Below are 57,362 nucleotides of genomic sequence, written 5' to 3'. Positions count from 1 at the left end.
ATTACCTCCAACATCTTCTGTTGGATGTAAATGTGAAGAGCTGAAAGAGGAGGTAAAGGCGCTGAAGGAGGAGCTCATCAAAGAGGTGAAGGAGGAGCTCATCAAAGAGGTGAAGGAGGAGCTGAAAGAGATGAAAACAGCTTACGAAGAAACTCAAACAAATCACAAGGCTTATATGAAAAAGTTGGTTGTTAGTATGTGCGAACAGTTATTAGCCAAATCCAACCAAAGGATGGCCAGTTTATTTGTGAAATTAGATAATATGGAGGAGGAGAGGAAGAAGAAGAAGAAGAAGAGCAAATTGGAAAAGAAGGGCAAGACTGAGGTAAGAGAAAGATACTTATCGCTGCGTTAAGTACTTCTCGCTTCGTTAAGTACTTAACGCTGCGTTAAGTACTTAACGCTTCGTTAAGTACTTAACGCTTCGTTAAGTACTTAACGCTTCGTTAAGTTCTTAACGCTTCGCTAAGTACTTAACGCTTCGTTAAGTACTTAACGAAGCGTTAAGTACTTATCTTTGGTTGTTCTTAACTAACCACACTGTTGTTTTCTTTTTGCAGGATGGGAAGGTGGAGGAGATGATGACGAATGAGATGGTGATGAAGGATGGGAAGGTGGAGGAGGAGAGTGAGAAGGTGGAGGATATAACTGAAGTAAGTTTTGATTAGCGAAGTCAAATGTTGTTTCGGGAAGTAAACGCTGACCACACTGTTGTTTTCTTTTTGCAGGATGGGAAGGTGGAGGAGATGATGACGAATGAGATGGTGATGAAGGATGGGAAGGTGGAGGAGGAGAGTGAGAAGGTGGAGGATATAACTGAAGTAAGTTTTGATTAGCGAAGTCAAATGTTGTTTCGGGAAGTAAACGCTGACCACACTGTTGTTTTCTTTTTGCAGGATGGGAAGGTGGAGGAGATGATGACGAATGAGATGGTGATGAAGGATGGGAAGGTGGAGGAGGAGAGTGAGAAGGTGGAGGATATAACTGAAGTAAGTTTTGATTAGCGAAGTCAAATGTTGTTTCGGGAAGTAATTTTTGATCACACTGTTGTTTTCTTTTTGCAGGATAGGAAGGCGGAGGATAGTGTGGTGAAGGTGGATGGTGGGGAGACTGAGAATAATGTGAAGGTGGATGGTGGTGAGATTGAGACGGATGTAAAGGTCGATGGTGGGGAGACTGATGTAAAGGTGGATGGTGGGGAGACTGAGAATGATGTAAAGGTGGATGGTGGGGAGATGTTGCTCTCCGATATGATGCAAGAGATAATTGAGAAAAAGAAGGATAAGGTCAAGGTTGAGAAGGTTGAGAAGGTTGAGAAGAAAGCCAAGGTTGGGAAGGTTAAACTCAAGGTTGGGAAGGTTGAGAAGAAAGTCACGGATGGGAAGGATGAGAACGATGGGAAGGATGGGAAGGATTCGAGGGATGGGAATGATGAGAACGATGATGATGATTTCCAATTATACAACACTCCACCTAAAGGAGTTGTTCCCAAAAAAAGAGTGAGGAAGCAGAAGAAAGATGAAGACTACACCAACCCTTCTTTGTCAAAACAGCCAAAGACGAATGATCCATTAACTATCAATCCCCTTCAAAAATTTGATGATGAGTTGTTGGTTCAATTACAGAATTGGTTGAAAGATGAAGCTACCAATGATGAGACGAAGACTGTGTTTACTTGCGAAGCACGAAAGAAGTTGTTTGTTAGAGTTCTAACAAAGTCCACATGGCTTAAAGATTCTGTAAGTGTTGCATTTCATATTAATTCTTTAACTTATGAATAAGGTTTTTGATATATGCTGCCTTTTCACCCATTTTGTAGGAAATCGACGCAGTCTGCCACTTGTTGCGCAAAAGGATTGAGCAATATCCCAAGACATATAAACATTGTAAAGTATCAATAGGGGATTGCTTATTAGCAGATATGATGAGGCGAGAGTACCCGAACTACAAAAAAGATCCAGAAAAATTTCCAATATCAGACGTCTTTTCTCAATACTTCTGGGGAGCGCCTCATAGACATATGCCAGAATGGCCACTAGTAGACGATATTTACGTGCCTTTGAACATTGGCAACAAGCATTGGGTACTGTGCGTCGTTCGTGTACAAGATAATCACATTGACGTTTATGACTGCGACTCGGGTATTTATAGGAATCTCGATCCATACATGAGACCTTTGTGTGAGATGTTTCCACGAATATATGCAATGGGAGCGAGTGATGCTGAGCTACAACGGTATCCTAATTTCAATTTCCAGAAACTGACATATAAAAGGTTGCCACACCCAGTCAAAAATGCAGTCCCCAAAAAAGGGGAAGTCCCTAGAGCAGAAGAAAGTGGGGATTGTGGTGTATTTATGCTTATGCACATGGAATACTTGACTGCTGGTTTAGGTGTAGAGAAGGTGACTTCCAATGAAATTGAGTTTTTTCGACAAAAGATGGCGGTCCGGTTATTTCATCAAATTACAGAACCTTAGTTTGTATTGTAATCTTTTATTGATTTTTGGATAGAACTTGACTGCTGCTTATGTATTCTGATCTTGTATTGCTTTTTGGTTAGAACTTGAACTTGATCATGTTATAATATTTGTAGTTTTAATGTAGTCTGGTTGGTTGGTGGTCCGATATTTACATACCAAATAATTGAACATATAAATCAATGTACCAAGTAACTAACTTCAACTCACTTATACCAAGTTTTACTTGACAAAGCGCTTAACGAAGCGTTTAGTACTTAACGAAGCGCTAAGTACTTAACGAAGCGTTTAGTACTTAACGAAGCGCTAAGTACTTAACGAAGCGCTAAGTACTTAACGAAGCGCTAAGTACTTAACGAAGCGCTAAGTACTTAACGAAGCGCTAAGTACTTAACGAAGCGTTAAGTACCCCTACAGTACACAGATACAAATTATCCAAAACATAATACAAATTATCCAAAACATACAACTTATCCAAAACACTTATACAACTTATCCGAGTTCAACTTATCCGAGTACAACTTATCCAAAACATAATACAAATTATTCAAAACATAATACAAATTATCCAAAACATAATACAACTTATCCAAAACACTTATACAACTTATCCCAATCAATCTAAAGGCTCACATTGTTGAGATGATGGTTCGTGCTGTTGAGAAGATGAGTCATGATGCCTAGATGATGATGCTTTTGCAGTAGATGGAGCAGGCATGACTGCTTTGCATGTGGCCCTATTATGTCCTAGTCCACCACATGAGGTGCATCGTCTCGGAGCCTTAGGTAACTCACCTTGAGATGACCTACGCTTTGTTTGTGGACGCCCTTTCTTAACCTTCACAGGTGGTTTTAGACATACGCGTTCCTTGATCATTTCGGGAATATCCCAATCGTCTTCATCACCAGCAGGGTAACATGTCTCCGCATATGCATTCATCCAAGATTCAGTTGTGTAATATCTGTAAGAATGGAAAATAAAACGATTAAACAATTGGTTAAATAGATTGAACATGTGAGCTGAATAATACCTTGAACAAAAGTCATAACAAACCAAATTGCGGTGACGGGCAGCAGCCATTGCATGAGTACAAGGAAGACCAGAAACTTCAAATACCCTACAAGTGCAGTTCATGTCTTTCAAATTGACTTTAAAATGAGACTGATTGTCATGCACATAAAACTCGAATCGGTTAAGCGATGATACTGTATAGAATCTAGCCTTCTCGAATCCCTCACGTAACCACTTTTCATATGTTGGAGATAACACTTCTCGGTGGTTGGACGCTCTTTCTCTTCTCTCATTAAACCAACCTTGTATTGTCAATCTTAAATAATCGGCCATTGAGGAAATGGGGTACTTTCTGGCTTCCCTGCTCTGACTATTAAAACTCTCAGCATAATTGCTTGTTAGTTGATTGTATCGCTTACCGGGGAAAAATGCTCTACTCCATCTTTGAAATCCAATTTCTTCCAAATAGGCAGCAATCCTATTATCTTTAACCCTTATCTTGTCAAAAAAACGATTGAATTCGTGGACGGTGTACGCACGAGAAGCCATATCAAACTCCATATGACAATTATCAGTTTTGAATTTCGCGTTGATATTCATCTTTATGTGATATGTGCACGCACCGTGGTATGCTTCTGGAAAAACAGCACATAAGGCATTGGCGATGCTTGGGTGTCTATCGGATACGAAGACGAGATCATCAACTAATCCAATTGCTTCTCTCAATTTTTGCATAAAATAAGTCCAAGAGTTATTATTCTCTGAATCAACAACTCCGAATGCGACAGGATATAATTGTTCATTAGCATCTAATGCAATAGCCACCAATAGTTGGCCTCCCACCTTGTGCTTAAGAAAACTGGCATCAACACACAATACGGGACGACAAAATGCCTTGAAACCCCTAATAGAGAGGCCTAGGGACATGAACATATACTTGAAGTGCCCGAACTCGTCTGTTTGGATGTCTGTTATGGTACCAGGATTATGCTTCTCCAACATGTATAAGTATGAGGGTAATTTTTCATATGAATCCTCAACCGTTCCTCGCACCGCCACTAATGCCATTTCCCTAGCCCTCCAAGCCTTATTATAAGTCAAATTTACCCCATAAGTTGCCTGCATGTCTTCAATTATTTTCTTAGGCAAGTGATTATGGTGATGGTCCATATACTTACTCTTCACGCACTGCCCAATAACCCATGCTGGTGTTTGCATTTTTTTCTCTGGCCTAGATAGAACTGAGCATGAGTGTTGTTGGTCGAATTTCCGGATCTCAAACATCTCAGATAATTTACCTTTCACGGCACGCAATCTCCACTTGCATTTCTCATCCAAACATTTCACATACCAAAGATGTTTTCTTGACTTCTCCACCTTGAATTCAAAATGATTAGCCATCGCATATTTATAGAGCATCAGTTGTAGTTCTTTTTTATTTTCAAACAAGGCACCGACTTCCAATACAGTTTCAGTAGTTAACGCCAACGCAAATGAGGGGTCTGTCGGTGATATGTCTGTCGGTGATATGTCTGTCGGTGATATGTCTGTCGGTGATATGTCTGTCGATGGTGTACCAAATGATGACCTTCTTGCACTACATGGTGTACCAAATGATGATCTTCTTGCACTAGTAGGTGTACCCGTTGATGCTCTTCTCGCACTATGCGGTGTAGGTAACGATGCATGCAAGTCCTGAGTAAGTGGGATGTGAGGCAAAGAGTTATCTCCGGCTTCATTACTTTCAACAAAGACCTCCGAGGGTAAAGCTTCTGGTACAATTTTCTGAGTAAATTGTGGGAGAATACTTTCTTGAGTTGGGTAGGTAAGTAGTGGTATCTTTTCTTTAGTAAATTGTGACTTCTCTATTACAGACACAAACAATGGTGACACAGTTCTACCCAAAATCAAGCGTGATAAATATATGTTCAGATCCTCATCATCTTCAATAAAAACGGGTTTAGGATTTGTGATATTCGGAATATCATACTTCACTTGCAGCACTAAATCATAGGTACATTTCTGCACTTGAAGTCTTTGATGGAGTTTATCGATTAATTCAGCATAACGAGTACTTTGGGGTACATCCAATGTTTTGATTGAAGAGGCATCAAAAAACAATATTCCATTAGCATCAACTTTCCACTCTCCATTATAGAAAACGAAAACTTCGGCTGCAAGAAAAATGGGAAACGGGATAATTAATACTGTGAAATGGAAACCCTTAGCGAAACGGGAAGTACTTAGCGAAACGGTAAGTACTTAGCGAAACGGTAAGTACTTAGCGAAACGGTAAGTACTTAGCGAAACGGGAAGTACTTAGCGAAACGGGAAGTATCATCAGATGAAACCCTAAACAACGCAGTGATTCGAAAATGCATAAATGAACATCAATAAACTTGAAATACATAAACTTACCAATTGTTACAGTGCTTGTGCTCGTCGTGGAGCTCATTGAGTGCCGCCGTTGAACTCCGTCGCCGGCGAGATTAGAGAGAAGGAGGAGAAAAGCGGAAGGGAAGAGAGAGAAGAAGAAGAAAAGAAATGAAAAAAAGATGGCCGGATTTGATTATATAGTAAGGGTATTCTGGACTTTTCACAGCGTCTCACTTCGCGAAACGCGAAGTCCCTTCGCGTTACGCGAAAAGGGTAATTTCGTCCAAAAAAAATTAAGTGGTCACCAGATCAATTTCAATTATCTGGTGACCACGGAGGCAATTTGCCTTATTTGCAGGGTCATTTCATCCAATTTCCCCCAAAAATTAAGTAATATCAATAATTTTTAAATAACTATTTAATTGAAGAAAATGTATGCATACAAAATATTATCATAATTTTTTTTTATAGAAGATAAATCAATGTAAATTTGTTAAAGTCATTAAGAAAAATTACCTAATATTAAATATCAAATTCAGAAAGAAAAAAAAATTGTAAATTGTAAGGATTTTATAAGTTAATCATATTTTAATATAAATTTGTTTATTTTTTATAACTTTTGAGACACTTATTAACAAATGTAATCTAAGTTTTAAAAGTTAACACAAAAACATCATTTTTTTTTTTTTTTTGTAAATATCAAATTTATTTGTATTAAAATTTAAAATTTACATTTTCAAATGTAAATAACCACATTTTTTATAATAAATTTGTTTTATTTTTACAAGTCAAGTTACACAGTTTGCTTACAAATATATGGCCCCAAAATATGACAAAATATCGATGAGGTTCGATCGAGCTGGCGATTCTTCATCAACAACAGCAGCTGTGATCTTTGTTTCTGATTCGAATTTCAATCTTCTCGAACATGGTATGCTTCCCCAATTCACACAGGAAATGAAAATTGCTTTCTTGATTGAGTTTGGGTTTTAAACTTGTTTGATTCTTGCCAGATCCGATTCATATTGCTCCAGAATAGGCAGGGGAAGACTCGTCTAGCTAAGTATTACGTTCCCCTCGAGGAATCTGAGAAACACAAGGTCGAATACGAGGTCAGACATCAACTCCAATGCTTTCTTTTCGCAAATTCTCTCTAGGGTTTTGAAACCCAACACTTTTCATTTATTTGCAGGTTCATAGGTTGGTTGTCAATAGAGATCCCAAGTTCACCAACTTCGTTGAGGTAAATCTTTTGAATCATCTGTGTATGTAATTGAAATTCGGATTACCTTTCATATTCACATTTGACATAGTAGATTGTATAGACTCAAATCTAAGCAATTCATTTGCTCCAAGTTGAATTGCAAGCTAGCCCAATACTATGAACAGGTTGCACATTCAAATTTTTCATTAATTGGTCACCAAGAAGGTTTGAAATGGAATGGAGATTCAATTTTTTGCGGGTTTCAAAAGTGGATTGGTTACATGTTTACTTCACTTTCTTTGCAGTTCCGTACCCACAAGGTAATCTATAGGCGATATGCTGGGTTGTTCTTCTCACTGTGTGTTGATATAACCGACAACGAATTGGCTTATTTAGAAAGCATACACTTGTTTGTGGAGATTTTAGATCATTTTTTCAGCAATGTGTGTGAGCTGGATCTGGTATTCAACTTCCACAAGGTTTGTTCTCTATATTATTGATTGTTTTCATCTGTTTTTGGATTGTAAGAAAAATTAGTAAAAAGTCGGGTTGTTGCCATTCGCTCTACTTCTTTAGAAAATAACTCTTAGATTCTTATAATCTGAACAGTGAAATCTTTACCAAACATACTTGAATCCATAATTAGGTGCACAGTTTCTGTGAAGATCAAACGGCTTAGGTCTTTCACGCCCTATATGAATAGCTTCTTGAGTGTTATTGAGTTGTGTCTTCTAAACATCTCCCTTTTAGCACGATGAGATGTGCAAGTATTGAGATAAGCTGTTTAACCGAAATTTGTCAATTTACTATAACACAGGAACTGGCATGTGTGTCTGGGCTTAATGTTTTATGATAATTCAACACTAACAACTGTTACTGGATATACTTTGTCCTTTTCTTTATTATGCAAATAATTCAAGAGTAAGATGCTAGATGAGAAACATGACTACTGAGAAAAAGATTATCTCATTTTACAAAACTTCTTAGAATACTAGTAAGAAGCATAACTGATGTTCATTGGGTCTGCATTCTGGATATTACACACAATTAGCAAGTTTCTTTTTTGCAATATCTGGTAGCTAATGTTTTCCTTTTCTCGTTATGTTGTTTGTCCTAGGTATATTTGATCCTAGATGAGTTCATCCTAGCAGGGGAGCTGCAAGAAACAAGCAAAAAGGTCAAATATGTCGAGCCTATTTGAAAACTGATATATTTACACAATCACGATCTCTTTGAAAAATCATCAAAATTAAAATTGAGAGTAGTTTCTTTCGTTTGTTATAATATTATTTTTGGATGTTGATCCGATTATAGTGTTATTTCATTTGGAGTGTAAATTATTTTCTGGATAATGATCCAAATTATGGTATTATATTTTTTTCAGGATCATGATATAAATTATTTTCAAATTCATTGTGATTTTGACAAAATGTAGATTTCTTTAGTCGGGCATACCAAAACAGCTTGGACCCTTTTTCATCACTATGTAGTTTCTAGCATTATATTAGGACAAACCTTTTCACTGTTCATCTCTATCTTCATCATATTCCTAGTTCGTCAAAGATTTGAATGTTACTAATAAAATTTGAAATTTCAATACGCAGGCGATTATAGAAAGAATGGGGGAACTTGAAAAGCAAGAGTGAAGATATTTGTGTTTCTATGCAATCGGGTTTTTCATTTATTGAAAATTCAGCTCATCGCGGAAGTCCTTGTTCAAAACTTTGAATATGAGAGGCATTATTCTCTTAGTAAAAAACTGTTTGTAATCAACTGTTGTTTTAATACATCTCCAGGATAAGAAATGCTTCTTTTCTGATTATGATTTCAGGTCACTCATATCTAAATACTAAGTTGATGAAAGCTTATTTACTTCAATTTTCCCAAAGTGGGTATTTTGTGTACCTTCTTAATGTGTGAATATCAACTGACACCTAGGGCATGCATATATATTCCAAATGCATACACAAAATTGTTGATTGGTTGAACTATGACAACCCACTTGGATTAATGGGTTTGTATTTTGAGGTCTTGTATTCAAATTCCCAAATGCATACACAAAATTGTTGATAGGTTGAACTGTGACAACTCACTTGGATTAATGGGTTGCTATTTTCAGATGAAAATATGTAAAAAAAATTAATTTACCAAGTTCATATTTTGAATTGATATTTTATTTTTTTAAATTAGAAAGGTAAGACGTGTAACCAATTACATGTAGATATATATTTATTTATTTTTAATAATAATCAAAATTTAAAGAAAAAAAATTGACATTTGAGCTGTTATAATAGGGTGATTCAAACTAAACTAATATTTTAATAAAATATATAATTTATATTCAAATTGTTGTTTTATGATATATTATTTTTCAAATATATGAATTAAAATTGAATTACAATTTTATAGATTTTTTAAACGTAAGAATTGAGTTGTAATTTAATGGTTATTTTGTGAAATTGAAATTAAAATTCTATATATTTATATATAATTTATTTAAATCAAATTAAAAATGAAAGTTTAATTCCACTTGTTCATTCATAATTTATCATTACATTTTTTAATCTCTCTCAAAAAAAAAAATGCGAGTCCACTTTACTTTCATTTTTAGATCCATCCCTAAGTCAGCCTATGTCGAACACAAAACTTATCAAGAAACTCATGAATTTGATTGAAAAAATTATAAAGGTTCAGATAAGAGATAGTAGAGAAACAAACTGAAAAAAAAAATAATTGAAAAGTGAAGACTATGTAGTCAATGGTCATCTTCTCTTTTTATTATGGAATTTTATTTTTATTAATTGGTATATAAATAAAATAACAATTCTTAAATTTTATCGATCTATTAAAATATTAAAATATTATTTATTTTATTTATATATATCAATACATTTTAAGTTTTAAAAATAAAAAACATTATCATATTCTTAAAACCATCACAAATAATCTTTTTAAATAACCTAACCAACAAGGCCTGAATTATTCTTGAAGATAATTAATTTTAAGATAAGATACTTTCATCAAATTGACATTATAAACTCTAACTCTTATTAAATCCCATATTTTTTTAAACCAAAATCCATTCACCAACTCAATACCTTGATACATTAAGTTTCTTATATTTTTCTTAATCCCTTTTTATTAACATATTCAATTCACCTAATTAATGTATGCTCTCACCTTTATGTACATTGCACATTTCCAAAAATAACATAAAAACAAGACCACACTAACTTTGTTTGTTCATCTTTTTAGGCTGACAAATAATTATGGAAACACATCTGGAGGAATGATTAAATGCCTAATTAAAGTTAAAAGTGTCCATATTTATAGAAAGCATTCAAGAATGACTTGACCATCAAGTAGAGTATGTTTAGGAGAATAATGATTGATTATCAAATGTTTGGCTATGCATAAAAAAATAAATAACTTAACATAAATCTGATTTAGACCTTATTCTATTAATTTTTAAAAATTATATTTATAATTAAAATCCATTTCATCCACTTTTATTAAACATTGTCACTAGTTGATTAACTAAAATACACCTTATTAAAAAAATAAATATTTTATTATTAAATATTAATATCTTTTAAATTTTTTTATCAAAAATAAATTACAATTTTAAAATAACCACCGATCAATATTTTTTTTAATAATTTGTGAATTATTTTAAGTGGTTTATTTGATCGTCTTTTATCGATAAAATCATCTGCAATCGTTAAATTAGTGACATTAATCTTTTAATATTGAATCAAAATTAATTTAAAATAAAAATTATTAATAATATTTATTTATTTTAAATTATTTATAGTTCATCACCAAAATAAGTAAGTCTTAATAAATACCTTAAAATTAGGGTTTTGGTTATAATCATCACCAAAAATGATTAGGCTTTTTTGTAGGAAAAAAACAGTGTTCTAAATGATGGTTCGGGTAGTCTCGCTTATACACTAGGACTAGGACGGTTAGTTAATTATTTAATTATTTATTATTTTTAATTAATTAATTTTTAATATTAATATATATATATATATTTAATAAAAATTATTTAACTTCCAGTTCTTCACTATTTATTTAGCATTACTATTTACGTTTCACTTCATGTCTCTCTTCATTTCTCGTTGGGTCATCTACCTCTTCTTCCGATAAGATTAATTATGTTTATAGTATTATTTTTATTAAATGTTATTATGTTAGATAAATTATAAATATTAATTTCGACTTTTCATAAAATGATAATTATATAATATATTTATTATATTTAAATTTTGTTTATGCTTATATAATATTTCAACCATGCACCGCGAGACAGTAAGCAGTCACTTACCGTCTTGTTACCGCCTACCGTCATTTAGAACATTGAAAAAAATATATTACAATTATTGACATCGTTTTTTTAACATATAAGTACGGTTCAGTTGATTATTTGATTTAAACCGTTCAAATTTTCAATCTACTATAAGTAAGAATGACAATGAGACGGTTCGGAACAAAAAATATATTTATCATTCCCACACCATAATACACTGTTTATATTCTCTAATATATATAATAAAATTATATAAATAATTTTTTATAATATAATAAATAAATAAATTAGTAATTTTATATTCTTAATTATAATTATAGTGTTTGATACCGAATCAAAATGAGATCGGAACAGAGACAAATATCATCCCGTCCCATTCTTAATCAAACCGAAAAAAATCTTCGTCCCATTCTTAATCAAACCGAAAAAAACCTTCAGTTATCTTGAGACTACTTTAAATTGTTATTAAACTTGTTATAATATAGCAAGAAATTGTTTTGTTTTTATAGTACTTTTCAATTGTCTCTTTAAACATAATGTTTTTTTCTTTTTGTATTTTGAAGAATTATTTCAGAATGTATGGATGAAGAATGGGGTGCACAATATTGTTTGCCTCGAAGAGTTTGAATATCTAAAAAAATTATCAAACCAAACAATATAAAAAGGCCTGGTTTATAAGATTTTATGACCAAATTTAAATTTATCAAAAAAAACACAACCGAACACCATAATAAATCAAAAAAGGTAATATCAACTTCCAAATAAATTCTTAATATTTTATTTTATTTATGTTGGTAAAATTATAATTTCTTGTTCTTGTAGCTTCAATTCTGACATTTCAAACAATTCTTCTTAAAACAAATAAAGCAATATTAAAAAAAATACAAAGAGTACATTTTATAAAAAAAACAAATCATCATGCAATTTTAATAGCAATAGGTATTAAAATGAAAACATATCCAAATCCAACACTGAAATAAAACAAAATAAAACATAACTGACCTGTTCTTACCCGACCCGACCCTTTAGTTATGATATTCCTCCTCTTCACCTTCTTCTTCCTCCCCTTCATACTCCTCATCGGCAGTAGCATCCTGATACTGTTGATACTCCGCCACCAAATCATTCATATTACTTTCCGCCTCGGTGAACTCCATTTCATCCATTCCTTCACCGGTATACCAATGCAAAAACGCCTTCCTCCTAAACATAGCCGTGAATTGCTCGCTAACTCTCCTAAACATCTCCTGAATCGAAGTCGAGTTCCCAATGAATGTCGACGACATCTTCAGCCCAGTCGGGGGAATGTCACATACACTTGACTTCACATTGTTTGGTATCCATTCAACAAAGTAGGACGAGTTCTTGTTTTGGACATTGATCATTTGTTCGTCAACTTCTTTCGTGCTCATCTTTCCTCTGAACATGGCCGAGGCGGTTAGGTAACGGCCGTGGCGAGGGTCAGCAGCACACATCATGTTCTTCGAGTCCCACATTTGTTGGGTTAGTTCTGGGACGGTTAGGGAGACGTAGTTTTGGGAACCACGGGAGGTTAAGGGTGCGAAACCAACCATGAAGAAATGGAGACGCGGGAATGGGATTAAGTTAACAGCGAGTTTTCTTAGGTCGGAGTTTAGTTGACCAGGGAATCTTAAACAGCAGGTTACTCCACTCATTGTTGCGGAAATCAGATGGTTCAAATCACCAACTACACAAACAACATAACAAAAACATTAAACAATCTTGAAAATTCTGATTATTTGAAAAAAAGTAAATTGAAACTTACAAGTAGGATTGCTGAGTTTCAATGTTCTGAAACAAATGTCATAGAGGGCTTCATTGTCGAGTACCATACACTCATCAGCATTTTCTACTAACTGGTGAACGGAGAGTGTTGCGTTATAGGGTTCAACCACGGTGTCGGAGACCTTTGGAGATGGGAAAACGGAGAATGTAAGCATCATCCTGTCTGGGTATTCCTCCCTTACCTTCGATATCAAGAGTGTTCCCATTCCAGACCCTGTGCCTCCTCCTAGAGAATGACAAACCTGGAAACCTACATCACAGATAAAGAATAATCAACATTAGATACATTTCAGATCTCTTTAAGGGGAACCTTCTCCTGTTTTTGGATCAAGAATAGATCTGATATTGCATTTTCTAGTATATCAAGGGAAAAGAAGGTCCTACTTATCAGCATATAAACAAACTAGGTTTAGAAAGGCAAATAGAATAAGTGCTTTTTGGATCTATAGCAGTTATCAGGGTAAAGATCGTGGTGTAACCGTCCACATCAAAGAGATGGCATCATGAGTATCTTGTAATATTACAGAAACAGTGGATTAATCTACAAATTACTGTAATAAGATCTTCACAATCAAAATCGTGTAAAATCAAACAATGTATCTATTAATCTACAGATCTGATGAGCCAAAGCAGTTGATTAAAGTTAAGTAATGTATATGTAACCGTCAACATCAAGGAGATGGAATCATGAGTACCTTGTAATATTACATAAACAGGATTATAACAAGATCTTCACAATCGAAATCGAGTAAAACGAAACGATGTATCTACTAATCTACAGATCCGATAAAGTAATGTATACGTGCTTTTATAAAGTAGAAAATGCGAATGAAATTACCTTGCAGACAGTCACAGTTCTCAGCCTCCTTTCGAACAACATCAAGAACAGAATCGATCAACTCAGCGCCTTCAGTGTAGTGACCTTTGGCCCAGTTGTTTCCGGCACCGGACTGACCAAAAACAAAGTTATCAGGACGGAAGATCTGTCCAAAAGGACCAGATCTGATACTATCCATAGTACCAGGTTCCAGATCCATAAGAACAGCGCGAGGGACGTAACGACCGCCGGAAGCTTCATTGAAGTAAACATTGATTCTGTCTAGCTGGATATCAGAAGTTTCTCCAGCAGGAGCACCTTTGTACTTACCGGTTGAATCGATACCGTGTTCATCGCAGATAACCTCCCAGAACTTGGAACCGATCTGGTTACCGCATTGTCCACCTTGAACGTGTAGGATTTCCCTCATTTCTTCTCTAGAGAGTTAGATTGGATTGGATTTGAAGAGAGAGAGAGATGATGCTTTGAATGAGAGAAGAAAGAGAGAGAGATTGATATAATGGGGGTGCAGAGGCGGGAGGTTGAATTAGCAGAGAGGTGCCATGTGACAAGAAGGTAAATAAAGAGACGCCGTAACTGCTCTTATTAGGTTAATATAACTCGGTTGGGACCCACTGTCCGGCCATTTTCTCTAGCCGGCAGATTTTAGATTTTACTTCTTACCGCGGGCGGTTTTGCTAATTTCAAATGTTTTCAAACCTATATTTTATTTTTATTTTATTTCTTTTTAAATGTTATATATTTGTAATAAAAAAATATGTATAAAACAATAAATATACAATAAAAAAAACACTTGAATATCCTATTATTTTTTGTTTAAAAAATCCTAAAAAAAGTATTTGTGTTTATTTTCAACCAAAATTCTAGTGATCGGAGTTAACGTGATATTTTAAGAAAATAGTGATTTAGGTGAATCGGTAAGCATTAGTTTCGATCGGAGACGTTACTTTTGAAATCGGAGACGTTACTCGTAAGTTTGTGTTACCTTTTCACTGAATAATTTTTTGAATGTTTTCATTGGTGACGATCTAACAATTCTAAATTATCATTCATTGTATGTATACTTTATATCATATAGAAGTTATTGGAATTGGAACTATATGCACTAATACGATTAAGATTAGTGATAAAGGGAGAGAATAGAGAGAAATTTTTATATTTTTTTGTGCCAAGTTATTCTCTATTCCAGATTTTCTCTTTATCCTTTCTCATACGATTAAATATGAAATTTATATTAACCTAGATCTTTGATTCATTTGAATGTGTAGTTTTTTGCCATTAGATTCATATTAAGTTGTTTTCTTATCTGTTTACTTTACTAGACAATAATAGTTCTTCATTGAAGTCTCAAAAATAACAAATGAACACATAGAGTCTGATATTCGGTGAAGAACTTATGTTTAAATCATTGTTCTTGATAATCTAAATTTTTCCTGGTTAATGAAGGAAATGAATTTTGTGTCCTTAACGCTTTTGATAGTGTTCCTTTTTGTGTTTGATAAACATCTTCAACCACATTTCCCCCTATATTTGAAACTGCACTATTATTTTCCGACAACGGAGAATTTTTTATCTGTGAATTATCCCCAAGAACCAATAGATTAGACTCCATGTTGACATGTCAGCGTCGGTCACAGAAAATTTGGTCGGAGATAAACACATTTACTTTTGGGAATATTTTTTAAACAAGGGTATAAACACTAAAAATCTACGTACCCGATTTATAAATTTATAAATAATTATTTTGATTTTTTTAATAAATAAAATTAAATTAATCAAAACAAAGGCCCAAAACATGATTAAATAATTAATTTGATTAATTATTGTGATAATTAAATCCTAACTAATTAAGGATAATGCTCAAGAAAAATAAATAAAATAATTTGGGATGAATGTTGTGCGCATCTTATCTCAAATTAATTTTAGAAAAATAAAAGGGAATTAAAATAAATAATTTATGATACATGTTGTATCCATTTTATCCTGAAATAAAATATTTATTAAACCCAAAATATTAAATAATAATAATAATTGAAAAAATATATGTCATATTTATTAAAAATATTTTGTATATTTTTAAGATTGAAAACAAAGTCAAAAAGGTTAAAAAAAATCGATTTCAATCAAACCTTAAAGGCTGAAAATGGTCTGATATCCAGTAAACTCATAAGAATCGATGTAGCAGAAGCCTTAGCCATCAAATAGGCGCTGAAAATCATCTAACGCCTATGAGTTGTCTGCGTCGCCCGCTGCAACGGAAGGAAAGTGCTTATGCGCCGCACATGATCAACTAATGTGCGCCTCTGCGACAGAACTTAGACATAATGATAATGGAGCATCCCGCATTCAGATTACGCCCAAAACGATGTCGTTTTTTCATGTGTTGTCTTCTTCCTCGTGGAGACGGTCGGGATAAGAACAACAACCATCTTTAATTTCTCTAAGATGAAACTTTGTCGCTTCTTCACCTTTTGATTTCGTTCAAAAGATGAAATGGTCACCCTACTCTGGTGATCATTTCCCCTATATATAGGCACATCATTGATGCTTATACCGGAAATTGGCCGGAGAATGGCCAAAAGACCATTAATGGTCTTTTGACTATATGGAATCCACTTTATCGATGAATCGACGATGGGAGGCTATAAATAGCATCATGGTTGAATGACACTTTAGGATGAAGCTCATAGTGATCCTGAGAGCTTTGTGAAGTTTACCATGTCTTTGGGTCAAAGATCCGTGCCTTAAATAAAACTGCAAAACCTATAGTTTTGATGTTTTTGAGGACCGAGCGACTTAGCCCTAACTTAGCTAGGACCGAGGAAAGTTAGCCCACAACTAACTTAGGATCGAGTGTTCTTCACACTTATTACCGACAAAATTAGCTTGAGGCTAATCTTGGACCGAGAATTCTCGAACCTAGACCGGTGATTTCCACACCCCGACCGAGGATTTCAGCACCCTAGCCGAGGGACATCTACACCCGACCGAAGATTTTAGCACCTCGACCAAGGGGCTTTAACACCCTGACCGAGAATCCCCTAACCCCGACCGAGGGGTTTTTGACCCAGGACCAAGAGTTTTAGTCCCGACCGATGAAAATCGTACCCAAGATCGAGAGCACCGGTCCTAAGGTCCGTTTGGTTCTAGTTTCAAAATTCCAAATTTTATTTTTGTAATTTTGGGATATCAAATCATTTTCTAAAAATCTCAAAAAAAGAAAAGAAAATGATTTTAAAATATTCTTATAATACTTTCATAAAAAGTATTTTGATAAGGACTCGTTAAAATTTATTCATAAACTCTAATGTTTTTAATATTTTTGTTCTTCTAGTATATTTCTCTCTAGTCATCATCATCAGCTATAGGTATCAGTATTTAAATATTATTGTTACAATTTTAAATACGCAAAAAAGTTGTGCATGCATAGGACCGGAAGAATAATTAGTTAAAATAAAACGTTATACAACCAATTTTTAAAAAGCCAAGATTTTATACTGTATAGATCGTTTTTATAACGGGTACGAAGAATTAAGCGCGAAAGTTTTTTCTCGATTATCACCAAACTACGAACCAAAAAGAAACTATAGTTAAAAATACGTTTGTACACGTATACTTTTATTGGTTTTAAACTGAAAATCAATACGACTCTTTATCAAATTAATAATCTTTTAAATTAATTATTTTTAATTAATTTGAAAAAACATATGGCTAAAGATCAAATTTTAATTAATTATTTTAAATCTAAAAGATTATTTGAAATTTGATTATAAATTAATTTTAAAATGTCATGATATTTTATCTAAATCTTTTAAAAAATATTTTATGCTAAAAAAAATTGACACACAAATCGAGGTTGAAATTTCTCGAATCTTAAATTATTGTAAGACAAAGGTTTTGTGGGGTTATAACGGTACAGTATCTATTTTCTAAAACATAGTACTCAAAAAATAATTCCCTCAAAAAAATAACACATAATTAATGAGATTCGATGAATAATATTTAGGCCATATTATAAAAAAAAAAAAAAAAATCGCTCATTCTATATATATTTCATTAAACAGTGGTACAAGTAACCATAACTTAAAGATCTCTCTATTTATATATAAGTTAACATTAAATTAGAATATTTAAATTGATCTTAAACCTTAAGTGCGTTAAAGTTCATTATAACATAAATTCTTAGCAAAAATTAGATTAAATATATATATAATTCTTATCTAGATCTCTTTAAATTTTAGTATTTTATCATAATAATTATACAATTATAATATTTGTATAATCACTTTATATATATAACAAAATGAGTGTATTTAGTAAAGATGTAGATTAGGACAATTACAATAAGAAATTAAATTTCAAATTTGAATATTAAAGCAAATGTATATATATTGAATTTCACTTAAATTAGGTAAGACTGTAAGAGTAAATAAATAAATGTCTTAAAAAGTATAATTATATATTTTTTTTCTAATTAAACATAACAATTCAATTATAATTCAATATAAATTCATAATAAAATTATAATTAAAATTTTAACTTCAATTCTAATTTTACTAAATCACAAAATTAATAATTTTTTAAACTACTAGAATAGTTGAGTGACAATAATATTATATTGAAAGGGAATACTTAAGTACTGATTTTATTATATTTAAAATAAAAAATAATATTAATAACTTATTATAAAATATAAATTATTCAGATTTATCATACATCCTCTTTATTATATTTGAAATTTACTCACTTATTTACTCATTAATTAATCATATTTATCTTCTTAATAAATGTATTTTATTAATTATATATCTATTCACACATTTATCCATGAATTTTCTTTATATTCTTTCATCACAATATTAATATTTTAAAAACAACTTATTTTTAGTACAACTTAATAGCGATCAATCATATTGTTTGATTTATACTTAAAGATAAATATTCGGTCTTAATAGACTACTTTATACACTATCACAATTGAATTACTTATCTATATATAGAGATATTATGTTTATTTGCTAAAAAAATTATTTCTTTTTTAAAAAGTTATAAGGAATGCTCGATCAGGAATGGGAAAGTCATAGTTACCTAGTATCAATAATTGGTTAGTTAGAAATTGAAAAATATTGATAAAAAAGAAATGCAAAAAGCACTTAATTAAATGAACTTATGAAGGATTAAGAAGGCATAATTACAAGGAGATAATTATTTTTTTTATTAAAATTAAATCATAATATATATATATATATATATATATATATATATATATATTAATTTGAATAAAGTCCTTTCTTCTGATTAAAAATGTTTAATTTTACATCTATAAATATTTAAATCAATTTGAATTTTAAATATTATTTCATTCAATTGACCTAAGAGACCACTATCTTCACAATTCAAAAAAATTTATTGCATTCAATATTATAAAATATCTTGTTAAGTTTTCAAATAAAAAATTGTTTATAATTCAAATAAAATCAACGCATTAAATGTTAAGTTTAAATTTATTTTATATCTCCTCTCAATAATGTTATGTTTTATTATTATTCAGTTCTTAAGTTATATAAATAATTTGAAATTATATATATATATATGATTTATATAATTTAATTAAATTTATTAATTTAAAATTTTAACAAATTAATAATTGATAAAAAAAAAATATATATTAATATATGTGAAATTAAATAATTTTAAAAAATATGATCATTTTTGTAATTTTTTAATTTCAAGTATATATAGTGAGAGACTATTTAAGTTTTCATATAAAAGTTGGGGGAAATTGACTCAAATGTTTCATAACCCTCGAAATTTCTCAAATTGTCAAAATCATAAAATATTGCCCAAATGGGTCTCCCAGACGAAAATACTCCTGATTTTTCTTCGCGTAACAGTTAACCCTTCGCGTAACCAGTTCACTTCGCGTAAGGGTTCGCGTAACACGTTCTATAAAAGGATTTTTTTTCATTTTTTTATCTTCTTTCTCTCTCTCTTTCGCGTAAGCCCTTTTCTTCTTCTTCAATCTCTTTGTTGCTCCATCCAGTTTGTATTCCTCTCAATTCCGGTCAACTCCCTCGCCACCGTCGTTCCCTACATGTTTGGCAGTTTCCCGATTTACAGGTTTTGAAAATGGGTATGTCAATGTTCATTTTTATGTAATGTTTGTCATATTAGGTTAGAAATGGTGAAAATACGTTATTCTCAAACTCTTATAGCTTTTCATATTAGTATCCTTCTGTTTTTCTCATCGCAAATTGACTCATTACGCGAAGGGAATCATTACGCGAAGGGAATTAATGGCTCACTCACAAATTCTAACTGTTTCATATTTTTAAGTATTGAGATTAACAATCAACAGAGCTTTTGAATGAAAGAGTATATATATACAGTTTGTGATTTTGCATATACATGGATGATAAGATCATGAATAAGTGGAGTTGTAAGTATAATTCCCTTGCATTTGGATGCAAAGTTACAGCAAACTTATAATTTCAGTTAGGGTTTAATGCTCACTCTCATTAGTCTTCGCGTAATAGTTTATACATAAACAGAAACAGCAATTAATGGACTTTGATGCATAATGCTCCTCAATTGTCTAGCTCAATTTCAGCTGTTATTAACTTTCGCGTAATAATTTTTATTTGACCTTGTACTGTTTCCAATTGCAGCGGAAATAGCTGAAGTGTTTGTTATGTTTAAAGGAGAGTGGAAAATTACTGATGGTGCTAGTTCTTTTGTTGCAAACTCATCCAAAGCTGAAGTTGTAGCTCAAGTTGAATCAAATTCATGCAAATACATGATGGTATCCCAAAATACTACATATGCAGAATTACTTGATATCATCTATGATGCTCTTGTAGTGTACAAATCTAGGTATGATCTAGTTCTTCAAGTGAAGTATAATGTTCCCGGTATGCAAAATCCTCCTACTGTTGTTATCAATCAAGATAAAGATGTGATGTACTATTTATTACGGTTGATTTCGGGTCGCACTCCACCTCCATCACCACTGTTTGTCTCTTTATTAGACAAGTCACCAAGTCAAGAGCTGATACCACTTCAGCAGGATGTGTTTGAAAGTTAGAATGATGAGCACTGGGTTACTAACTGGATTATTAGTAATGTTAATGCAGCAGAAGCACATACACCCATTAGCAGGAAAACTCGATCATCAAGACGTACTCCTTCGACTGATCCATCATCAATTCCTACTCCTACGACTGATCGATAATCAATTCCTACTCTTACGACTGATAGATCATCGATTCATCCTTCGACTGAGCGATCATTCGCACTTTCAAAGACATTAACTTGGGAAACACAATTGGAAGTCGGTGCTTTGTTTGAGAATAAAAAAAGAACTTCAATTGAGATTGTATAAACATGCTATGTCTAATCATTTTGAATTCAAAGTGGCGATGTCAAAAAAACATGTCTGGTATGTGAAATGTATGGATGAGTAATGCAAGTGGAAATTGCGTGCTGTGAAAGGTAAGTTATCGGAGATGTTTGAGATTCGTGTATTTGAACAATTTCACACATGCTCCATTCTGACGAGGCAAGAGAAAAAGATGCAAACACAATCCTGGGTTATTGGGGAGTGCATGAAGAGTAAGTACATGGACCATCACCATGACCACTTGCCCAAGAAAATCATGGAAGACATGCAGACCATTTATGGGATCAATGTGACTTATAATAAGGCTTGGAAGGCCAGGGAAAGTGCCTTAATGGCGGTGCGAGGAACTGTAGAGGATTCATATGGAAAATTGTCATCATACCTGTACATGTTGGAGAAGAAGAATACGGGCACCATAACAGACATCCAAACGGATGAGCACAGTCACTTCAGGTATATGTTTATGTCCCTAGGGGTCTCTATTAGGGGTTTCAAACGCTGTTGTCGTCCGGTGTTATGCGTCGATGTCAGTTTTCTGAAGCACAAAGTCGGTGGTCAGCTATTGGTGGCGATAACTTTGGATGCGAATGAGCAATTATATCCTGTTGCTTTCGGCGTAGTTGATTCGGAGAATAATAACTCATGGACATATTTCATGCGAAAATTAAGAGAAGCAATTGGCGAAGTCCCAGATCTCGTATTTGTATCCGATAGACAGCAAAGCATTGCCAATTCCCTGTCTGCCATCTTTCCAGAAGTACATCACGGTGCATGCACATACCAAATCAAGATGAATATTATGGAAAAATACAAAACTGATAAATGTCACGCTGAGCTTGATTTGTCTTCTCATGTGTACACTATCTCAAACTTCAACAGACATTTTGAGAGGATCAAGGTTAAAGACCAAAGGGTTGTCGCGTATTTGGAAGAAATTGGGTTCGAGAGATGGACTAGAGCTTTTTTCCCCGGCAAACGATACAATCAACTCACAAGCAATTATGTCAAGAGCTTTAACAGTCAGAGCCGAAATTCCAGAAAGTATCCCATAACAACATTGGCTGATTATTTAAGATACACAATACAACAATGGTGACATAGTAGAAGAGAAAGAGCATCAAACCACGAAGAACGTTTTTCTCCATATTATAATAAGTTATTATGTGACCAATTCGAAAAGGCCAGATTTTATAACGTTAGTCCGATTAGCAGATTCGAGTTTTATGTGCAAGACAGTGAGTCCAATTTTGTAGTCCACTTGAAAAATTGGACATGCACTTGTTGAGTGTTTGCAGTATACGGTCTTCCTTGTACGCATGCTCTGGCTGCTGCCCGTCACCAGAATTTGGATCCCTATGATTACTGCTCAATTTATTACTCATCCGAATCGCGGTTAAATTCATATGCAGAAACTTGTTATCCAGTTTTGAACGAAGATGGTTGTGATATTCTAAAGGATATCAAACAACGTGTGCCTATAACCACCTGTTATTGTTCTTCCTGTTTGATTTGTAGATTAAGATCCTTGGGCAGAAATGCTCATTTGGTGGTGTTCTTGTCACAAATGGGGCTAAGCCTCTTATGACTTCGTACGTCCACACTTGGAAGGAAAGTGCGAAGCCAATAACATTATAGGCCAACGTATCAGTTCTTCCTTTGTCATCCTTCTTCATCTTCTTCATCTTCTTCATCTTATTTGAATATGAATTATAGTAGTAATTCATATCCTTGTTAAGGCCCTTCAGGATGGCCCTAAAGGACACCTTACCCCAAGGAAACCGGAGGAAGGCTTCAAGATCATCCACCATTCGAAGTATTCTTACGGTCACCAGCCTCCTCGGGTCAAAAGTGAATAGGGACTAACAAACCAAGCATACCAGCCCCATCTTGAAAGTGTCCTCCTTATCAGAGCATCCGAGAAATGTTTCTTGGAAATCACTATATCTAACAGAAGAAGATGCAGCGAAATATTTCATCAGCAAGGTTGGAAGAGGTCCGTTGCATTCCTCCTCCTCCTCCTCATCATCAAAAGTAGGGAATTCACCAAAATTGAGGCATGTGATAAGAGCATACTCCTTCATGCCGAAGGAGATGTCTTTACTATTGACCCTGAAGTTCATCCGGTTCAAGTTCAAGTCACAACTTGTTTTCCTTAGCAGCATTTGGTGAATAATGGTTCCAGAGAACTGCAAGCTTGGGGCTTTCAATAAGAATTCAAATTGCGTTTTCAAAACCTTCTTCATCAGCACAAGACTCTTAAATTTCTCAACAATCTTGGAAATTGTTAGGGTGGATTTCCAAGTAACCTACCAGGAAAATCATTCACTGTTGTAGCCATCTTCTGAAAAGGAACAACCAGACTATTATTACAACATATAAGATTATTATACCAATTAATTTTGTAACGTTTCATATATAAATATCACAACATATAAGATTATTATACCAGTTAATTTTGTTTTCTGAACTTGCATCAAAGACATTCTTTACTTCATTACTTTGTGTTGTTTTGCTTTACATGCTTTTAAAAATGGCTCAAAATAGAATTATGTCATTAAATTATCTCTACCCAGTTTTTGCAGCTCCTTGAACTAAAACATGTTCTTTTTAATGCATATCAAGACATTAACAACATAGTTAACCAAATGATGAGTAACTGGACTTTTAATGCAAGTTCTGGATTCAGAAACAAAATGAGTTTTTTTTTTCTTTTCAAAACAATAAGATATAGATTATAAAACTGAAGCAGAAAAATATAATTAGTCTTAAGGTAGTTTGTACAGAATAGGTAACAAATATGAGAACACAGTTAAAACCTCATGACTTGAAGCAGTGAAGTAGTTTTTATGTCTAGATAGCAAAGAGGTTTTCAACTACTCAAGGTCTAACAATTACATTTCTGCATAATAAAGAGTTTGTAAGTTTCAGCTATAAAATCCTTCACAAATCTCATTCATCCTAGAATGAACTAAAGAAATGTAGCAACTGTGGCATGATTGGATACCCCGTACTAGTTTGAGAATGAACTAGACCAGTCAACAAAGGCAAAAGAAAATTCTCAACCTTGGTATAGATTGTATTGAACGTTCTTGCAGTTTCTAGAAAAGATTCCAAATACTCCCGCAATTTTGCTTCTGCCTCTCTGTAATCTTCGTCTGGGTTATAAGCATGCTGCAAATGCAAGACAAAAAGTAACAGATAAACACAATGTTAAGTAGTCATTTCACTGGTACAGATATCCAAATATCAACAAGTCTGAAACATTTAGACAACATAAAAAACAAGAATCAACAAGAATAAATTCAGAAAAAGGAACCAACTTTGAATCAACAAGAACCAGTGAACTAAACCTTAAACTAATATTATACTAAACTAATACTATACCAAACTAATAACCTATAAGAATCAACAAGAACCAGTAATACATTCGCGTAATACTATAAACTAATACTATAAACCCTAATTAAACCCTAAACGAATATTATACTAACCTGTAAATGCACAGATAGAATGCAGGCAACGGCGGTGGCGAGGGAGTTGACCGGAATCGAGAGGAATACAAACTAGATCGAACAACAAAGGGATTGAAAAAGAAGAAAAGGGATTACGCGAAAGAGAGAGAGAAAGAAGATAAAAAAATGAAAAAATCCTTTTATAGGACGTATTACGCGAAGCCTTGCGCGAAGCGTTACGCGAAGCAATGATTACGCGAAGTGAACTGATTACGCGAAGGGCTAACTATTACGCGAAAGAAAATCCGGGGTAATTTCATTCAGGAGACCCATTTGGTCAATGTTTTATGATTTTGGCCATTTGAGGAAGTTCGAGGGTTATGAAACCCATTTGAACCAATTTCCCAAGTTGGGCCAATTTCTAGATGAAATCTTAAGTAATTTATTTATCAAAATATTTTATAATATAGAATAAAATAATCTTTGAAATATAAATTTATTTAAATTTAAATAATTTTGGATGATAAAGATTTTGTATATATTAAAAAAATAAACAATATTATAATTTTGATAAAAATATTAAAAAAATATCTAAATAAAAATATTAAAGATAAATATTATTATTATATATATATAATTAAATGAGGCAATTTTTTAATAACATATATTCATATAAACATTTTATAGTTCATCTTATTTACATTTTTTTTATTTATATTTAACAACTAATAATAATAATTATTATTATTAATTTGTTTGTCATCAATATAACTTGCAAGCTTAAAGTAAAAGAAAAAAAATAATGATTTTAATTTTGAAGAAAGAGATCTGATCTAAATATGACAGCTGTAAGACATATGTTTAAATGGTCTGGACCACCTATGTAGCTACAGACAAATCAGTTTGTTTGTCCTTTTAAGAAATTTTAAATCATATATCATATCATATGCATTATTTCATTTGTTTATAGTATTTTTTTTCCTTTTCTATATATATATTCTTTACAGAATTAGCTTCAAGTTTAAAACCAAATCTCAAATTAAAACTCAAGCTTGAGAATATATTAAAATAACTATTTCAAAAACTCTCCATTTGCATTCTAGCATGATGATCTATCAAACAACAATTAATTTGACTCACAATTAAAATAAAATTCTGAATACAATTAAACCTCTTTAAAATAATATTTAACACCGCTTAAGTAATAAATTTTGTCGGTCCCAACTCCCAACTTGAGCAAGTGTTTTAAAGTAATTTTCTCGCTAAAAACTTAAGATAGTAAAAAATTAGAAAGTCATTAAGGCCTAAGTAATATTTAAAATAATAATTCCGAAATTATATTTATATGTATATTATATATGAGTTACAAAATTCAATTCTTTTTAAAATATGAATTGATATATAGTTAATCACAAAATACTATCATTTAATTTTTGTTAGTTTTAGAAGGTATGTTCATGAATTTATATTTTATAATTACAATAAACTTTAGATGATTGAGTTTTTATACGATTACACCACACATGTTATACAAGTAATGTATATTGTTTTGGGAGCAAATTTTTATAGGCTGAATCTAGTTTTTATATATAGTTAATCCTAACAAAATAATTTTAAATCAAATATATTGAATGTGATTGATTCTTTTTAAATATAATGCACTATGTATTATATAAAACTCCGATAAAGTAATAAATTCGATAAAATAATATTTTTCTCATGTCCTAATGGTATTACTTTAAAGATGTTTAACATTAAAATTAATAATAATAATAATAATAATAAATAAATATGATTTTATAAAAGAGTGACTTGTTTAATAAGGTTTGAAGGTCACCTAAGTCACAAACTCTACAAATCGGACTTATTTATTTATATGATTTATTAGATTTTGGTGATATATTTGACTATAATAAAGTGAAAACTATTATTTAAAGAGATAGAAAAAACACATTAAGGATAAATTTATTTTGATATTTTTCATCTTCGTTTCTTGTTAAAATATTAATTTTCATATAATATTTAACAATTAAATCGATTCAACTTAATATTATAGCACCCCAACTCCTAAATGAAAGTTATTAAAAAAATTAATTTAAAATGTTGTGAATATTTGAAAAAATAACTATACCAATTCACTTATACTCTTAAAATGAGCATGTTTTAAAACGGTTTTAACCAAATTCACATAATCATTATTAATTTGAAAATTTATTAAATTTATTAAAACTTAATTTTTTTATTTTATATAAGTTCTTTTAATTTTATAGACAATAAATAAATTTTATTTTATTTGATATAAAATTTATTTTTTAGATGCTGATCAATTATTATGATTCGGTTGAAGTGATGGAGGTGACTTTGGACTGACTTACTAAATTTCCCTTTTTTTTTTTGTTAATATATTCTTTTACAAATATATATATTTTTTTGATATGAAGCTGTGAATGTATGATTCTGTTAATAAAATATTATAAAAGGAAAGCCCGATACTATTTATGGGCTGTAAATAACAAATTCCTTCAGTTAATGGGCTGACGACCCAATAGTGTTGAAGCCCGAAGAAGTAAAAAGAAAGGATTTAGGGTTTTTTGTATTTCAATATTGTTTATGTTTCCGTCTCTTTTTATTGATTTCAAATGATGAGTTTTAGAAGAAAAAAAATCACTAGGATCAAGCTCTATTTGGATGAAATATTAGGAATGTTCTTGTGGCATGACAATTTGAATACAAAAAATCGTTTTAAACACAAGATGAAATAAGTTTTTTGGTTCTCGAATGAAGATAAATTATAGGAATTCAATAAATGACATTAGCTCACAATTTATTTTTTATCCGGATTAAACCCATTGTAGATTTTTATTTTTACTCAAAATTTCAAATAATTGATTACTAGGAGAAAATATATGTCAAAGAGTTCGAAATTACAACCCTATTAGTTTTGAAAATCATCTTAATTCAACCTAGGAAAGAAGGTAGAGTCAAAGCAACATGTACTATGAGTTGTATGGTATCTTTTCAACAATTGAGAATATTATTGGACGAAACTTATGAATGTCAACATTATTTCTCCTCACTTATTCCCCAATCGGTACATAATAAAAAAGATCTCAACTAAATAGCAAATAAATAGTTGATATTCGAGAAAATTGTGAGAGAGTTCACGTATAAGAATATCCAATATATTTTCCCGAGAATTTGAAATATGAAATTTAAGCTCTTATAAAATAACAACTTTAATACGTATCTATCTAATATCGACTAAGAACTAATTATACCCGTATTTGAACCAAAAATCCAATACAAATTGTATTTCGAATTCGTGTAAAATGAATCCTTATTTATGTTCATCACCATGATGAAACCACCCCGCCTAAATGAAGCAACCATGCATGAGTTATTTCCATTTAATTTGAGGAGATTCAATCTCGCATGTTCCTAGGTAAAGATATATATGATTTCAAAACATGTTATTTATATTTTCTTTTAAAGAGTTATATTTTTCTTTTCAAAACTTAAATAAATAATAGTTCAAATTTAATATTTAATTAGGTAATATTATAATATAATTTTTTACCACTTGTAATAAGTTAGTCAAAAGATTTATCTTAAACATTACAAGTATATAATGAGGTTTCCAAATAGACAATAATTCAAATAATATGGAGAGTGATTATATGAATCTAAGTGAACATTTGAGCAATCAAATAAATACATTTTCTTCAATGTTTTAAAATACGCGGTACGACCAGCGGTACGACCGGCGGTACGACCGCAAAACGGTTTAGGGAACGGTCCGTTTTTTACCTCCAATACGTTAACCTTACAAACCGGTCACAATCCGGTCTGACCGGACGGTTTTACCGGAAAACGGAACCAGAAATTTCCGGTTCGAAAGGTCTGGGATTATACAGTATTCTTATCTTTTCTTTCTTCTGATTATTTTGGATCTGAGCAAAGGTTTTGGCCTACCTTAAACTGAAAACGAATTGCTTTTATTCAAAACCAGATCAGATCTGGGAGGATAGTGAAATAAAATGGAGAAAGATGAAAGCAAATGAAATAAATTAGGAGGATAGAGAAATAAAGCGGAGAAAGATGAAAACAAATGAAATAAAATTTTAATTTTAGATTGTCAATGGTCAATGGCTATCATTTTTCAGGGTCCCACCTTTCCTCACTTACCGCATATTATCATTAATATAATAATATATAGTTTTAATTTTTAATATTTGAATTATAAATATTTAATGTCATATTCATTTAATCAACAAAATATTTAATTTAATTAATATTTAATTAATTATTTTATATATGTCTAATTGATTATATATACCATTTATATACTAATATATTTAAATTTATTTATTTTTTAAAAATAATTAAAATCCGGTTCAACTAGTGGTTGGACCGGTTGAACCGAAGTTCGCTCAAAAAACCGGGTTGATAACCGAAACAGTTTTCAAAACCTTGATTTTCTTATTATCAATTCAACTTTATTTCATAATTTTATTTTACTCTCAATTGGGATAACAAAAAAATAATAAAAGCCAACAATTAATTCGACTTAAGTTTCTCTGATAAAAATATAAATGAAAACTCCAACAAATAAATCCGAACCCAAAATGATTTCGACTAAATTACTGATAATTGAGTTCTTAAATATTCTAATTAGTTTTAATTTGCATTACAAAGAAAAACAATCAAATTATTGGAAATTGAAAAAATATTTATTTGATATATTTGTATATCCTAACTAAATTATAACTCAAGTGGAAAAGTAATGTTTGAAGAGTAAAGAGTATGACTTTTTTTTTTTTTTTTTTTTTTTTTTTTTTTTTTTTGTCTTTATTATGTCATTATCTTTTATTCAAATAAAAAAATATAAAAAAATCCAAGAGAAACCAAAGACTGGCATATCAATTTTTCAAACTACATGATTGGATTACATTTCTGTCTTTTTCCTTGTTTTCTTTGTAATATAAGGACTTAATTTTCATTTTATTTGAATATGAATATAATGTCCCCTTATGGAATTAATTTTATTCATTTTTTTCCTTTATTATTGTTTTTTTTATTTGATAAAAGTAGCACACTTTTTCTATTATTATTATTGCAGAAATCATAATTTTCAATTAATTTGTGCCGAATAGTTAAATTATATTATAATATTTTATAATTAATGTTTTCATACTAAAACATATTTAACTATCAAAATGTATAACACAAATATTTAATATAAATTATATTTAAATTGTTATATTTATTAATTTAATATAAAATATATCATTAATATTAACCAAAATATTTAATATAAATAATAAAAGAATATTAAAAAATGTTGACAATATTATAAATAAACAAACTAATTATTATTATTATTTTTATGGGTTTTATATTATATCTATTATTGTAACTAAAATATTTAATTATATAAAGTGATGAAATATATATTAAATAAATAACTATAAAACTACATTATTGTAATATATTTTTTTTTTACAAGGATTGAAATTGTTTTATATACTATTAATAATATATATAATATATGAGGCAACACTAATATTAAGCCGGTAAGCGGTTTGATTCGATCGATTTTTAGACCAAAATATACAACCAAATCATTGGGATCGGTTTTCCTAAATCATAAACCGTCGGTTCGGTTTGATCGATTCGGTCAATTTATTCGGTTTTCTCAATTTAAAAAGTAACTAAACTTAGAATTTGGAAACGGTTAAAATTTTCTTTATAGATTTTAAATTTATTGAAGACTTTGTCTAGGTACTGAATCTTTTTGAAATATTGACTTCAAATAAAAGTAAGTGAATTTTTTTTACAAAACTCCTGAAACATATATAACAAAGGAGAACGGTTAACTTCAAATATTTTGAGAAATAAAAAGTGTGTGAAAGTTAGAATAAAGATTAAAAGCTTTACTTCTCTTATCCACACAAAAAATTACCCAAAACCCAGAAATATAACGTATCGATTCGGTCGGTGGTTTGGTTTGGCAAAAAATAAACCGACAAACTAAACCAAAAGACTTCCGTTCAAACTATTTTAGACCGTCGTTTATTCGGTTTACCGATTCGACTTATTTTCGGTTCGATTTCAGGCGGTACGGTTCGATTGCAAGCAGTTCGATCGGTTTACTTATATGCCTAACTAATACCCTGAAAAAAAAATTAAAAAAATATAGTAAATTTAAACTAGACATTTAAAAAGAAAAAGTAACATATAATATTGATAGAAAATTATTATGTTAATCTTCACTAAAATACTGTCTTTAAAAAAGATAAATTATATTCATGGACATAAATAACTATTTAATTAAAACAAAATCTAAAAAATAGATTTAACTTTTTAAAAAAAATCCTAAAATATAAAATAAAAATGAATTCATATAGATTAATTATGTAAAATGTCATTAAATATTTTTAGTGTAACTTATTAAATATTTGTATTTAATTTATTAGATATGAAGGAAGAATAAAGACTAAAAATATTACGAGAAATTTGATGAAATAACACTAAAAATTGTTTTAATTGTGCAGATGATCAGTGTCTAATAAAAATTATGCAAATAATTATTTTTTAATTTTTTTTACAAAAATACTCGAGACGACATACTCATCACGCGACGGCACACTCGACGAATTAAGGTTCTGTCGCTTTTACACATGTATTTTTGTCCGAAAAATAAAAAAAGTGACATAAGTGCAACTAAATCAATTAAGGTCATTTCATCCAAATATTACTGATCCAATTGGATTCTAAACCACTTTGAATGAATTATGACTTAGTTATTCTATTTCTCATAAATTAAAAGAAAAAAGTATAATATTTTTTTTGTTTAAAGAAAGAATATTTTAATTTATTTTTGTCAAAGTTGTGGAAATCTATTTATGAAAAAGAAAAATAATATTAGTCTTTCTCACCGTCATTCATTGAATAATTTCTCAAACGGCAAATTTCAACCAGAGGAAATACAGTCTTCAAATTCATATAAATATTTAGAGAGAGAGAGAGAGTCGAGCTTCTTTGCTTGCTTAATCCGGTCAAATCCAATTCAATCGAGATTCAATGTTCTTCAATTACGCGTTTTTAGCCGCATCCCGTGATCCCGACTCACTGATTGACTGACTGACTGACTGACCGCCGCGCAAATCATACATTTACATACTTTGTATAGGTAGATCACATTTTCTTGTTTTCATATTCTATTTCTTGCTCAGAATTCAATCCATACCCATTTTATAGCAATCTCGTAGGATCACTGGAGCCGCATTTCATCTATTGTTACCAGTCTAGATAGATTTCTAGGTTTCTGATAGCTTGATAGTTTATTTGAACAGAGTCTTGTTGTGATCTTGTTCTTGAGATTCTTTCTTGGAGTGCATTGTCTGATAGAAAAATCAATGGGAGCGGTATGCTCTGGTGGTATCACTAAGGCAAATCATGGATTCCAGGTGCATGCTGCAGCAATTTCTGAGAAGCTTAAATCTGTTAAGAGTTTTAACAAGTATAAGGAGGAGGAGGAGGATACTTATTCTTCTTACCAGTCTGTTGAAATTTATGAAAATAATCAAGAACGTTTTGATCCTCTTGACCTTCACATTATTTCGCGAGAGCTGAAGCCATCAGTTCCGATTGCCGCAGGGTCTACCAAGGTATTCAACTCGAGGACTTTATGATTACTTGTATATCTGATTTCAATATCAAGACATTGGTTAATTTCCTTTATAGAAAATTACTTACTGAACTACCTAGCTGTAAAAATTAGGAAACTTCTGTTTAAACTGAACATTGAAGAGGACTCCATCTGTGGAATGGTTGATGATGTTTCCATTATCAAGAAACATTTTTACATGGTAGAGAAGTTACAGACAATTTGGATGTGGGCTTTTGACTAGAACTGCAGTTTGCTAGGTTTAAGATACCCCATTTGGAAACACTTATTGTTTTTTTTTTCTGTATCTGGATCTGTTTCCATATACAAAAACCTTTGGAAACTAAATTTAGTTAGAGACAGATTCAAATTAATTAGGTTTGTGTAATTGGAAATGGATATTGAAACAAAAACAAGAGTTGTTTCTAAATGGTGCACTGAACTATAATTTCTAATCTAAAATGGGTTTCGAATAAAAAAATCCTTCCTTCCATCAGAACACAAATTGATGAATGGTGATCCAGAAGTGTCATTTAAAAAGAGTTGGCTTTTGATATTATTTTTTAAAAATCTATGTCTATATTTTGTTGCAGTGGAGGAATGTTCCTCCCATCATGGAATCTGAAGTCCAGTTATAGACTATAGTTAGTTTGTTCTGACATTTTGAACTTGTTCTCTTTTGTAAATAATTATGCCCTAGGACATATCTGAACTAGAATAACTGATATGCTGTGATCGGTGTGTATTATATCTTGCAGGTTCCTCAAACGGGCTCATTTTTGGGAAGAGCTGGAATTGCTGGCTTAGAGAAAGCAGTTGATGTTCTAGACTTGCTCGGAAGCAGTGTGTCAAATTTGAATAGAAGCAGCGACTTTATTTCTGTCCTGGGTGTAAAAAATAATAAAATATCCATCTTGGCTTTTGAGATTGCTAACACAATTGCAAAAGGTGCAAACTTGATGCAATCTCTTTCCAAAGAAAATGTTGAATTCTTGAAGAAGGATGTTTTACATTCTGTAGGAGTGGAATTACTAGTTTCCACGGATATGAAAGAGCTTTTGAGTATTGCTGCTGCTGATAAAAGGTTTTTACTCGTTACAAATGCCTTGTCACTTTATTGCTGATGTACTAAATTGTACTAGTCGTTTATTATATGCTGATATGCATTTCATGTTTTGAAGAGAGGAATTTAAGGTCTTTTCCCGTGAAGTAATTAGATTTGGCAACCTTTGTAAAGACCCACAATGGCACAACTTGGGACGATTCTTCTCGATGTAAGCAAATATTATTTATTTTTTGTTGGTTACTGGAAGGAGGTTACTGAAATATTATAATTTTATCAGTTTGGATTCTGACCGGGCACTTCATAGAAAAGAGGATGAAGGGGTAGAAAAGAATATGCATCAATTGACCTCTTTGGCCCGGCATACTTCTGTAAGATTAAGCTTAATTTACTAATAGTTATTTGGTTTTGTCCACATAATCTCTTGTTAAACAGAGATTTGTTCCCAGTGTCGAGCCTAAAATATCATTTGGTTTATTTCCCTCATACATCCTTCAATTATCTGAAAAGTCTTTTCCTGTGCCAATTGACCTTTGGTCTGATAGTGAGAAGTTGTTTAAGCCTACTTTGATATAGGTTATTTAGGATAACTCATAGTTTAAATCATCAAATTACCAAAATACCTTCTATTTAAAAAAGTTAAAATAAATAAATTATTCCTTATATATTTATACCCCTAATGCCTTTTACCCAAATAACCTAATTTTCAATAACCTACATCTAACTAGGTTATTTGAAAAATAAATATTTGGTTATTCAAATAACCCTAGATCCAAACGAGACCTTCCTGTTTTTTTTTTTTTGAAAATAGTCAAGAAAACACAAACCTACGAACTTGTGGTCATGAGACCTTGCACTCTACGACTGAGTTAAGTGAGCCTTCCAGCCTTAATGTTTTCTTGATTCTTATTAACATGTTAATTGTAATCTTGGCATTTTTTGTTTTGTAATGGAGTTCTATCTATGTTTTTCATTAACACTATGTTATCAAACAACGCCTTAGTCTATATATTATGCTACTTAAAAAAAACTACATTCTATTAGCATTTTCGTTTGTGTCATCATAGGAAGTTTCGGCTTAACAGTGTATGCAAAGTGTTTGACTTCTTTCAAATGTGTAGGACCTGTATCACGAGTTGAATGCTTTGGATAGATTCGAAGATGATTTTAGAAGGAAAGTTGAAGAAATGGAATCTCTAAATCTCCCTAGAAAAGGTTGAAAACTGTTAATTATGTTTTTTTTTCTTTTGTCCATAAGTTATAATATACTGGTCCTTACTTTTTGTGAGATCATCTCGTTTCTTGGTGAGTTTTAAGGAAAGGGTGTCAACATTTTCCATTGACTATATTGCCCTTACCTATGAATTAAAAAAAATGGTTGGTGCCTGAATAAACAAGGTATATTAAGTAGTAGAGTTGGAAGAAAATATGTACTAGCTTCTTGAGAAGATAAAAACTGATGAAGTGATACGTTGTTTATTCTGTAAAACACAATCTAATAAAATGGAATGGAGGGAGTATTACTTTGTGGAAACTATGTGATCATGCTTCTATATTATCACCATTTGGAAATATCTTATTTTCTTGTGAGATATCTTATTTGTTTGTGGATTCAGATGAGATCATATTTGGAACATAATTAAGTTGACACAAATTCAGAAATTTATTCGCAGTTTCTCATCTGGATTCGGGTTCTGATCCAGGAACGAAATTGCTTCCATGCTTTTCCAAGCATATCTGTTTTCTATTAGTTATTCGAAGTGGCTTGATGGTTAAACTGTTCAAATGAACAACATTCATATCACTTGTTGAATTGTTGGTATACAAATTGTTTGTGGTATTAGAAGTAGCATTTGGGACAACTCAATTAATACAATTACAAATTAAAAAAGAAAGAAAAGAAATTGCTTCAATTTGTTACAATCATGACATGGTAATTGAGTTGGCTATATATCCTAAGAGATCACATCTTGGTGAACTTTTCTATAGCTTACTTTTCAAATGTGAAATTTGTTTCCTTTGCTTCATTTCTAGAATTATTTTAGAGTAACCTGCAATTTGTTTAGTTTCAGGAGAGAGTGTGATGTTGCTACAGAGTGAGCTCAAACATCAAAGGAAACTTATAAGAAGCTTGAAAAAGAACTCTCTTTGGTCCAAAAGCCTGGAAGAGGTACATAATCATTCATCACTTCTAATACTAAGTGGTGAAAAACATGAATGTATTAGGGAAGCAGAATTTAGCCTCGGCTTCAACCAGTTGATTGTAACTAGCTGTTATCTTCTAGGTTGTGGAGAAGCTTGTTGAAATTGTCATTTTCATACATCAAGAGATACTTGAAGTATTTGAAGATAAAGGTATGAACAAGTTTATGCAATCGTCATAGTTTGCTTCAAACTTGATCCAAAAGAATGCATTTTGATCTGTTATGTACACTGTTAGTTAAAGTCGCGGTTTGTTTCTCTTAAATTATTATGACCACTCTTCCGATAAAAAAAATTATCAATCTCAATACAAGTTAACTACTGTGGCAGGATTGTCGGAGGTAGGCAAGGATCCAGGTAAGAAGCCTGACAGACTAGGTGCCGCTGGTCTTGCCCTGCACTATGCTAACCTTATTAATCAGATAGACAGCATAGTAAGTATAAACTGTGGTCTCTTAAACCACCACTTCACAGAAAGAAAGGAAGGGAGAAACTTTCGATAATTTTTATATTTGAAATTATTGATCGGTTCAAATTTGATGTTATTAGGCATCACGCCCTATGGCACTTCCTCCTACCATGAGAGATACACTATATCAAAGCTTACCACCAAGTGTTAAGGCAGCTCTACGCCCCCGGTGTCAATCAGCTGACACGAAGGAGGTATGTTAATTTCTGTTGGATTTTTTTTTTCAGGGAAAATGGTGATCCATTTTGTTAAAAAATTTAAACCCAAAGTCTTTACATGATAGTTAAGAAATTGGAAACATAACTCATGGTTGGAAGTAGGAAATTTATGTACTACTTATAGTTGCTTTTAAAACTTCTGCAGCTCACAATTCCTCAAATTAAAGCCGAAATGGAGAAAACACTTAGATGGCTTGTTCCCGTGGCTACAAACACCACCAAGTATGATTTTGAAAACTGCTTATTTCTTTTATTAAAAATTATTGTTCATTACATATCAATAATACCCTTTTAAGTCATTTGTCCCATTTTTTTTATAAATGTTGTTCTATCTCTTCTACATTTTGCTCTTAATACTATGCAATCTTCATTTCTTTTGCTACAATGGAAATAGGGCACATCAAGGTTTCGGCTGGGTGGGAGAATGGGCAAATACTGGGTTAGTATTCTCCCCCACATATTATTAATGTTTGAGTAGATAATGTTATAATCCTCACGGTTCATTCACAATGCTATCATCTTGACATTATATGAGATTCGATATGGAAAATCGATAAATTCGGTCGGGGATCTCATTGTCCTTTTAGAGGATATCACACACATTAATTGATTTCTCTCCACCATTGTTATGACTTTTTCGTTGTGCTTAAATGACTATCCTATCATAATATCATTGCATGGACCATTTAATTATTTTTTTTTTTTTTTTATGTTTGATAGTATAATAATATTATGGTGATATATCTTGCAGCAATGAAGCTTCCTCCAAGAAGGGTTGTGGGCTCAACAGCATAGTTCGTCTTCAGACACTCTATCATGCGAACAAACAAAAGATGGATCAATATATTCTGGAGCTCGTAACCTTTCTTCACCAACTGATTGGTTCGGTTAGACAAAGAGATATCGGTATTAGAACTACTCATCAGCAGCTTATAAGCAGGTTTCCATCTTGTAAGGTAGTAACGAAACAGAGAATGGCGGTTGTTCCAGTTGTTGTTGTTGAAGAAGAAGAAAAAGTTGAAAGTTTACAGTCAGTTGAAGATAGGTGTCTATTAGAAGAGATGAATGGAAAGAAAAAAAGGAAGGTTTATGGAAGAAGCAAAAGCCAAGATATTATTGGATTGCCAAATAAGAGATGGACTAAAGAAGTTTGTGATCTGAAAAGCAGTAAGAGTGCTGATAACTCCCCTAAAAGAGAGTTTACTACTACTGTGTTTGTTGATGATACTAGAATTTGAGAGATTTATCCACAAAAAAGCTCATCTTTCTCAATCTTTACATTTTCTTTCTTTCTTTTTTTGGTTATATGCTAAAAGATAAAAAAGTCATATCTCAATGTAAATAACATTGTGCATGGTGTCTTGGCATGCTTGAATTGAATATTTTTTTTTTCTTTCATATTACTTGTTCATTGGAGAACTGGTGAATAGAAGGCTATTATTTGGGTTTAATAAGAGGTATTATAGAAATCTTAAATATTCTTCGCAATCTATTTTCCAAATGTTCGATCTTTCATATTCTAGGCAAAGGAGTAAATCGTTATTCCACATGCTTGTTTTTTCACATTCCAAGTAATAGTTATTTGGATTGTTATTGTTGTACTGATAAGCTTGTAAAAGGTGTTTGCATAAATTATAATAATCTTATTCCTTCTTCTAGCCTAACGGTAATAAAATGTGGATATCAACCCTAAGTTTTTGGACGGCAAGTTTTACGTTTGGTTAAATGTGTTTGCGGGCTATATACTTAATCCGTTGTTCCATTTTTTTTTTTTCAAATTGTAATAATCTTTTTTTGATATTATTTATTTCTGACTTAGATAAGAAAGTCTTTTGAAATTCAATTAACAAAATTTAATTTTCAAGTTTTTGAGTTAAGTTCGAAAAATTCGAATTGTTTACTAGTTCGAGTATCATGCTGGAGCACCACCATCCACACAATTCGTTAAAGCCGCGAAATTGTTTGTTATCATTATGGATTATATCTATCACACCTCTCCGTCATAAACACAAACAGGTGGTAGGCAGAATAATTGAACCATCTTAAGCTATAAAATCCTCATTCTTCAATGGCATCTACAAAATCTCAATGACATGGAGAGCTATCACATAATACATGTTACAAATAAATAAAAATTATAAAAAGAAATTAATGAAAAACATGATTTGAAGTACTGTGTATTTAGACATTTTAAAAAAGAGGAATATATGGTAGTGAATGGTCAGCGAAAGCAAGGTCACGAATCATACGTGATCTGTCACATGTGCATGAAGGAGAAAAAAAAATTTATCTAGTAATATAAATACAATTTCAAACCAAAAACCCGCTATAATCCTCAAATTATTTTTCTCTCAAACTTCTCCAGTTCCGGCGAAAATCATCTCCCAAACCAAAACCCTAGTTCATGATATTTCGTTTTTGAGATCTATTTATACATAACATTTATTTCAATATTAATGGTATTGTGTTTCCACTTTTTCATAGTTGTAAGAACACTAACATAGTTTACAAATTATTTAGAGAAGCAATACTTGTTGCAGACAAGATGGAGAGACTCATTTCCTACCTAGTCGAGATCTTATAACAAGTCGAATGATGCTGTGCATAATGTTGTTGTGTAGAACACTGCTCTGTCTGCTTTAGGAGATTCTATTGGCATCCTTTTTTTACTCACATGTTTAGATCGTTTTTTTCCTGAAATTGTTTATTTTCAAACGTTTTGTCCTGAAAAATAAAATAAAACACTTATTTATTTTGGTGGTCTCTATAAAATGGTGTTTTTTGAAGTAAAACACTTATACATTATTCAAAAACTGAATTAAAATGCATTTACAATGTTACAATTCATCGACAAAATTCATTATTTACGGATAAACAAATAAATGAACCATGAAGGTCACAAAATAGATAAACGTTTATACAGATAACAGATAAAGTTTGGGGAAAAAACATCCTGAAAATGTTAACTTTCAGAAGAAAAAAACCGTCACGAATTGTTAGATTAATTTATAATTAATTCAATAATTATTGGACTTTTAATGCAATATTTATAGTGTTGGGCTATTATGTAATAAACCTAAACTAAAATGATCAAATACAATATTAAGGAGATTTATGAGGTACGTAGGTTATGGAATAAATGCGTAGAGATCAAAGAGTTATTTAAATATTTATGAGGGGTTGATTTATAAATAACCGAAATCTAAAAAGATGGTTATGGTCCCCAATCTGCACAACGCTACACTGGATCAAGGCCATTTGACTTAATACCTGTCGATTGATATTAGTAGGGTCATGATATTCAGTAGGTAAAACATATCTCTTGTCTCCCCATCGACAGAGAAGATTTATAGAGTGAGAAATCCCAAAATGAAGTTAAGGGCCGTGCTAGATTGGAAGATCCGTCAACCGAAATTCATCCCAAAGACAATTAAGAACAATGGAAGCTAAAGATATGTTCCACTTCTAATAATTGAATTGATTTATCATTTAAAATCCCTTGTTTATCATTTGATGGCTATTTAAAGATTATGTAAAGTATTGTTAGATTTGGTTTATAAAATCTAACAAGAATAATTTTCGAGAACTCTAGGGAGAAAATGTCTCGAAATTGTTTATTTTCAGGAGAAAATGTCTCGAAAATGTTCACTTTCAGGACAAAAATGTCTACTTTTGGGACAAAACATCCCGAAAATAAAATCTTGATTTATGTTGAAAAACATTTGTATTGGAAGAGCATAACTTTGTGTATGTTTGACGTATTGAGACGAATTTATTTTGAAATTGTGTATTTTTCGAAGATCTACGACGTCCAAATCGCTTTTGGGTGACGAAATCTTCAAATTAGACATGTTTTGATGGTTAATTTTATGATTTGTTTATATTTGAACATTTTACAATTAAAGCATGTTTAATAATTTAACAACATGTAAAGAGTTTAAATTTTTAATCACTTCATATTGTGTATTTTTGAGACTTTCAGAAAATTCCGTGACAAAAAAACCCGAAAATAGAAACTTTCGGGACAAAAATATCCCGAAAGTTTTAATTTTCGGGTGAAAACGTCCCAAAAATATAAACTTTCAGGACAAAAACATCCCCGAAAGTTTTTATTTTCGAGAGAAAACGTCCCAAAATTATATCAGAGGCTTAAAACCAAGTGCAATATGCATTCACAACCTTTCTACGAGCATTTGGAGATATATCTGTTAATGAAATTTAAAAGTAGGCAGCAAGGAAGAAGATAATAAACAGATCTAAACAATAAACAAATATATATATACAATAAACACGTATACACTAACATACAACTACACGACATATACTTACTGATACGATCACGAGTGTTGAGTCATAGAAAGACTCAACACTCGTGATCGTATCAGTAAGTATATGAGCATCCCGGGCGCGAGCTGTCTTCTATGCATAGGAAATGAAGAAACCATAGATCACCTATTCAGGAGCTGCTGTATTGCTTCGGAGCTTTGGGACAGATTCTATAAAAGCCTGGAGCTGACCAGTTTCCCGAGCGAATAGAATGAAATCAAAGAAGCAACACTACTCAAAGCCAAGGGAAATAGATTTGCAACAAGCGTGTTCAAGTGTGGCTTTGAAGCAGTGATGTATAACATTTGGCAAGAACGGAATGCAAGGGTATATGACAGAACCCGCAGAAGCATTGACGAGTTATGGAAATATATTGTATCGGATTGCAGCGCCCTCGCGGGAACGTGGAGAAGAATTCCAAGCACGGAGCAGAACTGGAATATCTGCAGGAACTGGAATTTACCGTTTTTTAAACTCACTAGAACTGAAAACATTGTAAACAAATAATTCATTTACGTTTTTAGCTTTTTAGCTTTTATTCAGAATGTTACGACTTCAAAATCATTCTAGGCCTGTCTAGAATGATCTCTTAAACTCGTGGTTTTTTTTTCCCGTTTTTGGGAATTTTTAATGAAATGACGCTAAATCGTTTTTCAAAAAAAAACAAAAAAAAAACACGTATACACAATAAACATATTTAAATAGTAAATAGATCTAAACAAAAACATATCTAAAGTTGAAGAAGGGGAGAAGACAAGGAATTAGAAGTCGAATTCATACAATTTCGCTCTCTTTCAGCTTGTGCGACTTCGACGTTTTCTTTCTTTCAGCTTATGTGAATTGCCGGAGAGAAGAAAGTAAAAGTGGTGATGGGATAAAAAAGGGAAAAGATAAATAAATTATATATATATATATATATATATATATATATATTAAATGCATAGAATTTGTGGTATTAGTTTCACTATTTATCTTAATTTTTTTTTATTAATTTTTTATTATGCCATAACTTATAGCTGACTGACTGTACAATGGTACAACGAATTAGTAATATTTTAACATGGTAATAATTAATTAATTACTAAACGATCTTGTAAATACATAATTATATGAAACTGAGAGCTTACCAAAAGTACTACGCCAAATGATACTTTTGCAGACGTTAGTTTCCGGCGTATATTAAGCGTCGGAAAAAGATTTAAAAAAAATTATGTTGATCTTTGCGCTATCGACCACTTTTTAATATTCTTTTAAATTTCAGCCATCTTGTTTATTATTATTATTATTATTAATTTTTTAAATGAATTAGACATAGAATTCAAACATATATTTATACCCTATTTTATAATATCTTACTATTATTTCAAACAGATTATTTCTATTCTCTCTTTAATGAAGCCCTAAACATAGCTGACGTTGAGGCTAGTGATGGAGAATGTCACAAGTCAGGCTGCGGGTGAAGGCAAAGCCAACGCGAATCTGGTGATGGCGAAGAACAAGAGCGGTGGCAAAGGATGAGAGTGGAGATTGGCGATTATCTATTACAAAGGAAAATGAAAAGGAAATGGATGATTGAAAATCTTATATATTATAATTTCATTTGGGGATAAACATTTGTTTATATACACAACTAATGGGCTAGGCTAGATATGTACATAGTGAGAATTTGTTGTCCTTCATATGTACATGTTTTTGCAGCCAAATTGAGAATTTCTAATTACTTGACGTGGTTAAGGCAATAGGCATCCTGACCACTATAAATAAAAAACACATACACCTTGTAGGAAGAGGAATTGAAAACCGCGACAGACAACCGAAATTGCCCCATTTTTCAAAAAAATTATTTTTGTGTGAGCTTGTTTGAGTGTTAGATAGGCTTTCCAAAAGCTTCATACAACTTCTAGGAATTATTTGGAGCTTACTACAAGTCTTAATTCAACCTATAATTCAACTTAGTAACAAAATTTAATTTTGAATAAACTTGAGTTTTGTTTAATTACTGTATTTTTTCATTTATTGATTGTAACATGTTCCTTGCATGATTTAGAAGTTTTCTATCGATTTAGATTTCACCAATTCATCCTAAATCAGAAATGTCTAATTTTCGTTTTTTAAAATTAAAAATCGGGTTTGCTATTTTTGAGCTTTTGCTCAAAATTGACTAATCCAAAAGCATGCCAACATGTTATGAAATTGTCTGTGAACAATCCTAGATCATTTCATAAAGGTTTGAGATAAGTTCTCATTAAAAAAAAAAATCATGTTTCAGATTTTTGATTTTCGATTGATACTCATGGCCCTAGCTTATGTGTTATGATCGGTAACATGCTTGTTTAGGTCTAAAGAAAGATTTGAATGGAAAAAAATCGAGCTTTGAGCTCGATTACGCAATTTGCGTTTTTCCGGCCAAGCATTCAGGTTTGTCAGCGAGCTTCCGATGAGTCCCTTATGGCGGATCAAGGGGTGTAAGAAGGGGCTTAAGCACCCCCTATATATATAATTAGAAATGACAAGTACTACAAAGGGGTGGTGGCGCAGTTGGCTAGCGCGTAGGTCTCATAGCTTCTACGAGTAATCCTGAGGTCGAGAGTTCGAGCCTCTCTCACCCCATTTGTTTTGACTTTTGTGATAGATACCCTTAATATGCTATATTTTGATGTTCAACTTTATCATTAAAACTGTTGTATTCATTTATAATTGCATGTTGCTGCAAGAAAATTTGTACTATACTGTATAGTGTATAGGCAAAAACATCTTTTATTGTTTTCTAATAGCATTTTTTATTCTTTTTTATAATAATAGGTTCTTGATACAATAATTCAAGAGATGAACAATCGTTTTTCGGAATCAACTACGGAAGTACTTACTTGCATTGCTTGTTTAGATCCAAATGACTCATTTTCTCAATTTGATATGGGTAAGATACTCTACCTTGCTGAGCTTTATCCGGAGGATTTTTCATTAACCGATCGTATAATACTTGAGAACTAGCTTCAGACTTACATTCAAAATCTACGAAATTAGTTTTCTATGATTCAAGATTTGGGAAGTCTTGCTAAGAAGATGGTTGAAACTGTGAAACATAGAGTTTTTACATTGGTATATCGGTTGATTGAGTTAGCATTGGTTTTACCTGTTACGACTACTTCTGTTGAAAGGGTCTTTTCTGCGATAAAAATTATCAAGACTGATTTACGTAATAGAATGGATGATGAGTGGATGAACGATAGTTTGGTAGTATACATCAAGAAGGAGTTTTTTCCACAATTGAAAATGAACAAAGAACACCCGAAGAACTCAATTGTCTCCATTTGTTTGTACGTCAAGTAGTAGTTGCATTGTAAAAGGATAAATATTTTATTAGTATCGGCGTGATTTTGTATCTTTATTATTATCATTATTAATTATACTTTTATTTTTTATATAAGTGTTGTATAGTAAAAAATTTATACTTGATAAATTTTGGAGCACCCGTTGAAATTTGGCTCTGAATTCGCCACTAAGTTGAAGGACAACCTAAAGCTATTGTGGACAAGTTCGTTATTGTCTAGGAAGCATTTTTATCTTGCTTGATTACATGGAGTCTAGAATCACGAACTAAAAAAATCTGATTTCGCTAAAAGCCTCAGTTGTCTGGAAGTTTAAGACGACCGATGGCCTAATTTTCAACCGAGAAAACCAGGAACGACCTGATTCGCGACCAAGAATTTCAGGCTTCAGCCAAGGATTTTGCTCGCGTGCCTTGCCACTGAGAGGCCAGGTTTTCTAAATAAAAAAAAACGACCGTGATCGCGACCTCAACCCGATCTGACCGCCTTAGTGCCTTGTTTGTTTTACAGTTTTCAATTATTTTCTTTTTTTATGTTTTAACTCCTTGTTTGATTTTTATATAATCCCAAAAAATATTAAATAATGGTTAAACAAAAATAAAATATTTTTCCCATTTGGTCAAATTATTCCATTGGACACATTTTGTTTTATTTATAAATTATAACTCCATTTTCAAAACTAAAAAAAATACCAAATTAATTTCTTTATAAGTTCATAAAATAATTTGTGATTATAAAAAATATTTTTAATTTATGGAGATTTTGTATGTTTCACCTTTTTTTTTATTGTTTTCATAACTTGACATTTAAAATTTCAAAAATTATGAAATCGATTTTTTCGTGTTCACAAAGTTAATTTGTAACCATAAAAATTAATGGTTCATTTTATTTAATTTATTTTCCCGATTTTTACATTTTTATCCTCCATTCAAAGCATTTGTTGCGTCGATACCATTTGTTACGTGTAACCAAACACCGAATCCCTAATTTTTTTCTCTAAAGAGAGTTATTGTTTTAGATGCTAATTTTTTATTTTCCTAATTTTGTTATAAAAATTAGGTGTTGACCTTTAAAAAATGAAAAAATATATATATTGAAAATGCTGCAGGGTTCCGTTTTTCTATGGAGTGCGATTAATCCCCGTGGGTTAAGGAAGGTAGTATGGAGAAATCGGTTGAAGTGAAGTAAAATTGGTTATTGCGGATGTGATGATTGAGCTGATTCTGTTTAACCGAGATGTTAGGTCAAGTTGAGCATTTCAGTTTGGTTGGTCTGGCTGACAAATTGTAGAAAAAGAGAATACAAAGAGATCTTGTTATTATTTTAGCAAAAGATGTGATACTATTAATAGGCAATTAATAATTAGCCGTTAAACACAAACCTTTCAGCTTCTTAACTATTGAGTTTATCTATGAACTGACTAATAAATATAACTAATATATTACATATTTGTAAGACTCCCCCTCAAGTCAGGAGTAAAGAGATTGATTACTCCTAACTTGTCGATGATGCTATCAAAGTTTCTTTTATCTAGAGCCTTCGTGAAAATATCAGCAAGTTGATCTTTGCTAGGTACAAAGGGGTTTCAATTTCACCAGATTGAACTTTCTCACGAACAAAGTGACAATCAACTTCAATGTGCTTGGTGCGCTCATGAAATACTGAATTTGATGCAATATATCTAGCAGCATTATTGTCGCAATACATTTTTATGGTCTTGAGCTCAACTCCCAAGTCTTTGAGAATATATTTAATCCAAATGAGTTCTCCAGTAGTAGCCGCCATAGCACGATATTCAGCTTTAACGCTTGAACGGGAAACATTATTTTGCTTCTTACTTCTCCACGTCACTAGATTTCCTCCAACAAATGTACAAAAGCCGGTAGTGGACTTTCTATCAAAGCTGTCTGCCCAATCAACATCAGTATAACCAATGACGTCAATGCGGTTGTTTCGCTTCATCCATATGCCTACTCCAGGAGTAGCTTTAAGATAATGTAAAATCCTGTAAACATTAGAAAGGTGTGAAGTTTTTTGAGCATGCATGAATTTACTTGCATTGTTAACTGCAAAGGTTATATCGGGACGAGTAACTGTTAGGTAGATAAGTTTACCTACAAGTCTTTGATACATACTAATGTCATAAAGAGGTGTACCTTCTTTAGTGTTTAATTTAGCAGTTGTTTCAATGGGAGTCTTTGCGGGTTTTGCAGCAAGCTTACCAGTTTCTTTTAATAAGTCCAAGACATATTTTCTTTGAGAAAGAAACAAACATTTCTTAGAATGAGCAATTTCTATCCCAAGGAAATACTTGAGAGTGCCAAGATCTTTAATATCAAACTGCTCCTGTAGATACTTTTTAACATTGAGGATATCACTTGAGTTATTACCTGTTACTATAATATCATCCACATACACAAGTACAATAGTAGTAGTATTGACAGTAGTTTTAATAAAAAGAGAAGAATCAGCAGAGCTTTTTCGAAAGTTGTGATGAACAAGAGCGTTACTAAGTTTAAAATACCATGCCCTTGGAGATTGCTTGAGTCCATAAATAGCTTTATTCAACTTACAAACAGATTTTGAGTTAAGATTTTCCTTATATCCTTGTGGGATAGACATATATACACTTCTTCTTGCAGATTGCCTTGAAGAAAAGCATTTTTTACATCCATTTGATGTAAATCCCAATTTTGATTTGCAACAACAGATAATAATATCTTTACCGTGTTCATTTTTGCTACAGGTGCAAAGGTTTTCTCATAGTCTAATCCATAAGTTTGGGTGTATCCTTTGGCAACAAGTCGGGCTTTATATCTTTCAATTTTTCCTAAGCTATCATACTTGATTTTGTATATCCATTTACAACCAACCACCTTCTTAACTTTAGGAAGAGGGACAAGTGTCCATGTATTATTCTTTTCTAGAGCCTCTAATTCGTTATGCATGGCAACACACCAAGTAGGGCTAGACTTGGCTTCTTGAAATGTTTTTGGCTCTATTTTATCAACAAATGTGATAAAAGCATGATATTCATTAGATACATTTTCATATGATAAGTATTTTTGAATAGGATACTTTACCGAATAAAGATGATAATCTTTAAGCTTTTTCGATGGTTGAACAACCCTTGAGAACCTTCGAACATTGTCATCCCTTGTAGTTGTTTCTGAAATGTCTCTGGATATAGATCCATTGTTACCTTCTCCCCCTGAAGGTGTACTTAGTGTCTCATGAGTAGTGTTTGGAATGTCACTTTGAGTTTCATAGTCATTATTTGTGACCGAATTATTGTGACTTTCTTCTTGTGGGATATCACATGGTGTCCTTTTTTCTGCTTCTTTATTTTGAGAAGTATTTAAATCACTATCAGAAAATATATTCATGTAAGAACAATTCATATCCATGGGCAATACATGATCTTGCCAACCAAACTCATTGAGATCATCATTATTATCCTCCTTATTTTTGTAATAAAATTCATCTTCATTAAAGATGACATTACGAGAAATATAGAGTTTTTTAGAAATAGGATCATAACATTTATATCCCTTTTGGGTAGTCGAATAACCAAGAAAAATAGCTTTAACTGATTGAGGACTTAATTTATCAATATGGTTTATATGCACATAACATACACAACCAAAGACGCGGAGATGATTAAGGTCACTTTTCTTGTTTTATCATTTTTCTAAAGGACTCAAATTATTAAGAATGCTGCTAGGAATACGATTAATGAGATGGGTAACAGTAAGTAAAGCATCAGACCAAAATCTCTTTGGAACATTAGATTGAAATAATAGAGAGCGAGTAACCTCAAGAAGATGACGATTTTTCCTTTCCGCCGTACCATTTTAGGCCGGGGTATTGACACAAGAGGTTTGATGTATTATACCTTTTGTTTTGAGAAAATATGAATTTTTTTTATTGATATATTCAGTACCATTGTCAGTTCTAAATAATTTTATTGAAGCTTGAAATTGGTTTTCAATAAAAGAAACGAACTCTAAAAATTTTGAAAATACTTCTGATTTATTGTGTAGCAAAAAAATCCAGGTGGCTCTTGAAAAATTATCTATGAATGAAACATAATATTTAAAATTATTATAAGAAGTAGTAGGTACTAGACCCCAAACATCAGAATGAATTAACTCAAAAGGAGCTTTAGATATACTATTTGAATTGTGAAACGGAAGTCTGACTTTTTTAGCAAAATGACATACATCGCAATCTAAAAAATCAAACTTCGATTGAAATAATTTTCTAAGCACATGCTTTGATGGATGTCCTAAACGACGATGCCATAGAAAATCAGAATTATTCTTGGATTGTAAAGCATAACTAGAAAGTTTAATAATGTAAAGGTTATTTTCAAGTCTTCCTCTACCAATCGTGATCCCGGTCGACCTTTCTTGAAAAACAACATCAACGTCAGAAAAAATAACTAAACAATTAAGGTCTTTTGTGATTTTACTAACCGAGATTAAATTTGGTGATAATTCAGGAACATACAAGACATTATCAAGCTATTTAGAGAAAAGTTTAATTGATTCAATTCCATTAATGGGAATACTAGAATTATTAGCTACTTTAACATTTTGATTGAGTTTTTCCAAATTTAAATTTTCAAAAAATTCTTTATTTTTAGTCATGTGATCTGTGGCGCCGGAATCAACAATCCAATAGTTTAAAACGGAATTGAAATTAGAAGAATGCGCAGAAATACCTGGGTCCACTTGATTAGTGGACTTTTCTTGTCGGGTTTTCATGAATTCAGAGAATTGGAGAAAGAGTTTTTAGTTGTCTGGATCCACACCATGTATTTTATTATGATTAGGCTTTGGAGTATTCCCTTCAGCTTGGGTCTGCTTGTTTGAAGGGAGAGCCCAATCTGAGAAACTCTCCACCTTAAAAACGTTAGAAGCCATTTCTTCATTTGACCCAATCAGATTCCAGTTTCTCATTATACTGTCTTTTCCGTTTCCTTTGGCGAGAAATCCTCTCTGACCATTTCCAGTGGTCATTGCTGGTCCTCTCCAAATCGATGAAAAAGAGAAAAAAAGATTCAGATAGCCACTTGGGCTTAGAGAAAATAGAAAAAATAATATGAGAATAATAGACAGTTATGAAGAGAATCAGAGTCTGACGAGATTATATTGTTGTTCCTCTCCAATCCGATGAAGAAAGAGAAAAATAAAAGATTTAGAGAGCCACTTGGGCTTGGTGAAAATAGAAGATCTAGTTCCTCTTCAATCGGATGAAGAAAGAGGAAAACAAAAGATCTAGAGAGCCACTTGAGCTTGGTGAAAAAAGAAGATCTAAGGTCAGATTTTCAATAGATTAGATTGAGCCGGATCAACCGTGCTCTGTGCTCTGATACCATGTAGAAAAAGAGAATACAAAGAGATCTTGTTATTATTGTAGCAAAAGATGTGATCTTGTATTTACACAAAAGAGACTATTAATAGGCAATTAATAATTAACCGTTAGACACAAACCTTTCAACTTCTTAACTATTGAGTTTATCTGTGAACTGACTAATAAATATAACTAATATATTACATATTTTTAACACAGATTTAACTGATTCGGTTGAAGCTGTTCCTGGACATATAGTTAAGAATTGATTAAGTTCTTTGGATAGTTAATTTTCTTTTAATAAATTAAGTATCTTGATTTTTCTAACCTATATTATAAGCAAAAGAAAGAGGTTTGGAGAGTGCAACTAAGAATGACGAGAAGATCTCCAAATATTTTCTATTAGAATAATTATTTAAAATAAAAACTAATCCTGTTAAAAAAAATGATTTGTGTGGTGCATGTTCTCCAATTTTTGTGTAGTACATTTTAGCAACCATGGTTCTCGAGTAAGAATGATGACAACTGAACATGCTGGTTTAGGGTATAAATCATTTGCATTGGAACTTCCTTTTAACTATATCTAGATACGAATTACAAAATTCCGTGAAGAATGTTTGTGTGAATTGTGATTAATCTCTAAAGGCTTGAACTAGAGATGCATTTGTATTCTAATTTGGCTTTTTCATTAACATTAAACTTGGATTGCAAAAGTTCTGCAATGCATGCAAGGGAATTCCCTATGTACCAAGGATTTATTCATTCATGTCACTCGAGAAAGATATCTCGGCTTGCAAAAGGCTGAAACTACGTCCCCCTCGAGAAAGTAAAAGAAAGGATGAGAATGTTTGGTCTCTCATAGATGTCACTAGTTCTTTCATTCCAACAAAAACTGATGTACTTATATTGTTGCTGCTATTGTAAATTTATATATTTTTTTTATTTGTATGGTTTTTTTTATAGATTGTGACCGATAATGGTGATATACATTCAAAAGCTTTGGGTGTTGGAGTTTCAAAGAGCATGGTTGGGCATGTTTCTTCATTCATAATGGTGAATATGGAGGGAAATTAATTGTTGATGAGCTTAACAAATTGCAATGGAAAGTGATGATTTCTAATTCTCCACCTTTGTGAGGAAAATATGTAAATCAATGATTTTTCAGAACATACACTAATGAAAGAATATAATATTTTTTCTGCATCTAATAATATATATTAAAGAAATAATAGTAAAAATGATGATTTTTTTTTGTAAGACAGTAACTTACCGGCACAAATTTATGTTTCGGAATATATTTTTGCCGAATCCACTAATACAAACACATGATAATTTGTTTCGGAAACTATCTTTTATGCGACTATAAACTTCATTGACAAATACGTTTTATGTCGGTAAGATGATTCCTGTCACATACATGCCGGTAAAACCTGTGCTACGAGTCGGTAACTTTTTACCGACACTTTAATAAATGACGTCAAGATATGCATGCCAAATATAACGCCGGTAAAACCTAAGTTATGTGCCGGTATGCCTTACCGACACTTTAATAAGTGCGGTAAGGTTTTCGTGGCACATATATACGACGGTAAATTCTATTTTCTACGTCGGTAAAAATAATTAATTGTAGTGAAGGTACCCGATTGGAGTTTAGAGCGCAATATTCATTGTTAGGTTACTTAACTAACTTTTCAATTTGTTTTTGTTTATTTTTAATACTACAATAATGTATATATAACTTTTAAAAAAATACATGAAATTGTTTAGGGTTACATAAAATTGATGAGTTTCAAATTGTAATAATTTATTTGTCATGATAATAAATAAGATGATTTCAATTTAAAACTTGTTCGAGAATGATTGACATTCTAATTACTACTAATATGTTTCCACATGTCTTAAGATAATGAGAAGCAGCTACATCATTGACTTATATGAGTTGATTATTTGTGATAAATAATAATAATTAGTATTATAATTTAATTTCCACATTACATTTTGTCCATATTTTGGACCACAATGTGCTGGCAAACAAGTACTAACAACTATATTCATGGAATTATTTGGATTTTGATTGTTAATTAAATAGGACCTCCATTCATTTTGGATTATTTTAATAAAATTCTTTATCATATTAGTTATAGTTTCAACTATGAAACTATTAGAAGTATTGGATCTATGCAACTTTCATTTTTTCATTATTTGTTTTTAGTATTTTTTTTTTTTAAATATTAGAGTTATATAATATTTTAATGTTAAAATTAAAAAAAAGTAATTCTTTTTATAAGGTTAGTGATTTTAGGCTTTAAATTTTAAGAATAACATATTATTAATTTTCTTTTTAAATTATTCAAATTATCAATTAAAATTTTCTAATTTTATATTTTATATTTAAAAATAAATTAATATTTTAATAATTAAACTCAAATATTAATTCAACAATTTCATGACTAAATATTAAATAGTTCTCATATTCTCAACATGTTTATAGATTTTTTTTTAAAAATTGTCCAAATAATGATATTATGAAATGGAAAAACATATATAGGAGAAAAATTAAATAAAAAAAAATATAATAAAAAAACTAATGTTTACAAAAATCTTTCAAAAAGGACAATTACGAGATCTCTAACTCAAATATGTTGGATTTTCAGATCTAACTTTGTATAACGTCAAGAAAATACATATTTAATTTTAAATAAGATAATTAATTTCTGTAAGATAATAATAATATAATTATAATTATTTTAATTTAATTTAATTTATAAAACTAGTTAAAATGATTCCGTCATATAGACACTGAACATGAAAATGAAAGATTATGTTATATATATATCAAAAGTCAATACATCCAAGAAAGTCTATAAAAGTATACAAAAGTCAAGAGCTGATGATCATACAAGTTGAAGCAGAAGCTGATTTAAAATTAATGTTAACATATGTATTTGTTTAATTAATTAGTTAGGTTAGTTGTTTATTATTAAACCCGAATAAAAATTAAATCAGTTTCATAGTATGTCTTCATCAGCGACCAAACTCATAATTAATCACTTTTAAAATTGTCAACTATATATTTTAACCGCCTTGGTCTGGATCACCACCAAAACGTGTTTGAAGTTGTCGCAAGAATTTGTCGGAAAAGGTTTCAGCGGCACTATCATTAAATTAAAAGGTAGTTTTGCATGTGAAATAGTAAGCATAGCTATAAGTACTGAAATTGTGTCATTTGATTTTGGTATTGTCTTTAAGTATTTCAATATACTTATTGAGAAACTAGAAAAATAACATTAATATATGATTATAAAATTCATATAGTCATACAATGATGCACACTTTGATTTATTATTCATTGATTCTCAAGATATGATTTCGATAAACATTGAATGAATCGTGTTTGGGACACTTGAAGACATGTCTAAATCAATCTTTGGAAGGTGTTTTGGATCACCCATATTTGCTTTGCTAGTGGTTATATGGTGGACCATTTTGCTTGAGTGAAATATCATATTTTTCGTTAATTAGGGTTGATTTTACGTGTTTTGTAATGACTTTCATCTCTATGATGATGACCGATGCGCAATTATTTCGTTTTGTAATTTTTTTTCTTTTTATGGAGAAATTACTATTTTGGTCTATTTTATATGTGATTCTTCGTCCATCGTTATTGGAGGGTAATATAATATTAAAGATTTAGAATCTTAAATTCTAAATTTGTGGTTAGAATTAATCTAATATATATATATATATAACAAGTTGATTCATATAATTACTTATATTTTGACCTTATCCTATTCTTATGGTCATAACTCATAAGATAGCAGATTGCATTATTACACTCAAAGGAAATCCCACCATAACTAATAAATTGCCTACCCTACCTTTTAGATATTGTTTGATCAAGGGGCTTTTTAGGATTAGAGGGCTATCCTAGGGAAAGGTGGGGGAGGATTATTTTTATGGGTTTTTTTACAAAAATTATTGTTTAACAATAGAAAAAATTATATGAAATTTTTGTATGATGAATTATTAAAATATTATTTAATATTTAATAAAAAAATAAATAAGAATATTTTAATTAATAACGTCAATTAATATTAATCTCTTTTTTCAGCCTTAAAGGCCATCTGGATTCTATTTTATTTTTTTTATAAAAATTTAGATTTTATTGTCCCCTACTTCCCTAAGATTAAATTTGAAAGACAAAATTAAATATCAAGGATGGAAGTAACTATAATAAATATTATTAAACATATTTTCTTTAAGTCGCTTATTTTCTATTATTTTTAAAATAAATTTATTTTTAATAATATATATATAAAAATAATAATAATAATAATATATAACTAATATTTTTTTAAAAAAATTCTTATCATTTTAAATAACTCTATATCTTAAAGAATTTATAAATGTTCAACAATTTAATTAAAATATCGTTTTTTTACTACATCCATTGTTACATTATTATATATTTCAAATTTTATTAAAAATATATAAATATATTAAAAGAAAATGCCATTTAAGGTAATAAAATCATCTTGACATCTCTTCCATATTAACCCGTCTTATTCATAATATATGAGATTTTATTACGAGGAGTAATAGTAGAAAAAAATTAGGAGAGAATGTGAAGTTTCTAAACTTTAGATTGATGTTAAATTTAAGGTTTGAAAATAATGAAAAGACTAGTTGAGAAAATATGTGAATGATTTTAGTCCCTTTTATATATGTAATAGATATGTTACCGTCCTTGAAATATCGATTAGGTATTAATAAAACTATAAACTTATAAATATCTATTCTATATACATAACTCAGTAAACTAGACATTCCAAATTATAAACATAAGTTATAAAAAAATTATAATATCAACATATCAACATATTTTCACATCCTCCTTCAAGGTGAACATCCCTTATGATAATCTTGTCTCTAAAATTAACGAAAGGTCGAAGTTCCAAAAGCTTTGTAAAAATGTCAACATGTAATGGTTGAATAAAACCTTGTTTAAAATTGTCCATCAAAATATGACAATTTATGTCGAGGTATTTCGTTTTCTTGTGGAAGACTGGATTTTTAGTAATATGTATTGCAGCGTAAGGGAATCGGGAGATGGACTGCAGAATTGAAGTATTTCAGCAGAAAAATGTTACTTCTTATCTTGTTATTTACTCATTTTCCTCTATTGTTTCGAGTATTATTCTAACTTTTTTGCTGATCAAAACTCTCCTTTATAGACATTGCAAAACTATATGTTTGTTAATTCATTAAAATATGCACTTCCTTTTGTCTTTCAATGCTAAGCAATATGGCATAAGCACGATTTAAACTTGGTTTTGGGTCCATGAGGAGAATTTGTTGTCTTACGTTATCAAAATATTCGTTCAATCTCATTAAAAACTATGTCAGCTTGTTTGATGTATCAACTTGGACCACCAATTTCGTCATTCTGCAGCAGCAAACAGTTCTTGGGTCACAATCACATGCTGGTAGAGGTTCTAAGACCATCAATTCATCCCAGAGTTTCTTGATCTTGGAAAAATATTTTTCAAGACTTAATGTACGTACCCTGTCTCATGTTACTAACAACCTTCTAGATGTGATAAACTTGTGGACCGTTGTTTTCTTGATATCGTTCTTTGAAATTAAGCCATAAGTCCAACGATGTGGTCGTGGAAGAATAGTTTGATTTAATCTCATCCGACACTGTGTTCAGAATCCAAAAACGGACTAAATAGTCCATCTTTCGCCAATTATCAAATATTTTTGATTCTTTTGGTACAACTAAAGATCCATCAATAAACTCTAACTTTGATTTCGCTTATAGCGTTAATCGCATACTACTACTCCAGCCAATATAATTTCCGCCATTAAATATAGTAGTACATATAATCGCACATGTATGGTCTGAGTTATATACGCATCGTTATCACATCATTTTCGTGTCTCTTCTTTCCAGACATTCTTAATCTTTCTTCGTTCAAACTATTTGTTGAAGAAGATTCTTAATCTTTCTTATCGCTAGAAGAAGAATTGTCGATGTTAATCTGAGTCTCTTCTTCGTCCTCTTGATTTCGACGAGCATCCAGCTCTGATACCATGTAAAATTTTTGAATTTTGGATTGATTCGTAGATTTAGGATTTGAGAAGAATGAAAAAACTGATTGGGAAAAAACCTGAATGGCTTTGAAAGCCTTCAATCCCTTTTATATATGTGATGAATCTGTTACCGTTCTTAAAATATCTATTCGATAATAATAAAGCTATAAGTTTATAAAATATATATTCTAAATACATATTCAATAAACTAGACATTCCTAACTATAAATATAAATTATAAAACATATTTTTATAGAGAAGGAAAATGAATGACGTGTCATCATATAATTGAGTAAAAAAAATAAAATTTGAAAAAGAGAAGAAAGATAATTTATTTATTTTTACAATCATTGCACACTTGATTTTCTTCCTGACCCACTTCCAAATTATCTCCACTGTAATTTTTCTTTTATCATATAAAAACTCCCTTATACATTGAGTTTAAGATAGATTTTAATGTTTATAAAATGTTTTTATTATTATATTAAAGAGATTTTAATTGTTATTTTTATTTTTATTTCCATTATCAATTTCATTTTGACAGACAAAGTTTGCCACATACCCTCGGATTGCACACGGACCAATAATTATACTAGATGGCTCATAACAAGTTCGAAAGGACTTTCTTAAAAGGGTTTGTTTGTTAGAGATTATTTGAATAACATTTATATTATTTTAAATAAATTAAATTTAAAAAATATTAATATATAATAATATATTTATTTTATTTTAATAATAGAATGATGATATGGATTATCATGGTTTTGTTCAGTTCAAACTATTTAAATAACCAAAATCTAAAAAATATATTTTCGCTCCATCTTTATTTTATTTCATCACTTAATTCATTAAATAAATACTCTATATTTTAAATTATTATTTATTATTTTATTATTATATATTAATACATATAAGTTTTTTATTCAAAAATATTCCCTCTTCCTTAAAATCACGAACTCATTATTTTCCAAATATTCAATTTTTTAAAAACTTTTATCCGAACAAAAGTAGTTTACTCATTAAAAATTATGTGTCAGTGTCGAGAATATATATTAACACGTAAAAAGATTTGAAAAATAATAAAAGAAATCTCTTACTAAATTCACTCATGTGTTGACACATCAATCCCGATTCTATTTATATCTTGACACTTTTTCAACTCTTCGAACAATATTTATATAAAGGATATAGTACTGGAGAAGACCTAAATGTTCTTCTTACGTCTCTTCAAATTACAAAACTTGTCTTTTCCATATATTCTAGCTATTGACAGTCGACAGCTTGGAAAAAAATAATAATAATGTGTAATACCAATTATACCCTCCATCCCCATCCAGATATTTGTCTGTCTACATTGAATCTGTGCATCTCATTATCACTCCTCGTCTTATCTGTCCACACATCCTATCCTCTTTAAATTTGAATATATTTTTTATTCATAATAGATCTAGAATAATTAGGATTTATTTACATTCAAATAAATAATATTAATGTATAATGATGAATATATATATTTGAATTAATAATTTGATTGATGAAGGGTTATTTTTAAGTTATTTTAAATTATTTTAATAATTCAAATCTTAATATTTATATTTGTAATAATATTTTTTGAATAATGAATAAATAGCATGACCCGAAATATAAATGATTTTTTTGTTTATGAAGAAATTTTAGTCTTTTATATAGACTATTTTCATCTAACCCTAATAAAATATTTAATATATAATTAAATTAACAACCAAATAAAAGAA

The 57,362-nt window shown here is 31.1% G+C and overlaps 4 protein-coding genes and 1 non-coding gene across 8 annotated transcripts; 4 read left to right on the top strand and 1 right to left on the bottom strand.

The window, feature by feature from the left end:
* Positions 1-6,655: 6,655 nt before the first annotated feature.
* Positions 6,656-8,893, top strand: LOC124931448 (AP-2 complex subunit sigma). Its single transcript, XM_047471914.1, has 6 exons — positions 6,656-6,798; positions 6,881-6,979; positions 7,060-7,110; positions 7,377-7,550; positions 8,189-8,248; positions 8,676-8,893. The coding sequence occupies exons 1-6, from the start codon at positions 6,796-6,798 to the stop codon at positions 8,715-8,717; spliced, it is 429 nt and encodes a 142-aa protein (XP_047327870.1). The 5' UTR covers positions 6,656-6,795; the 3' UTR covers positions 8,718-8,893.
* Positions 8,894-12,261: 3,368 nt separating this feature from the next.
* On the bottom strand, positions 12,262-14,548 carry LOC124928938 (tubulin beta-7 chain-like). The gene is made up of 3 exons (XM_047469192.1): positions 14,028-14,548; positions 13,170-13,439; positions 12,262-13,091 (listed from the first exon to the last, which is right to left on the bottom strand). The coding sequence occupies exons 1-3, from the start codon at positions 14,434-14,436 to the stop codon at positions 12,409-12,411; spliced, it is 1,362 nt and encodes a 453-aa protein (XP_047325148.1). The 5' UTR covers positions 14,437-14,548; the 3' UTR covers positions 12,262-12,408.
* A 5,587-nt stretch (positions 14,549-20,135) lies between these two features.
* On the top strand, positions 20,136-21,269 carry LOC124928593. Its single transcript, XM_047468832.1, has 2 exons — positions 20,136-20,160; positions 20,696-21,269. Exons 1-2 carry the CDS (start codon positions 20,157-20,159, stop codon positions 21,109-21,111), a joined length of 420 nt encoding a protein of 139 aa, XP_047324788.1. The 5' UTR covers positions 20,136-20,156; the 3' UTR covers positions 21,112-21,269.
* A 10,586-nt stretch (positions 21,270-31,855) lies between these two features.
* On the top strand, positions 31,856-37,894 carry LOC124931259 (protein PSK SIMULATOR 2-like). Of its 4 annotated transcripts, none has more exons than XM_047471690.1 (13): positions 31,856-32,070; positions 32,234-32,548; positions 33,306-33,631; positions 33,729-33,821; positions 33,891-33,981; positions 34,732-34,825; positions 35,683-35,780; positions 35,896-35,965; positions 36,143-36,246; positions 36,362-36,475; positions 36,645-36,721; positions 36,894-36,938; positions 37,251-37,894. In XM_047471690.1, the coding sequence occupies exons 2-13, from the start codon at positions 32,297-32,299 to the stop codon at positions 37,735-37,737; spliced, it is 1,851 nt and encodes a 616-aa protein (XP_047327646.1). In that variant the 5' UTR covers positions 31,856-32,070; positions 32,234-32,296; the 3' UTR covers positions 37,738-37,894. The 4 variants fall into 4 exon arrangements, with proteins under 4 accessions (XP_047327646.1, XP_047327643.1, XP_047327645.1 ...); XM_047471687.1 differs by having other exon boundaries at positions 35,677-35,780; XM_047471689.1 differs by having other exon boundaries at positions 32,221-32,548; positions 35,677-35,780.
* A 5,454-nt stretch (positions 37,895-43,348) lies between these two features.
* On the top strand, positions 43,349-43,435 carry TRNAM-CAU. Its single transcript is given in 2 exon segments — positions 43,349-43,386; positions 43,400-43,435. It is a non-coding gene; the product is annotated as a tRNA-Met (tRNA).
* The last annotated feature ends 13,927 nt before the right edge of the window (positions 43,436-57,362 follow it).

Source organism: Impatiens glandulifera, chromosome 3 (genome assembly GCF_907164915.1).
Source record: "Impatiens glandulifera chromosome 3, dImpGla2.1, whole genome shotgun sequence".
Taxonomy (NCBI): domain Eukaryota; kingdom Viridiplantae; phylum Streptophyta; class Magnoliopsida; order Ericales; family Balsaminaceae; genus Impatiens; species Impatiens glandulifera.
The sequence above is the reverse complement of the archived record's forward strand: the minus strand, read 5'-3'. Positions and strand labels throughout refer to the sequence as shown.

Coding starts and splice junctions, on each gene's coding strand:
- LOC124931259 (XM_047471687.1), top strand. CDS start 32,297: ATGGGAGCGGTATGCTCTGGTGGTATCACTAAGGCAAATCATGGATTC. Junction 33,632..33,728: donor ATTGCTGCTGCTGATAAAAG/GTTTTTACTCGT, acceptor CATGTTTTGAAG/AGAGGAATTTAAGGTCTTTT. Junction 33,822..33,890: donor TTGGGACGATTCTTCTCGAT/GTAAGCAAATAT, acceptor TAATTTTATCAG/TTTGGATTCTGACCGGGCAC.
- LOC124931448 (XM_047471914.1), top strand. Junction 6,980..7,059: donor AACACAAGGTCGAATACGAG/GTCAGACATCAA, acceptor ATTTATTTGCAG/GTTCATAGGTTGGTTGTCAA. Junction 8,249..8,675: donor TGCAAGAAACAAGCAAAAAG/GTCAAATATGTC, acceptor TTCAATACGCAG/GCGATTATAGAAAGAATGGG.
- LOC124928938 (XM_047469192.1), bottom strand. CDS start 14,436: ATGAGGGAAATCCTACACGTTCAAGGTGGACAATGCGGTAACCAGATC. Junction 13,440..14,027: donor GAACTGTGACTGTCTGCAAG/GTAATTTCATTC, acceptor TCTGTGATGTAG/GTTTCCAGGTTTGTCATTCT. Junction 13,092..13,169: donor GAAACTCAGCAATCCTACTT/GTAAGTTTCAAT, acceptor TTGTTTGTGTAG/TTGGTGATTTGAACCATCTG.